This window comes from Malus domestica, chromosome 07, assembly GCF_042453785.1.
Source record: "Malus domestica chromosome 07, GDT2T_hap1".
NCBI lineage: Eukaryota > Viridiplantae > Streptophyta > Magnoliopsida > Rosales > Rosaceae > Malus > Malus domestica.
Genome location: NC_091667.1, coordinates 18648063 through 18720151, shown reverse-complemented (window position 1 = coordinate 18720151; position 72089 = coordinate 18648063). Strand labels below are relative to the sequence as shown.

At 37.3% G+C, this 72089-nt stretch overlaps 2 protein-coding genes across 2 annotated transcripts; both read left to right on the top strand.

Annotated features, from left to right (window-relative positions):
* The first annotated feature begins 34492 nt into the window (after window positions 1-34492).
* LOC103439161 (desiccation protectant protein Lea14 homolog) lies at window positions 34493-36118 on the top strand. Its single transcript, XM_008377711.4, has 2 exons — window positions 34493-34991; window positions 35772-36118. The coding sequence occupies exons 1-2, from the start codon at window positions 34780-34782 to the stop codon at window positions 36010-36012; spliced, it is 453 nt and encodes a 150-aa protein (XP_008375933.3). The 5' UTR covers window positions 34493-34779; the 3' UTR covers window positions 36013-36118.
* A 22217-nt stretch (window positions 36119-58335) lies between these two features.
* LOC139197739 (uncharacterized) lies at window positions 58336-58965 on the top strand. Its single transcript, XM_070825691.1, has one exon. It carries the CDS (start codon window positions 58336-58338, stop codon window positions 58963-58965), a length of 630 nt encoding a protein of 209 aa, XP_070681792.1.
* Window positions 58966-72089: the final 13124 nt, after the last annotated feature.

The following is a 72089-nucleotide window of genomic DNA, read 5'->3' as shown; positions in this document are numbered from 1 at the left end:
CAATTTTGGGGTGAAACATGAAGGAGGAAGGTCGTGGAGTTGGTTCAAGGTGGTTAGATGGCATGATTTGCTGGAAAAACCACCGGAGAAGACAAGAAAACTGGGTCAAGTCGGTGGGGAGGAACCGAGTTAAGGGTGATCCAGTGCTCCTCCACTCTCTCCTTTCCCCTCCTTTCTTCTCTCCCCCATTGGTCACTCTCTTCATTCTCTTCATTCTGATTGGGTGTCTCGTCCCTCCTTTCTCTCCTTTATATTTCATCTCCACCACCCATCTTTTCTTCCCTTTAATTTGGGCCACACACGTGGCTTTCCAGATTTTGCTTAAAAAATCTGGAACATTTCAGAAAATATTTAAATGACTATTTTGTCGCTATTTTTTACTCGCCCATAACTTCTTCGTTATAGCTCCAAATCACGTTCCGTTTGCACTCACGCACTCATATTGACGAGACTACCCGAATACGCTAAGAAAACAGATTTTACGTGGCATGACAAGACGGTCAACAAAAGTCAACATCTTTGCCTCGAAGGCATTTCCGTAAATTCACATTTTAAAATTATAAAGAATGTAATTTTAGGGACAGGTCGTTACACAAAGCCTTCAAATTCAATCAGCAAATAACACTTCGGTTGGAGAGACTTTGATGTCAAATATATTCAGTGGTGTTCCAAATAGGATTTTGACATCTCCTTTGAAGATACTCCAAGCGATATGACTAATTCATAGTGCATATGTTGGTTAATTCTTTTTATTTGCTTATTGTTTTGGTTGCAGTCAATCCCTATAAACCGACCACAGAAAAAAAGAGATACAAAAATAAGATGAAGTTTTGGTTGTTGTATATATGAGACTTTTCTTTCATTTTACATTATCCGTAATGTCCTTTTAATTAGAAACACAAAAATAATGGGTAGAACTTTAAGTTCGAAGTCTTGTCATAAGAAAAGATAGCATGAATTTAATTGTTTGAATCATTAACAGAATTGTCAATTGAATCAATTCAAAATTCTTAGCATAAGCATGCGTATTGAAAAATATATTAACATCTTATTCTATTACTGAGTTTAGCAAATTTATTTACTTTTTCAACTAAATAAAACGCTAATACAGACCTATAGTTCGATGATCATTCCATTTCTTCAGGTTCGCAATTAAGTATTTCTTTGAAAACCAACTTTTATAGCAGTCATGATAGCTTAGTCTCAAGGGAAATTTGAAAAAATAACCAAATTTTAGACCTTATCTCTACTAATTAATAAAAATGAAAACTAATGAAAAGGGCTTGAAAACTTTGAGTTTTAACGATAAGAACAAAACAAAGGGTAAAGTGAATAGTATCAGGATTGACTTTTTAGTGTAAAAATATGATTTTTTGTGAAAGTGAATAGTACCGGAAGCTTATCGTTAAAGTTCCCTTAATAAAACCCTATTTGTCAACCAAAAGAGGGTGAAAAGACAAATTAGTCTTCTATCACACCAAAAAAAATGATGAGCAATAATGTAATTTCACAGGTCTAAATTTTATTATTTTTTATTGAAGCCTCACCTATAGGTGATATTAAAATACCACCAATATTATAAAAAAATAAAAAAAATAAAAAAATAAAAAAAATAAAAAAACAAAAACCTCCCACTCCCCCCACGTTCTCTCCCTCTCCCTCTCTCCTTCTCATTTTCTAAAAAAATGTGTTCATAGACACAAAGTGTGTAGGCAAATGCTAGTATAGAATTAAAGCCACCATTTTAATTTTATAATAATTATACCCAAAAGTTGATGTAAAAGTACTAATATATTTGATGAGTCGATTTTATACTATGTATTTTACCCTATTCTTACTTATAACTTATTGTTTATTTTGGTGAATTTTGATACTTTAATTTATATTCGTAAGACATTCGATTTTCTCTTAAGCAAAAATGATCAAACAAACGAATTTTGGAGTGATTCCAATTGGAGAATGTTCTTGAGTCTTTCAAGATGATTGTATCAAAGTTTCATATTTTTCTACCAAGCCGTTTGACTAATGAAATGAAGGCCCAGCGCACGACTTTCCCAGATTGACTTTTTTGATGTTTTGGTATTTTTGAGGTCAAGATGGTATATTTTGAGGAAGATTCCTTCAGAGGATTTGTTGGGGACGACTTAATTCAAAAGAGACATTTTGGGACCAAATCGGGCTTGATTTGGTCGGTCAAAAGTTTAATTTTATGAGAAATCCGAATTTCAATTCAAATAAGAAACCTTTTATTTGGTAGTTTATTATTTTATTGTGTTTCCTAGTTTTATGCTAAGACCTTTTTCTAGGTAGGGTTTTATTTTGTAGTAGTATAAATATGACTATTTAGCCATTAGGGTTTTAGAATGAGGGAGGAACGCACTAATTTAGAGAGCCTTTTTCTAGGTAGGGTTTTATTTTGTAGTAGTATAAATAAGACTATTTATCTATCCATGTTTTTAATAATATTTTTATAATTGTTCATAACTAGTTTCTTTTGCTAGGATGAGACCATGAGCCTTAGGAAGTGACACACCCCGATCCGAAATGTCCACTAGGACTCCGAATCGAGTTGTGTTGGCCGACACCCCCATTCGGCCAATCTCTCTCCCTTTTCTTTCTGATTGGGCAGCAGCCCCCTCATTTTCTCTCCTTTCTCCCTTCTTTCCTTCGTTCCTTCTTCTCATTTCCCTCATTTCTCACAAAAATAATCTTAAAATAATAATATAATAATTTTGAGAAATATATAAAATAATAAATAGTAAACTTTACAAAAGTACTTTTCGGATTTGTACTTCCGTAAAATTTTAATCGTAATTCCAAATTCGCTTCTGCTTGTGCCTACACGTCTGTATCATCGAGTACTTCAAGAATATGATAAAATAATAGCCCAAACACTTCACGAAATGACAGTCAACTAAAGTCAACGATCTTGCCTCTAAGGGCATTTTAGTCAATTTACTCATTTAAAATTTATAAAAACATAAAATTAGGGACAGGTTATCATAGCAAGAATATGTAGTTTCTTTTCAATTTACTTATGATATTATGCATGCATGTTTTGAATTATTAATCACCGGTTTAAACTATCTAATTGTCTTAGTGATTTGCGACCATTAAGATATTTAGAAAAGTAATTTGATACAATTTTGGTCGAAAGGTTCCCTGAAATTAGCGCTGGCTTCCCGTGGTTAATAATTGTAATTTCACTTGAGATGAACACCACGTCTTAAGGGTTGCATGTTAGATATACGTTCTATGTTGGAGGTTCCAAGTAGGACATATATTAGGAAAACCTAACCTTCAAAATATGCATGGGTAATTTATAAGTAATTGGAAAAACTAAGTAGGATTGTTAAGGCGAGGACAGAACCTAGTGTTTCTTTAAATTGACTTTCTTTAAATTGTTTTCTGGTTGATTTATTTATTTATTTTTATTTTAAATTCGTTTTTAATATTTTAAGTCACAAAATCAACATTTTCCAAAACCTTGTTTTAAATATTTAATTAAGAATTAGTTTAAATATAAATTATTCATTCAATCTCTGTAGAAAATGACCTTACTTGAGCCATTTATACTACAACTATCTTGTTCTCTACAATTTTTATAAGTGTTTTTTTATCCCTATTTGTGCATGTGGTAAAAATCCTATCAATATCCTTAATATTAGTGTTTCTCACAATAATCAAAACACAACCTATAAGATTGCATATTTGAATATAGATGGAGAGAGTTTTCAAAGTTCCCACATTATTTTTGGCAAATTGGTGCCAATTTGAGAAACTAATTTCAGTAGCTTTTTTGTTTTCATTATTATGTGTAACCTTTAAACTACCTTCGGATGTCTGTAACCACCTTTAGATGTTTGTAACCTTTACACCAGAATGAAAGAATAAATTAAAAACAAAAAACAAAAAAACAAAAAACAAAAAAAAACAAAAAAAAAATAAAAAAATCAAAGAGGCTATTGTGGCACTGCTACTTATGCAAAGTGAAAATACGGGTCCCTGCTACTTATGCAAAATCTCTAATGCTTGCACAGACATAGGTCAAAAAGGGTTGTTGCATCCCATAACTGATGTGATAGAAACTAACACACCAATTAAACCCTGTAAATTATGCAATCATAGTACGAGTAAGTAGGGATCATTCTATTTTGGGGATTAAAAGGGATGCTAATCAACACAAAAGTAAATGGCAGTAAGTAAATTAACTTGTGAATGAAATATGGATGAAATGATAGCTAAATGATTCTTCTCCACACATGAATCATATGCATACAAATTGATTTCCAATTATTCTTCCTATAAACCATGAATGACAATGCCCCAAATTAACTATGAACAACACTAATTAACTCTCATATTTTCCTAAGTTCATTGAATTGGACGTAGCAACGCAACCAAATTATTCTTCTCAAGTTCCTTAACTATGAAAAGCATGATAGAGATACATCTCGAAGATCATTAAGTTCTGTGAAAATCTAAGTATTGACGAAACATTCGTAACTATGAAAAGCATGATAATCCTGCCAAGAATTTACTTAACTTAATCATGACTAGTGACTTTTACTACTTACAAATACAAGTTCACAATGATTAGGTGAAATTCCCTTATATTCTAGCATCAAATCCCTGCATGCAAACTAAATGTGCACCCATAATAAACATACAAGAATAAGTTTTCTATAAAGCAGATAAGTAAATAAATCACAATCATGTTTTATGAAACAATAACTGGATGTAATTAATTTATATAAAACATATGATCATGGCTTCGAATTCACCTCTAACTAAAAAGAAACTTAGTTACACATGTTCATCATAACTGAAAAACAATCTAAAATAAACATTGAAACTTAAAACAAAAATAGAAGAACTCTGAAATTTCCAGTAACTTCAATTGATCAATGGTACGCGCGGCACACTTCTCTAACGTTGCAGGACACTGCATATATATATATATATGTGTGTGTGTGTGTCAAATATCAGTTTACCTTTAGATTGGTGTTTGATTAATGAAAGTAAGCCATTTAGTATCCAAAATAGCTTAGTCAACCTAGACAACATAGAACAATATTTTGACGGAACAGTTAAAATCAACTTTGACAGTCCAGCCAGAAAATCTAGTGTCCATTTACATGAGTTAGCCCAGTCACACAAGTCTTTAGAACCAAGTAGGAATTCTTTTTCTGAATCCACATCAACCGATATGGTGGGTCGAGATCAAGATTCAATTAATAGTTCATTCAACCTTAATCATCATTGCCCTTGGTTCAATTGCCCTCATCGTTATTATTACCATTAGTTCCGCCCCATTTGGTATTAGAGCCAAGTGAGTGGTAATTGAGTTATTTAGCAAATATGCGAATAAGGTAAAGCCAGTAAGATTTCTGTATATTGAAAACCTGCATTTTGAATAATATGAGTAGATTATTTAGATCTAATTCAATTGCCAGCACTAACTCCAGATCCAGTTTAAGTAGAATTCCAGACATAGTAAATGAAGAACAAAAATTAGAATTTCAAACAGATGATAGTGTCGACTTTGGAGATTGGAATATCCCCAAGGTTTCTAGTAAAAACATTTACAAAAAGAAATGACCATAAGTGAACACCACGTCAAAACAATTGAAAAAGCTTATGCTCTTGGTAAAGAACATGAAACTTGTCAATTGTTCACACCAGAACAAATCAAAAGTCATAGAAAAGATGGTTATAATTACATTCACATAGGTCTAGTACAAATAGCAAGCAAGCCCTTAACAAGAAGAGGTCTCAATACCTCTATTTTGTTATGTCTCCGAGATGCAAGATTCACTGACTTTAGTGATAACATTCTTGGAATGATTGAGTCAAGTCTTTATAACGGACCAATTCATTTTGATTGTTTCCCACATGCTGAAAGCGCTCACATTAAACATAAAAACTTCAGGATACCAAGTCCTTAAAGGAGTCCAACCATTAGCTTTAATTTTCAAAGTCTACTATAAAGTCATAGGAACAAACATGAATTTCCAAGCCTTAGGTAAAAGTCCTAGAGACCATATACTCCTAATCCAAACTAATCAAGAAAACGCCAACATCAAAATACCCAGAACCATTAGGTGGTCAGATATCAGTTTACCTTCAGATTGGTGTTTGGTTGATGAAAGTAAGCCAGTTAGTATCCAAAATAGTTTAGTCAACCGAGATAACATAGAACAATATTTTGACGAAACAGTTAAAATCAACTTTGACCATCCAGCCATAAAATCTAGTGTCCATTTACACGAGTTAGCCCAGTCACACAAATCTTTATAACCAAGTAGGAATTCTTTTTTTGGATCCACATCAACCGATACGGTGGGTCAAGATCAAGATTTAATTAATTCCTTAGTCAATAGAAAATTAAAGGTAGTAGAAACTAGCTCAGTAGTCACCCAACAAGAATTAATCAATGACCTGATTAACATAAAACTAAAGTCAATAAAAACAGCCTCTCAGGTGACTTACCCAAGATATCAACCCAATACTCAGAACCAAGGAGAACAAACCTCTCCAACAAAATTCAACTTCGAAGCAAGTCAAATCAACCACCAATTACTCATACTGAATAAACCGTTCAAAATTCGATGGAAGAAACTCAATGTTGACATTGAAGCAACAAAAAATATTCCTTCCAAGAATATTTTTCGAAATAAATATACAAAAGAACAAAAATTGGACATTTACAATAAATGGACCGATTTCATGAAAAAGCACAGATTTAAAGTATTTTTCTTCAATTTCATTGAAAAATATTATGAGTCTGAAAAAAAAGTTAGAAGTCATCACCAAAGAAAATTGGGTTAAAGAAGACAAAACCATAGTTTCTTCTAGCCACCCTCCACAAGAAACAATTTTAATTACAACTGCAAACACACAAGTACTAGCCACTCCTTTCAAACTTCCAAAAGAAGATGCAGGAGTCAAGCCAGTCATCGAACAAGACAATTTCACAAACCATAGTCTACACATTATAGGAAAACAATTAGACAAAATTGAAACCAAAATAGATAGACTTTCTCAACCAAAACCAACAATTAGGGAAAAATCCTTAGTCAACTTCCCAGAGTCTTCCTCTAACACAATAGCTTTAAAAATAATTTCCACAAGTCAGAAAATAGATTAAATGTTACAAGAGTTAAAACAAGAAAAAAAGTCAATGTTTTACAACACCTAGATGAACCTTAACTAGAAACAACTTCTGCAACATGGGATTCAGAAGGAAAGTGAAACAAATTCCATCAGAAAAGTAGAAGAAGCTTTTCAAAATCTTGAACTAAAACGAATCACAAACAAAAAAGTCAACCCAACAACTCTTACCAAAAATTGGTATCCAAGGCCAACACCTTCTGATATTCAATTTGAGGAAAGAAACATCCAAAACCAATTCTCAGTCTCAGCTGAAAAACTCTATGAATGGAACATAGATAGATTATTGGAACAAGAACTTTTGAACAAATTACAACACATCTCCATGGTTACTAATAGTTATATCACCAATCATAACCTCAGTCAAACAAAACTTGTTGACCTTTTGGTCACTGGATTTACAGGAATGCTCCATTCCTAGTGGGAAAAACATCTCACTGAACAATCAATGAATGAAATTAAAAATGCAATCAAAAGAGCCGAAGATGGAACAATCATCTTTGATGAGCATATAGGACGAGAAGTCCCAGATGCAGTCAACACATTACTTTTCACCATTATAGAACATTTCAAAAGGACACCCAGTAATGTCATCTCCAAAATTCATGACCAACTTAGTAACTTAAGATGTCTAACCCTAAGCGATTTTAGATGGTGCAAAGATGTTTTCATGTCTAGAGTCATGCTTAAAGAGGATAGTAATCAACCATTTTGGAAAGAAAAATTCATTAACGGATTACCAAATCTATTTGCCCATAAAATTAGAAATGTTTTAGTTAATGAAGAAGGCATCATACCATATCATACCCTTACTTATGGAAATATTATTAATATTATCTAGAAAGAAGGATTGAAAATGTGTATTGATATGAAAATTACAAAACAAGTCAACACAGACAAGTCAATAGCCAAATATGAATTAGGAACATTTTGCAAACAATACAAATTACCGCCTATTGCTCCATCCAACAAAAGGAAAAAAATCAAAAGCCTACAATAGATACCCAAATAGGTACTCCAGTAAGAGACATCCCAAATACAACAAATTCAAAAATAAGAATTTTGAAACAAATAAATTTCACGAGAAACCCAAGTCCAGCAAGTGGAAGAGGAAACCCTCTGGAAAATTACACTCCAAAAACCAAGAACAGGAGGGGAATTGCTACAAATGTGGCAAATTCGGTCATTATGCAAATAAATGTAGAGTCAAGAAAACAATCAACCAGTTGAAAATCTCTGAAGAAGAGAAAACCTAGTTAATCCAAGTCTTAGAACTCAGAGACATTGACCATAGTCAATCTGAAGATGACTTCAGTTCTCATTTGTCTTCTTCCAATAATTCCTCAAGTAGCCTTTCACCTTGACATTAAAATAGGATGCACTGATACTTGGTGTAAAAAGATTTTAGTCCTCAATAAACAAGAAGAACAAGAAGATATTCTTATCGAGTTAATCAGCAAAGTAGATGACCCTGAATTAAAGTCATTTTATTTAAAAAAAAACTTAAGAAATTAGTCTCCCCGGAAGAAGCTAGTACTAGTTAACCCCAAGTGGCCTCAAAAATCTGTCTTAGCACAACCCTGGAAATGTTTAATAAGGCTAAGAAAGAAATTATATTCAAAGATCTACAAAGAGAAATCAACAAAATTAAGGAAGAAATTAAGTCCTTAAAATCAGAAAACATAGAAATTCACTCACATCTGAGTATTATCCAAACACAAGCACTCATTGACAGTAATGATGAAGAACACAATAGTTCTTCCTCTGACCAAGAGTCAGAATCCAAGTCCATAGAAAATCCAATAGAAAACCTAGTTTTAGGGTTACTACAAAAAATTAGGATCCAAAAATGGTACTCTAAAATAAAAATAATAATTGAAGACTTCCGGTTAGAAACAATTGCCTTAATTGACTCAGGTGCAGACTTGAATTGCATTTAAGAAGGTTTAATTCCCATTAAGTATTTGCATAAATCAGCATAAATCAACATAAATTCTTAGTGCGGCAAACCAGTCACCAATGCAATTAAAATATGAAATCCCAAAAGCCCATGTTTGTCAAAATAATGTTTGTTTTAAAACTCCATTTGTTTTGATAAAAAAACATTTCAGACCCAATCATTTTAGGTCTCCCCTTCATAGCTCTCCTATATCCTTTTAAGGTACACTATAATCGTATAACCACCAGAATGTTAGGACAAAAATTCATATTTGAGTTCTGCACGAGACCAGGTCTTAAAAAATTAGGACAACTACAAAAAGATAGCATCTCAAAAACCATCAATCTAGTTACCAAAAAAACACAACAAGTTAATTTCTTAAAAGAAGAAATTAATTATAAAAGAATTGAAGAACAATTAACAAACATATCTTTGACAACTTTCAAAAAAAACTTGTTAATGAAATTTGTTCAGATATTCCCAACACCTTTTGGCATAGAAAACAACACATTGTTAAACTTCCTTACAATAAGGAGTTTAATGAAAGGAAAATTCCAACAAAAGCTAGACCAATCCAAATGAGTCAAGAAATTATGGAATTTTGCAAACCAGAAATCCAAGAACTTCTCAATAAAGGAATCATTAGGAAAAGTAAATCACTATGGTCTTGTCCTGCTTTCTACGATCAAAAGAACGCTGAATTAGAAAGAGGAACACCTAGGTTAGTTATTAATTACAAACCTCTTAATGAAGTCTTGGAATGGATAAGGTATCCAATTCCTAACAAAAGAGATTTAATTAAGAGGCTTAGTCAAGCTGTAATCTTCTCAAAATTCGACATGAAGTTTGGATTTTGGCAGATTCAAATACATGAGGATGATAAATACAAAACAACATTTGTCACTCTTTTTGGTCATTATGAATGGAATGTAATGTCATTCGGTCTTAAGAATGCACCCGGTGAGTTTCAAAATATCATGAATGAAATATTTAATCAATACATTCATTTCTCAATTGTTTACATTGATGATGTTCTCATTTATTCCAAATCAATAGACGAGCATTGGAAACACTTAAACATGTTTGCTAGGATAATTAAGTCAAATGAATTAGTTGTCTTAGCAACCAAAATTAAGTTATTCCAGACCAAAATTAGATTTTTAGGATACAATATCCACCAGTCAACCATTCAACCAATAGATAGAGTAATTCAATTTGCAGATAAGTTCCCAGATGAAATTACTGACAAAACCCAATTACAGAGATTTCTAGGATCTTTAAATTATGTTGCAGAATTTTATCAACATCTTAGACAACAATTCAAACCCTTGTTTGATTCCCTAATCATGTTCCAATACTTATACTTCCATAGTCAAACAAATCAAATCACATGTTAAGACTTTGCTCTGTCTTGGCATTCCAACTCCTAATTCCTTAACAATTGTTGAAACTGATGCCTATGAAATTGGTTACAGAGGTATTCTCAAACAATCAATTTCTTTTGGATCTTCTAAACAAATTGTTCATTTCCATTCAGGAGTATGGAATCCAGCACAAAGTAATAATAGTACTATTAAGAAAGAAATATTATCTATAGTATTATGCATTAACAAATTTCAAGATGATTTATTAAATCAAAAGTTTTTAGTCAGAGTCAATTGCAAATCTGCAAAACATGTTTTACAAAAAGATGTTCAAAACATTGCATCAAAACAAATTTTTGCACGATGACAAGCTATATTAAGTATTTTTTATTTAGAAATTGAATACATCAAAGGTAGTCAAAATTGCATCCTTGATTTCCTAACCAGAGAATTTATGCAGGTGAAGAATGACAATAAGAAGACCTGATCAGAGGAGGCTTCCAACCACTATACCACCACCACCAGTTAAACAAGAATCAAGCCCATATTCTTCATTGGCATTAACCATTACCAACCGTTTCACTCCTCTAGGTTTAACAATAGCAAACCTTAGGCCAAAATACCAATTATCACGTCCCAATTATCAAACGGCATTAAGCAGTCAATATTATCCATATTCAACCCCCAACATACCAATCATCATCATTCCAATCAGTCAGTTATACCAAAACATCACCATATGTCAAGAAAAATCCCAGTCAATATCTTTTTAGCATCACTTTCAATCTCAATTAGGAACAAGCACCAGATAAATTAGCCAAAACTATCTTTCCACCCAACTTTCATTATCACCCTACAAAGTCATACAAAACATTAAAATACTATCAAGCCATTCTCAGTGAAACTTAGTCCATTTCTATCAAACCACTCTATAGTAAAACCCATGAAAACAAAATTCTTTACCATTCTCTTGACATTGGTCGATTCCTAACCGAGTCAAATTAGGGAATTCCCCTTTAGCAAAACCAAACCTCTTCACACCCAATATATCCAGTTACTCAATATTCACTATAATTATGTTGATTACATTGATGCATAGACTAACATCTTCCTCCATTAGACAGAGGATTTTAGCCATTCATGGTTCATTAATTTTGACAAGAGTTTCATATTGAATTTTCCTACATGGTTCCCAAAATGGTGGTCAATTCACGGCCCAACAACCAGTCTCCTACCAGAAGAGCTTATGCAGGTCCTCTCTGCTAGTTTCCATCACAAATTTGACAGAAGCCGATTCAACTATAGAATTACACTTCTCTTAATATTCATGGCCAAGTGCATAGTCCCATGGATCATGAAGTGGAATTATGAAGTCGAAACAGGTGAAGTCTACAAAGCCAGATTAGTCCAGTGGCGGGATATATTCAATCATCAGAAGACCATCAGTTTGGTCCTCACAGAATTTTTCATTACTCCATCTCCAGTTATTCCAGCACAGCCATCACTGCCAGTCATCCCAGAACAATCATTATCGAACATTAGTCCATCTTCATCCCTTAAAGGAACAGTCAAGTCTTCCAAATCGTCAGGCTCAAAGAAAAATAAAGCCACTCAGCTCAAAGATTTAGCACAACAATTACTTGCAGAAGTAGCGATGCTCCATGATAAGCTCATATTTACATATATTTTACATCAAATTCACTTGTCTTTTCTTAGTTAGTTCCTTAAATTTTTTATCAATTTACTTTGTTTTTGTGTTTTGTGGGATTTGTCAAGCAAAGAAAAGAAAATTAGCACAAGTGAGATTTTAAGTAACAAATTTGTCAAAACTGCCTGTGCAGATCAGCTGACTTTGGAAGCAAGTTACAAATAGCTCAGAATGAATTAGAGAATGAGCCTTATATTCTTGGAAAGCTACGGATGTCTATTTTCTGGAGCATTTGACGGATTGTTAATATCATTTTTCTAGAAGACGTTATGACCATTTTAACACTAAAAGGTTCCCAAGAGGCTGAGCAGTTTGTAACTGACAAGAAAGCAATAAAATCCAATAAATCTAGCAGCCAAACTGATGCAATCAAGAACAAGTTCAAATATCAAAGGAAATGGAAATAAAGATGAGAATTAAGTGGGAGTAATGGGCATAAAGGCTACCTAAAGAGTTACAATTGTTTTACCATTTCCTCTCACTTATTGTCATCACTAAATAGATGTTAGTAGGGTGAGTTATGGAGAAGAAACTGGGGCAGCAAACAAGAACAAAAAGGCTGCAGGTTGCAGCAGCAAAGAAAAGGAAAAAAAAAATAGAAAAAAAATGGAAAGGTGCAGCTGACGAAAATGGGAAGGAAGAAAGCAAGGCAGCAAAAAGTTGGACGATGAAGAGGGAAGCAATAGAGGAAGGAGGAAATCTTGGCATTCTCTTCTTTCGATTTTATCTTCCCAAACTCATGTCTTTCTTTTGATTTTATTTGAGAAATATGTGTAACTAATTTTTAGTAGTTATGGGTTGTTTTGAAGCCGCGAATATGATTACAAGTTTGTTATGACATTTCGTTGAATTACTTTTATGAATGGATGAAAATTGGTTCACTACTTGTCTCATTGATGAATTTTTTTATGTGTTTTCTATGGATGCATACTTAGTAAGCATATTTAGGATTCTAATGCTATGAATATATGTGTGCATGCCCTTGTCGAATGAGGACCTACATATGTTCTAGAGTAGTACTTGTTAATTGCGATTAACATGTTAACCAATTTCTAGGATAAGTAAGACAACGCTAGTACTTACGATGCCTTGTGATGAATCAAACTCTTTTCATTCTTAATGATTTCTACTTGTTAAATCTGTGAACATGCCATTCTAGATTGCATGCTAGGGACTAAGTTAAGTTGAAAACGCCATTCTCTAACATACTACATAAGAAAGAGTAATAGGTTGAGTTCTAACATTGAGCCAACTTAAGCATCTTCATCTGGAAATAAAAGAAATTTGAATGAAACATAACAAGTTTGCATGATTATTTGGTGGTGGATAGCAATTCCCCTAACTCGTTTTTCTTAATTTGTGAACTACTTAAAATTTGTTTCTGTCCTATTTTTGTTTGATTTAATTTAAATAACAAATCAACTCCAAAAATCCCAAACATTTGTGTGAGTGTAGCTCTGTGTGTCTAGTGTCTTTATATAAAATTTCGTAGACTTTAGATAAGTGTAAGTTGGTTTAATAATTATTTTTCGGTGGCTGGTCAGTATGGACAGCAACCCAGTTTTTGTGACATTTTAAGTAGTTAGATAAAATAATCTTCTGGGGGAAAGACCCTTATTTTCATATGCTACAATTGACAAATCTTAGTGTTAATAAGGAAAATCAATAGGACATTTGTGTGCTACTTTGTGGTGTGCTTTTTAATCCTATCACTTCATACTGAAGAAGAAGAAGAAGAAGTTGCAGACTCCGAATCTTCAGACGCATCCTCACAGCAACCAACCAACTCAGTAAGCCAAAAGTCATAGTCAGCCAAGTGGGTTGGCTACCAAGATTCCCGAGATCCATTTGCTTAAAGCCATGTGAAAACTTCAGTCATCATGTCAAATCACCATGTGCATACAGTCATTTGCCATGGGAAAATTCAACCTTCCTTCCAAGTCACCATGTGAAGCATTCAGAAAATATTCACACCAATGATTCTGACAAAGCTTGGAGTCATTCAATCATTCATGTTCTACAGTAAAAGTATCTACAATGAAAGTAGCAATTATTCCAACAAATTTCACTGTTCATCAATAGTGAAAGCAAGTCATCATTCATCAATAGTAAAAGCAAGTCATCATCCAAGTTCTTTTTCCAAGTCTATAAGAAGTGGACTACGGAGGAGAAAGTTTCAAGTTTGGAATTTCCACAATTTCTCAGTAAAAGCTTTCTTTGAGTTCACATTATACCCAAAGAAATAAAAAATTGTAAACACTTTTAATTTTCAAATGTCAAGGATGCTTGCGTGCACCAATATCATTTTCATCAGTTAGTTTCTTATTTGCTGACTCAATCGTCAGTAAATCAATTGTAAGTTCCAGTGTAAGTTTTGCAATAAAACTTATTTTCAAATTATATCAGCATTATTATTTTCATTCTGAATATTTTCATAACAACTAATTTTGAATGGCATAAAATTCTTACTCACAGTCAATTCATCGAATACCTCAAGTTCAAGGTAAACACCGATCAATCATTTGTTTGATTCTTCTTATTCATTTATAACAGCTGGTTTCATGGCATATTTAATCCTCGTTATCCCCCACATCAAATTACCAATAATTCAATTAATAGTTCATTCAACCATAATCATCATTACCCTTGGATCAATTGCCCTCATCGTTATTTTATACATATATATATATATATATATATTTATATATGCATGGGCTGAATCCAAGGAGGAAAGAGATTAAGTCGTTTTGAATTATTTTAGGACTCTAAGAAACAGTTTAAGAGTGTTGGAATGTGATTACGATTCTTCCTTGCAGCTGCAGATAAGATAAGATAAGATAATGTTTCACTCCAAGTAAGATTCCTCTTTCTTGTTTAATTCTCTGTCTTCCAAGCTTCAACTTTAATTTCTCCAGATTTTAGCACCTTTTAAACACCAAAAATGTCCAGCCCATATTCTATCCACGCATGTTATCCAATCCAAGTCCAAAACTGCTCCAAATTGCTCCATTTGATCTCTAATTGTCAACTTTACCAACTGGACCTACAATAAAACGAAAATAACTTAAATTACTATAATAAATGGAAATTAACTAAGTAAATGCAAATAAATAAGATAACAAAGTCACATACATATGCTCCCATCAAATTCCCCCATACTTAACTTTTGCTAGTCGCCTAAGCAAAACAAAGAAAACAAAACAAAGACCTAAACCTTCCAACAATTGCCTCAGGGATTTCCAAAGAAACATGACATGTTAAAAATCACTATTTGCATAAATTTTAGCCATCCTTACTCTTGAGCTTATACTTAACCGCAGTAACCACTCACTAGCTTGCATTTAATCAATTAAAACAACATTTGAAAGTAATAACATGCCTTAGAAATTTCACTCAATTCCTCACTGAATATACTCTTTATTTTCTTAGAGATTTCACTCAATTCCTTACTGAATATACTCTTTATTTTCACACAGAGTTTTTTACTACACTCCTTATAATAAGTATATGTGAGAAGATTGATGTAAACATGTAGCCTAGCACTCACAAATGTTATAATAAAGAAGACACTTTCTGGAATTATTAATACAAACATGTATATGATCTCATGAATGAAATGCCACTACTTAGAAGCGAGAACCAGAGATTCCATTTGCTTATACTAATTTCAGAATCCACACATTGAAACACATAACAATCAAGATAAAAGTCTAAGGGCTATAATGGGGCTATGGTATTGGCTAACAACAAAAGGTTAAGAATAAGCGAAGGTTCTTAAAGTGATAGTAAGCAACGTAATGAAATCGATACTTAGAATTCAACTTTCGAATGTAGCACCCAACTATAAACATAAAAAGGAGATTTGTACAAACTTTAGGATCAGATTCACATTTTTGGACCCTTCTTCAATAACCAACACTTTTGAATTCATTCTCTTCTTTTCAACTTTTTTTTTTCTTGTTTTTTTTCTCAACATTTTTCTTCTTCTTTCTTTGAAACATAAAACATAAACACTACTTCACTGGATTCAAAAGAAAAAATTATTCCCCCAAAATTGTTTTTCTGCAAATCATAGACTAAAAGGAATTCCAATAAGTCATGCATCACTATTACTTAAGAACAAGGGTATTGATATTCCTATGCTAGGTTAGGTAGGGATATTGCAAGCTAACAAAGAAAATAGGCTAAATAAGGCTCAAAGGAGTTAAACTTACAATACATATACAAGGGATAAGTCTTTTTGGCTTTGGTGGGTAACTAGACACCTTCGTCTTGTTATTTGTTATACAATCAATTTTATGCTTTGAACGAAACGGGCATGAGTTCTAGTATTTAAACTAAAATGATGAAAAAACTTCTAAGTAGCAACCAAGCAAAGAAATAATGAGATCATGCAACAACTTTAGAAAATAAGAATATCATAGATTAATAACTCTCCAAATAAAGCATAGGCTCAAGTCTCATAGGGTTGTAGCGTAAGTTTAAGTTTCTTCCTTCAAGCATGTTACAAAAACTGATTTTTTTTTTCCTTTGTGATTACATGTGAATTCGTTAATGACAACTAAAATTAAGTATTAACCAATGAGCATATCAAACATCCACCCATGTTTGTAACTTTCTTTAACAGTCATGCAATTAAAAACCAAATCTTCATCATTATGTTGGAAGGTACCCTAAGACACAAACAAGTAACAAAATGACTCTTTTTGGCTTTTTCTCAAACTTTTTTGTTTTTTGTTTTTCTTCAAATTTTGTTTTTATGACACATAATAAAACACTTTAAAACAATGAATAACAACATTAGTACTGATAGGTGGTGAAATTTGAAGAGAAGTCATGAAAAGCATTATCTTTACCTTCCCCCCTCCCCCCCCCAACACACGAACACACACTTAAACCAAACATTGTCCTCAATGTTTCAAAAATAAACTTAAACAAGAAAGCAACAAAAGATAACTAGTCAACAAGACAATCATGGCAAAGTAAAAATAATAAAGAGAAGGGTAAAGAAGAGTAAATCTGGTTGTAGAGGCCAGAAATTCCAATGTTTCTTTATTTGAACACATGGGTTGCCTCCCAAAAAGAGCTTGTTTTAACGTCTTCCAGCCGGACGATACCTCCATTTAAGCTTCACTATGGCCTGCGGCATGGAAGGGTACATCCTCTACGAAATCCTCCTTAAAAACTTCAATGCATTGGATGTATGAATTGAAAGGATTAGTGACCCTTCCTAATTGTGGCATTGAGCTTCCTAAAGTAAATGTAAACTCTACCACCAGCTTGGATTCGATTGGGCACCTGAACCAAAGAAGGTAACAACCTATTAGTTGAAATGAAATTGGAATTGGAATAGGTGGCTCACCGATGTACTGCGACGAAGACTCAAAAGTAGCATCCCTATCAAAAATTTCAGAGGTGGTGCTCTCGGCCTTAGGTGCTTTGAGGGCAGTGGCTTGTCCTGTGTGATCCACTCCAATTCCTTTTTCAATGGTGGTTTTAAATACATCATTCTTGATAGGTGTTGAATTTTCCTGCCTTATATTTTCAATCACATTAATGGAAAAACAAGAACGAACATCATTAGGATACTTAACAGATTCATAAACATTAAAATTAATCACATCGCCATCAAACTCTATAGTTAACACTCCCTTGGACACATCAATCTTAGTTTGGGCTGTTTTCATGAAAGGTCATCTAAGTAAGATTGGTAATGGTGTAGAGTGGGCTGAATCCTCTATCTCAAGCACATAAAAATTTCCCGGAAAAATCAAATGGTCTACCTGCACCAAAACATCTTCCAAAACTCCTTTTGGATATACATTAGATCGATCAGCCAATTGAATAATGACACCATCATTTTTAAGCTCTCTTAGATTCATAAATGCATAAATGGAATATGGCATGATATTAATGGAAGCATCTAAATCTAACATCGCATGTTCAAACCTTGTATTACTAATAACACAAGGGATAATGAAACTATCTGGATCTTTGCATTAGGTGGCAGCTTTCTTTGCAAAATTGTAGTGACATTTTCACTTAAATATACCACCTCCTTCTTTGGAATCCGTTTCCTTGTTGTACAAAGCTTCTTCAAAAACTTAGCGTACTTCGAAACTTGCTTTATTGCATCAAGAAGTGAGATATTAACTTGTACTTTCCTGAAGGTTTCTAAGATGTCTTTTTCACTCTCTTCTTTCTTGGATTGCATAAACATGTGAGGAAATGGTACATTTGGTGGAATATGGTTAGAAAGAATTGAATTTGGAACAACCTTACCTCAATTGGATGGCATAGGGGCTTTAGGAGGTTGCGGTAAGGTTTGTTCATTCCTGGTCGTGCCTTGTCTTCCTTCTTTTCTTCAGGCAGCAGCTGTTCGTCCTCTTTTTAGATTTGTATGGATGTTTTTGGGTTCAGTTTCAACCTCCTTACCACTTCTCAAAGTGATAGCTTTAGCAATTTCAAAACCTCCATTTGGATTGACAATGGTTAAACTATGAAGTTTGCCTTGTTCTCTAAATTGTCCCATGAATTCTGCTATCTGTCCAATTTGATTCTTCATGTCACCCATCTCTTTAGCTTGGTTTTGTAAACCCGAAGTCAAAGAAGCACAAGAAGTATTTAGTGTTTGAAGAATTTTAACATGATTCATGGATATGTACTTGAATTTGGTTGGAATTGTTGTAGGGGAAATTGTGGTGGCTGGATAGGTCTTGAATAAAACTCTTGAGGTTGCCACCAATATCCTTCTTGTTGAACTTGTTAAGGTTCCCTCCACATAAAATTTGAAGGATCTCTCCCACTTGGATTGTAAGTGTTGGAAAACAAGTCGTTCCTTGATTGATTATGTCCTTGATAACCCCAAGCATTGACACTATCCTAACCTCCATTCTCAATTAATTGAGGATGTAGATTAGTTTGATATCCTTGCCTATAAGACACACTAAATGTAGCCACACTTTGCATTGTGGACCTTTCGATATATTGCGACATAATAGAAGTAAGATTCGCCATTTGAGCTTGAAGATTAGCAATTGCCATGTCTTGCTTCTCTAATACCTGAAATCAAAGAAATAAAACTAAAACAAATATCAAAAGAAAAATAAATAAAAAAACAGAGTGATTAGCAATTTTACTAATCACCGGCAACGGCGCCAAAATTTGATGTGGTAGAAACTAACACACAAATTAAACCCTGTAAATTATGCAATCGTACAACAAGTAAGTAGGGATCATTCTATTACAGGGATTAGAAGGGATGCTAATCTACACAAATTAAACTTATAAAACTAAAAACTAAGTTAAACTAACAACAAAACAATGATTGGCGGGATTTTGGACGATTTAATTAAGCAAAAGTAAATGGCAGCAAGTAAACTAACTTGTGAATGAAATATGGATGAAATGATAGCTAAAGGATTCTTCTCCACACATGAATCATATGCATACAAATCGATTTCCAGTTATTCTTCCCATAAACCATGAATGACAATGCCTCAAATTAGCTATGAACAACACTAATTAACTCTCAGATTTTCCTAAGTTCATTGAATTGGATGCATTGACGCAACAAAATTATTATTCTCAAGTTCCTTAACTATGAAAAACATGATAGAGATACATCTCGAAGATCATTAAGTTTTGTGAAAATCATAAGCATTGACGAAGCATGTGTAACTATGAAAAGCATGATACTCTTGCCAAGAATTTACTTAACTCAATCATGACTAGTGACTTTTACTACTTACAAATATAAGTTCATAATGATTAGGTGAAATTCTCTTATATTCTAGCATCAAATCCATGCATGCAAACTAAATGTGCACCCATAATAAACATACAAGAATAAGTTTTCTATAAAGCAGATAAGTAAATCGCATTCATGTTTTATGAAACAATGACAGGATATAATCAATTTATATAAAACATATGTTCATCATAACTGAAAAAGCAATCTAAAATAAACATTGAAACTTAAAACAAAGATAGAAAGAACTGTGAAAATTCCAGCAGCTTCAATGGATGAATGGTAGGCGCTACACACTTCTCTAACGTTGCAGGACACTGCATATATATATATATATATATATATATATATATATATATATATATATATATATATATATATATATATATATAGGGCATGGTTGAATCCAAGGAGGAAAGGGATTAAGTGTTTTGAATTATTTTAGGACTTTAAGAAAAAGTTGAAGAGTGTTCGAATGTGATTAGGATTCTAGCTTGTAGTTGGAGATAAGATAAGATAAGATAGAATAAGATAATGTTTCACTCCAAGTAGGATTCCTCTTTCTTGTTTAATTCCTTGTCTTTCAAGCCACAACTTTAATTTCTCCATATTTTAGCGCATGTTTAACACCTTTTAAACACCAAAAACGTCCAACCCATATGCTATCCAATCCAAGCCCAAAACTGCTCCAAATTGCTCCATTTGATCTCTAATTGTCAACTTTACCAACTGGACCTACAATAAAACGAAAATAACTTAAATTACTATATTAAATGGAAATTAACTAAGTAAATGCAAAGAAATAAGATAACAAAGTCACATAAATATGCTCCTATCAATAACCCCAAGTTCACTATATTGAGTAATGCAAAATCGAAGGATGCTTTCATTTTTTTTTCTGGTGTAAGCTGAGAAATTCGGAAGGTTGCAAAGTAGTTCCAAAGTTGCAGAGAATAATGAAAACAAAACAGTGATAGAGATTAATTTCTCATTTTAAGGTAGATTAAAGGTTGTGTTTTGGTTGTTGTGAGAAACTCTAATATTAAGGGTATATTAGTACTTTTACATCAAGTTTTGTTTATAATTATCAAAAAATTAAAATGGTGTCTATACTTCTATATGGATCTAAAATTTGGTTATTTTTCCAGATCTCCCTAGTCTCAACAAATAACTTCCACGGGTGGACAAGGTTATTCATGCCTGCAAGATTTATCTTGTATAATAGAAAACTATAATCATAGTTTTTTGGTTTTTTTTTTTTTTTTGTACAATGACATCTTTACATTACGAATGGAAAAATAAATTGGTATTAGATTCGTCATTCACAATTGCTTTTAGCTGTATAAAAGAATTGTTGGAGAATAAATGGGTATCAAATTCGCTTTCTACAATTATTTTTGGTTATAATAGGAAATAAAGGGTTTGTCCAAAGGCTTTGAGCTACCAAATAATTTTGGAGGGCAAGAATGAATTCGTCAGGCAAACATTGGCATCAAAGGGAAAAAATGGCTCGTATTGAGCAAACGCTTGCCCGATGACTCATAAAAGTTTTGTTGCTGAAAGCCTTAATTAGGGTTTAGGGTTTTGATTTGTCAAGTAATTAAATGGATATATTCATCGGGCTAAGTGAAAGACATGGTTGGCATATTAATTTCCTCTGATGAATTTCGCATTCTACGAAACTAGTTTCCACGATCTAACCGTCAAACTTGTTTTTATATACTTCGAGATCTGATACAGCAAAAATACCAAAAACAAACATTCGGAGATTAGGTAACGGGACGAAATCATTCGATGATTGGAAACGAAAAATCACAATTTAACGGCCATTTTAAGTCTGATTTTGATGATTTTGTTAGAGGCCTAGAATTGAAAGTAAAACCACACACTGAATTGACATGAACGTCAAATTCGATGATCTTTTAACCGTTTGAATTCAATTTAAAAAAATTAGGAAGAAAATAATTTTCCTTTGCTCGACGGATTAAGGGGATTTGTTGGATCACCTTACTAAGATTTGTCGGGTAATAGCACTAACTTCGTCGGCAAAGCCTAAATTTTTCCGCCCAAATGTTTCCAAAAAAGAAAAATTTCCCCCATAAAGAAAAGTTGCCCAACAAATTATTCCAAAAGTTTGCTGGGCAAACTTTATTTCCCACCTATTTTTTCGTCAGAATAAAATATTTTATGCAACCTTTGCCAAAAAAATTGTTAAGGTTTGCCAGACGAATATTTAGAGTTTTAGACATGTGTTAGATTTTTAAAAATCTTTGCTCGACAAACCTTCGGTCGAGGAAATGTCTGATATGTTATAACCCCCATGGCCCTTCTTCTTTCTTCCTTCTCACTAGAATTTTGCAATCTCTCTCTCTCTCTCAAACCTGTCTCTCTCCCTCTCAAAACTCAATTTCTCTCTAACCCTTCTGTCTCTCTCTAACCTATCTCTATCTCAAACCTCACTCTAACCCTGTGAGCCACCACAACCACTCGTGAGCTGCAACCACCACCACTTCGTGCTCTCTCTCTCTAATCTCTTACTGTAGGTGATTTACCTCTCTCTACTTTTTAATTTAATTTAGCATTTGTTAGGATTTATGAAATTGATTGTGGAACTATGATTTTATTAGGATTTGTGAAATTTCTTGTGAAATTAGATGTTAAATTCGTGAAATTGGTTGTGAAATTAGGTTAGTTTAGGTGGGGAAGGGGCACGAGCTGGAATGGGGGGGAGGGAGATGTGTGGTTGTTTAGAATTTTCATTTCTTACAAAAAATAGATTACAATTGTGTTGCTTATAGACATCCTTTTCCACTCACACATAACTCTATCCTTATAACTAACTTGCCACATGTCACAACACTCTCAACTAATTAAACAACTTTAATACAGCCATGCAAACATATTACAGCCATGCAAAACACACAATAACTATTTCTAGGGTTTATTATAAACTGAATCTTCTACACTACATTCCTTAACATCCCCCCTCAAACTAAACTGAGGAGTACAAAGAGACAGTTTGGATCGTAAAACCAGAAACCTATCCTTGGAGAGAGATTTGGAGCAAAAATCGGCTAGTTGATCTTGAGTTCGGACAAAATGAACTGTAATAGCTCTCGATAATACCTTTTCTTGAATGTAATGATAGTTGATTTCAACATGTTTTGTGCATGTATGGAACAATGGATTTTTAGCAAGAGAGATGGCTGATTGATTATCACATCAAAGTTGAGGAGTGGAAGGAAGAGCAAAGCCGATATCAGTAAGCAGCTGACAAATCCATGTAATCTCAGTCGCAGTGTTGGTTAGAGATCGATATTCTACCTTCGTTGAGGATCGAGCAACAGTTGGTTGCTTCTTAGCACTCCAACTAATGATGGATGATCCCATAAATATACAGTAGACACCCGTTGATCTACTATCAATCGTACAACCAGCCCAATCCGCATCAGAGAAGGCTTTCAGACAAGGTACATAAGATGATTTGGAGAACCAGAGACCAATATAAATGGTACCCTTCAGATATCGCAGAATCCGTTTGACAGCTTGAAAGTGAGATTGGCGGGGACTGTGCATGAATTGACAAACAAGGTTGACTGCAAACGATAAGTCAAGTCGAGTCCAAGTGAGGTATTGGAAAGCTCCTACTATTGATCGATATTCTGCAGGGTTTTCTAGTAGTGAAGAGGAATGGTCCAGCTGTGCAGTACTGAGAGGAGTGACACAGGGTTTGGAGCCATCCATGTTAGCTTTCTTGATGAGATCAAGAATATATTTTGTTTGTGGAATGAAAATGCCTTTAGAGGATTGATGAACCTCAATGCCCAGAAAGTAGTGAAGTGCACCAAGATCTTTGATTGGAAATAGGGAACTGAGCTGAGATATGACATGTTTGCATTCTGAAATGGATGGCCCTATGACGATAATATCATAAACATAGACTAACACAAACACCATGGGATCCTTTTTGACAAACAAAAAGTGGTATGATTGTGAGCCAACAAAACCAAGAGTTCTTAGAGCAGCATGGAGTTTCTCATACCAAGCTCGATGAGCCTATTTAAAGCTGTATAAGGACTTGTGCAATTGACAGACATGATTGGGTTGAGTAATGTCCTCAAAGTCGGGAGGTTGTTGCATATACACAAATTCAGATAAGGTTCCATGGAGGAATACATTGTTTACATCAAGTTGATTGAGATGCTAGTTGAACTGGGCAGCAAGAGAAAGTAAGAATCTAATAGTCACAAGCTTTGCTACTGGACTAAAGGTCTTAGTATAGTCTAGTCATTCCTGTTGATGAAAACCTTTAGCAACTAACCGACCTTTGTACCTATCTATGGTACCATCAAGTTTTGGTTAAATTCGGAAAACCCACTTACACCCCCCACAATGTTTTGTTGACCAGTTTTGGGAATTAGGGACCAAGTGCCAGTTTGTTGTAAAGCAGTAAACTTTTCCTTCATTGCTTGAACCCAATGAGGATATTTGAAAGCTTGAAGATAGGTGGTAGGGACAAAATCAAGAGAAATATGAGAAGGGAAAATGTTTTTTGTTGCAGAGAATGCTCTTGGCTTATGAATACCAGATTTGGACCTTGTTTGCATGGGATGAATATTAGTTGGGACTGAGCATGATGGATGTTGAAATGAAGACGAAGGAGAAGAGACAGGAATTGGTGGAGATGAGTTAGATGGTGGTGAAGGTGGTCGTGGTTGTGTAATTGAAGGACTGATGATTGGTTGAGTGAATGTAAAGTGATTAGGTATGGTGTTGGGGGATGGGAAAGATGTTGAAAGGGGAAAGCACTAGGAGACAACAATGTTGTGGAAAGGGGAAGCTATCCTCATCAAAGATAACACTTTTGGAGATATAAAACTTGTTTGTGGTAGGATAGAGACATTTGTAACCTTTATGATTGAGACTGTAGCCAAACAATGCTTGCTTTTGGGATCCATCTTAGAAGAAGAATAAGGTTGCAACCATGGAAAGCAGCTGAACCCAAAAACCTTTAGTGTAGTATAAGTGGGTGATCTTTGAAACAAACGTTCCCATGAAGATGGTCTAGATGCAGTTGGCAGCCTGTCTATGAGATACACAGCAGTGGAAAATTCATGATCCCAATAACCATGAGGTACCTTTGAAACAGTTAATAATGTTCGAGCATTCTCAACTATATGTTTGTGTTTGCGTTCAGCACAACCATTTTGTTGGGGAATGTGAGGGCAATTGAGTTGATGATGAATACCATTTGCAACTAGAAAATTGGAGAATGAAGTGCTAAGGTATTCCTCACCAGAATCTGATCTGAGAGCAACAATTTTAGTGTGCAGCAAGGTCTCGATAAGAGTTTTGAACTTGACAAAGATAGAAAACACATCTGATTTGTATTGCAAGGGATAGAGCCAACAATATTTAGTAAAATCATCGACAACTATGACATAATATCTGAATTGATTGAAAGAGGTGGTAGGTGCTGGCCCCTAAACATCTGTATGAAGTAGCTCTAAAGGCTTACTTGTGTGGCACGGTATAGAAGTAAATGGCAATCTAGAGTTCTTGCTTAAAGCACAACCATTACAAAAGGAATTAGTTGAACCACTAGATATAGAAATACAAGATTTGGCAGCCAACTTATTTAGTGTCTTTAGTGAATGATGAACAAGCCTATGATGCCATATATTCCGAGAAGCATGAGTTGATGCAGTAAGAGCATTGTGAGGTTTGAGTGCTGAACTTGAAGGCTGTGATTGCAATTAATAAAAGCCATCTTTTACAGGACCTTTAAAGAGAATCTTCCCCGAAGAAATATCCTTCACAATGAAGTGAAAATGATAAAGATGAATAGAACACCAATTGTCAACAAGAAACTGATTTGCTGAAAATAGATGTTGTTTCAAATCAGGTACATGCAACACATTTCGAAGCTGAAAATTATGATTAAGAGTAAGTAATGTAGAAGAACCAGAGTGGAGAATAGGCAAACCTTTGCCATCTCCAATGTAGACCTGCTCAAGGTCGGAGTAGGGCTCAGGATTCTGAAGATTGGTGTAGGAATTTGTCATATGAGTACTGGCACCAGAATCAACAATCCAAGTAGGTTGAGGAGACTGTGTACTTGCAACCATAGCAGAATAAAAGGAAACACTTGAGTAATGTGGATTCATGCGCTGAGGGCAGTCTAGAGCATCATGCTCAAATTGTTGACAGTTTGACATGGATTATTTCTTCCAGAAGAGTTAAAATTGCTTCTACCACCACGATTGTAACGCTGATAGTTGTTACAAGAATAATTGGGATGAAAATTATTAGATCAGAAGTTACCTCGGCCTTGAACATATTTTAAGGTTGAGAAGTTTCAGCCTTGAGAGAAGTTGCGATCACTGCCACGACCTTGAGCAACAAAGGCTTAAGAATTTGGAGTAGGAAGAATTCCGGCAGCGGAATTGTAGGCCTGAATTTGCACATTTGAAGTAGGTTTCTTTTGATTTGCTAACTGAATCTCCTTGCGGAGAAGAAGACCGTGCAATTCATCAAGTATGGTGGAGCCAAGCCGGAACTGGATCGCATCGACGAATGAGTCATAATCTAGTGGTAATCCATGAAGTGTAATAGAAATGAGCTCAGAATCTTCAACCGGAGCTTTGGCACTAGCAAGTGCATCAGCGATCGCTTCAATTTGTTGAAGGTACTGAGCAGCTGTGGAATCACCTTTCGAAATGCAACGAAGGCATGATCAAAGCTCATGAATATGCGATTGAGATGCTGCAGCGAGTCTTGATTCCAACTTGGCCAAAGTTCTCTGGAGTTCGTAACGCCAACAGTGTAGGGAATGATCGATTCAGAAAGTGTGGAATTTATCCAGATGAGGATGTTCTGATCATTTTCGAACCAAGAAACATATGCTGGATTGAGAACCTGATTTCCAGCAGCATCGGAGATGAATTGTGATGGAAGAGGCACCGATCCATCAAGAATTCCGGTGAGATTATAGCGACGGAAGATCGGAGCAAAGACCGCACTCCAAGTGAGGTAGTTAGTAATAGTCAGCTTGATTGGTACCATAGATCTGATATTCTGAATGGTAATTGAAGGCGTAGAGCTTGATCCTGAGATATGATCTGGATTCTGAGGATTGATCGGTGTGGCTGTCTTAGAGGAGGGAGAAGCCGAGGTTGCCATGGAAGACGAAAGAAGAAAGCTTAGCGAGAAAGCTTGGAGAGGAAGAAGAAAGCTTAGCAAGGAAGCTTGGAGAGGAATAAGAAAGCTTAGCAAGGAAGAAAGCTTAGCAAAAAAAATAGGAGAGGGCGCATAAATTAGGGTGAAGTCGTTAGACAGAAGGCTCTGGATACCATGTTGTGAAATTAATTTTCATTTCTTACAAAAAATAGATTACAATTGTGTCTAATGGGTGCTATCGTCTACACCAAGTGCCTAATGGTCGCCGATTCGTGGAAGACACACCCGCCCAAGGTCAGTGCCGAGATGATGAGAAAGATTTAGGTAAGTATAAAACTTTTGGAAATTGTTATGAGCACTCTAAAAATCTCATTTGTCACTCCAAACTTTTTATTATTAGAAAGAAAAATACACTTGTAAGGAGTGTAGAATGAGATTTTTGAAATGCTAATAACAATTCTCAAACTCTTTTAATTTATTAATTTTTTATATAGACTTATTTAATCTAGTTTTAAACTAATAAATTTATTTATTTTTTGTATTTCACGCCAACTTTAAGATCAACATGGATGACAAGTGGACTGGCGACTACATAGACTCGATGTGGAGGGAACGGTATAAGAAGTGGAAATACGAGCTACACTATTACTGCAAGACTTGTGAGTCTCTTGATACAGTTCTTAATCATAACGAAAAAGTTTTGGTAAGTTTTATTTATATGATAATTTTAGTTCAATTTTTCTGTTTTCTTTTAGTTCGGTTAAATTAATATTTTGTAAATTACAACGTGAATCAGCAGTAAATATGGCAACCAAGTAACTGGGAGAACAAGCAATACCTTCATCATCAAGTTCCCAACCTGTATCTTACCGAGTCAAGGAGGTTTTGGGGGAGACGCATGCTAATTATGGCAACTAGGTGGCGTACGACATTTTTGTAAGTATTTTGTTCTATATTTTCAATTAAATTTCATAACAATAAAAAAATGTTTAAATTATTATCAATAATCTTAATTACCTTCTTTTTTTTTCCTTTTTGTAAACCTCTATTACGCAGAAAAAGGACAAGTACCTTGCCAACCTCTCCCAATAGCAACAAGTGTGCCTATTGAGGAGTTGAAACTTGATCTAGAGGTGTCTCTACAGTTGCTGATGGATAGGGTTGGGCAACGGAAAGGCAAGGAATTCTACGGCCTAAGAGCGGGTTTGGTTCGGGATCCCCTAAAACCCATGTCTTCCCCATCCTCAACCGTATTCACCCAAATTCCACTTCGCCTGATTCCAACATCACCCCATATTGGCATCATCCCAGCCAATCCCCGCCTTTTGCAAACCACACAGACCAAGCCCTTCAGCAAGGATTAGGCCTTCAAGGTGCTCAACACGATTTACAAATCCGACGGATGTGGTGTTCATCGCCGATCCGGAAAGTTCATTGATGGACGTAGGAATCTCAATCAGACCCCAGTTCGTTGGGAAAGGCTAGGTGAGATTGGTCAGCATCATCCGAGAGTTCCTCACCGGCGACAACCTCGGAGTCGATTCACCACATTTGCAGTTGCTACTCCGCCCTTCACTTTTACTTCAGTGTAGAAACTCCTTCACACCCATCTGGTATTTTAATTCCAACCCAGAAACTCAAAATTTTGGAATCCTAGATCTGCCCAACGGAATGGACGAAAAGGGAGGCGCGCTACAGGAAGACAATTTTCTTAAGCTTGGAGAGCCTGCCGCCACGGGTGAGGGGCAGCAAAAGTGGGTCGCTAGGAACGGATCTAACAAGTATGTCGAGGATCCTCAGCGTCAACATGTCGAGATCCCAAATGTTGCCATTATCCCTTTACAAAACCTTCTGCAACTCTTTAACCCATTTGACGTGGCAGATGGATATCTATGTGTCCAAGTTTTGGAGGGAGTAGGCTGACGTGTAATGGGGTCCACTACTGCAACATCATTTCTTAATGGACCAATGAATGAAAATGTAACGGAGGTATTATATTGAAATAAAATAGTATGTGAGGTATGAAAGTGAAATTTTTTGAAGATAATGTATGAGGTTGCAATAAACCTCAAACCTGAGGTGGTAAAGTGTAATTTTCCCAATTAATTAACCTTTTAAAGTTGTCATTAGCTTTAGCATTTTAAAATAATATAATTAGAATTAAATAAATTATTTACTATAAATATTGTTTTAAAAATGAATATTTTAAGGGGTGTAATATCCACACACCCCTTTTTACTTCTCCCACACCTTTTTAGTTTTCAGCCGTCGGATCAGATGAATTAAAGATGATCAACAAACAAAAATTAACAAGGGGTGTGTGAGAAAAAGGGGTGTGTGGATAGCACACCCCTTTTTTAAAAGAAATGGAAAAGGTTAGCCCGACAAATAATTTCGTAAAGCAGACTTTGTACTATATTTTTATTTTGGTTTTAAACAGTTACCTGGTGACATTTTCGTTGGGCCAAAATTTTAATATTATTTATTTAGTGCGAGGCAACGAAATCTCTCGGTTAGGCATGATAATTTCGACGAGTCAAAATGGTCATCGCATTGTTGTGCGACAACTTTATTCGACAGACAAACTCTGTTTCACCCGATGAATTTCTATTTTTATCATGTAAAGTTATACTAGGGGGTGGAGAACTGGACTAAGCCTCACAATGTGCTAACAATAATGTGATTCAAATTCATCTTTGGCGAGAATTAAACCAAAGACTTCTCACTTACAAGTGAAGAGGAATATCACTAGATCGTATTACTAAGTAGCTCTACAACAATATATTTATATCAAGAGAATAATTTGATTACGTGCACGCTAATTTTAAAATAAAATTACAATTTAGGGCATTTGTCTCTGTACCATTCAAGAAGGGTAAATTACATTTTACCACCTCATGTTTAAGGTCTGTTGTAACCTCATACAACATCTTCAAAAAAATTACTTTCATACCTCACATACTATTTAATTTCAATATAAAACATCCATTACATGTTTTATCCATTGATCCCTTAAAAGATGACGTGGCTGCCATATTTGTGTCGCGTGGCTGACAATTTTGTGGAACGTGGCAAAATAATAATTTTTTATTCATTAAAAATATTATAATATTGACCCTATTTAAATAATAATAAAAAGAAAAAAAAAGGCAAAACTGAAAAGAATGAAGGAAAGGAAGGTGGGTCAGGGTCCCCGGGGGGGTGAAGAGAGTGGAGGAGAGGGAGGTGGGTCGGGGGGAATGGTTTCTGGGTTTAAGTTTTGCTTTTTTTTTTTTAATAGGATCAATATTATAATATTTTTAATGCATAAAAAATTATTTTTTTGTTACGTGGCACAAATTTGGCAGCAATGTCAGTTATTAACGGATCAATGAATAAAAAATGTAACGGATGTAACAGATGTATTATATTGAAAGTGATTTTTTTTAAAGATGTTATATGAGATTGTAATAGACCTCAAATATGAGGTGGTAAAGTATAATTTACCCTAAGCATGACTATTGCCTATTGGAAAAATGGGCGATAAAATTACAACTACGGCCTTTGTGTGTGTTCCATTCAAGAATCATGACTATTGCCTCTTGGACCCTACCATATGGCCACTCAAATCGACCACCACTCTTCACCGTTGAGATGTGGAAAAAAGAGACCCCATATAATCTAAACCCTACCTTTTAATGTAAAGCATAAACTTTTTATTTGTTTTTTGCTTTTTTGGTCGACCAAAAAATATTTATAGTCTCGTCCTTTTGTAGTGGGAGCTAGACTTGACAGTTTTTGACACGAACGAAAATGACACGAAAATAACAAGTTTCGGGTCAACACGATAACTTATCGGGTCACTATCGGGTGACCCGTAATAACGGGTTCTTAACAGGTATACACTTGGGTAACACGTGAGTGACCCGTTTCGACCCGTTAAGAAAAAAATTATTTTAATAATTTTAAAGTTTAATTACTAAAAGATTTATTATAAAATACAATAGTCATATTAATATATACAATATATTCTATATTAAATATATAGTTTTGTATTATTGTTCTATATAAATTATTAAAAAAAAAAAAGTTTTAGTCATTATTTATTTTTATTATGAGAGTTCCTTATTATCATTACTAGGATAAATTTTACATAACATATTCTTGTCCAAAATTAAAATATACTAGTATAGTATTTGTATATGCAAGAACTAAGAAGACATACATACAAGTACGAAAAATGTAAAAGAATATATAAACACTCGTGATTTATTATTATTCCTCTACGAATAGATAATTGTTACACTTATATTATTGTTTAGATTTTTAAAATCCTTCAAACCCTCATGAATAATTTTTTTTATTTGAGGGAAAAATTAATAATAATTATTGTAGAAGTGTAAAAAAATGTAAAAATATATATATACAATCACTCATATATTAAAAAATGTAAATGCTTTAAATTAAAGATCAAATTTATTCATTACATTCTTATAGCGTCGAGGAGTGTATATGTACAAAATCATCAAAATCAAAGCTAAAATAACCGTTAAATTGTGATTTTTCGTTTATAACCGTCGAAAACTTTTGTTCCGTTACGTAATCTCTGAATGTTTGTTTTTTACGATTTTTTAAGTTTGCAATCTCGGAATGTGTACAAATAAGTTTGACGGTTGGATCGTTGAAAAAAGTTTCGTAGAATGCATATTGCGTCAAAACGGCATATTAAACAAACACTTAGAGTTAATATTATACTTCTATTAAGTATAAAATAAGTTTTTGTGGTATCCACTAGTGTAAATACTTTAAATTAAAGATCAAATTTATTCATTACATTCTTATAGGGTCGAGAAGTGTATCTGTAAAAAATCATCAAAATCGGAGCTAAAATAACCGTTAAATTGTGATTTTTCGTTTATAATCGTCGAAAACTTTTGTTCCATTACCTAATCTCTGAATGTTTGTTTTTTACGATTTTTTACGTATGCGATCTTGGAATGTGTACAAATAAGTTTGACGGTTTGATCGTTGAAATTTTTTTTGTAGAATGCATATTGCGTCAAAACGATAGATTAAACAAACACTTGGAGTTAATACTATACTTTTATTAAGTATAAAATAAGTTTTTGTGGTATCCACTAGTGTAAATACTTTAAATTAAAGATCAAATTTATTCATTACATTCTTATATGGTCGAGGAGTGTATCTGTAAAAAAATCATCAAAATTGAAGTTAAAATAACCGTTAAATTGTGATTTTTCGTTTATAACCGTCGAAAACTTTTGTTCTTTTATGTAATCTCTGAATGTTTATTTTTTACGATTTTTTACGTATGCAATCTCGAAATGTGTACAAATAAGTTTGATGGTTGGATCGTTAAAAAAAGTTTCGTAGAATGCATATTGTGTCAAAATAGTTGATTAAACAAACACTTAAAGTTAATATTATACTTCAATTAAGTATAAAAAACAGTTTTGTGGTATCCACTAGTGTAAATACTTTAAATTAAAAATCAAATTTATTCATTACATTCTTATAGGGTCGAGGAGTGTATATGTAAAAAATCATCAAAATTGGAACTCAAATAACCGTTAAATTGTGATTTTTCGTTTATAACCGTCGAAAACTTTTGTTCCGTTACGTAATCTCTGAATGTTTGTTTTTTATGATTTTTTTATGTATGCGATCTCGGAATGTGTACAAATAAGTTTGACGGTTGGATCATTGAAATGTTTTTTGTAGAATGCATATTGCGTCAAAACAGTAGATTAAACAAACACTTAGAGTTAATATTATACTTCAATTAAGTATAAAAAACAGTTTTGTGGTATCCACTAGTGTAAATACTTTAAATTAAAAATCAAATTTATTCATTACATTCTTATAGGGTCGAGGAGTATATTTGTAAAAAATCATCAAAATCGGAGTTAAAATAACCGTTAAATTGTGATTTTTCGTTTATAACCGTCGAAAACTTTTGTTCCGTTACGTAATCTCTGAATGTTTGTTTTTTATGATTTTTTACGTATGCGATCTCGGAATGTGTACAAATAAGTTTGACGGTTGGATCGTTGAAAAAAGTTTTGTAGAATGCATATTGCGTCAAAACAGTAGATTAAACAAATACTTAGAGTTAATATTATACTTCTATTAAGTATAAAATAAGTTTTTGTGGTATCCACTAGTGTAAATACTTTAAATTAAAGATCAAATTTATTCATTAAATTCTTATAGGGTCGAGGAGTGTATCTGTAAAAAATCATCAAAATCGGAGTTAAAATAACCGTTAAATTGTGATTTTTCGTTTATAACTGTCGAAACTTGTGTTCTGTTATGTAATCTCTGAATGTTTATTTTTGTATGATTTTTTACGTATGCAATGTGTACAAATAAGTTTGACGGTTGGATCGTTAAAAAAAGTTTTTGGACCGCCAGCAAAAGATAATTTTGTAGTAGCGAAACCTTAAATTTATTTAACCGTCGATTGTCATTTACGCTTTATTCTTCTTACTGAATTTCATTTTTAAAATTTTATTTTTTGAAAACATGATCATCTGGCGGATGTAAGAAGATGATATCACGTTTCGATATTTACGGTTAACTGAAATATGAATCAATGTCATATAATTTGTAGAAACTTTATAAACATCAAGCAATATTTTCACTAACCGTAAAACTCTAAATATAATATCAACGATCCAAACCATTCATCTACCTGCACCCTCTAATAGATCATGTTTTCAAAAAAGAAAATCTAAAAAAACGAAATTTGATAAGAACAATTAAGCATAAATGTAAACAACAATCAACGGTTAAATTTTGATCTATGATTTATATGATTATAGTGGCGAATTTCGAAGTTAAGCTCTTCATGAAAGTTATAAAGCTTGTCATTACGAGTGTTTGTATATTTTTTTACACTTCTACATTAATTAAAAAACTATTAAAGACTTTAGGTAAGCGAAAATATACTTAAAACAAAATTGCGTTTTTATGTTTTGGATGTGATAATATGGAATGTATATATTTATTTAGTATTATGTTTTTCATTTGATTATTTATTGGTTTAAAATATATTTTCCTTAACGGGTAACGAGTCGGGTCATATTACCTGTTAATATTATCGGCTCGATTTCGGGTTGGGTCATTTTACCCGTTTATTTTAACTGGTGTTACACGACACGACCCGTTAAGATATTAGGTATGACACGAAAACGACACGAACACGGAAAACACGACACGAATGCCAGGTTTAGTGGGAGCTAACCCATTACCCTAAATAAAGTAAAAGGTCAAGCAATTATGCAATGTCTGCAATCCGACTACAAACCACTTAGTACAATAATTTAAAGATATTTTAATCATTTATAAGTTAAATGCCTTAATTTATTATGAAACTTAACTTACTCTTCTACTTTTTTTAATATAAGATAATATGGATCTTAGAGCAAAAAATCCGATCCCAGATCTGTAAAATGGAACAGACACGAGCGGACACGTACATCGTCAGGCGTCCTCAACTTCTCATGCCAACCTCCTTGACACGCGTCACAAACCCAGTAAACACGCCACCACCTCCCTATAAATATCTCTGAAAATCCTCCCCAGATCAACAAGCCTGCAAGCCTTTGAAGTCTCTCTTGGATTCGATCAAAAATCTTGTTTTTTGTTGGCTTGCGTTTGAAAAATGGCCGAAGAAAGTTTCATGGATAAGGCCAAGAACTTCGTGGCAGAAAAGATAGGAAACATGGCGAAGCCAGAAGCAGAAGTCACAGATGTTGATTTCAAGAAGGTGAGCTTGAGCTCTGTGGAGTACCTTGCCAAGGTATCAGTGACCAATCCCTACAGCCACTCCATCCCCATCTGTGATATCAAATACACCCTCAAAAGCGTTAACAGGTTCCATTTCTCAATTTTTAACACTGCTCAATTGGGTTCTTTGATTTCTGGCTGCAACAATCTTTGCGAAGTTCCGCTTTCGTGCATATATTTCTAGCTGTGTCGAATCTGATCCGTGTAATTTTCCAATTGTTTCGATCCGAGGACACATATTTAGCACCTGTTGATTTCTTCGCTAAATCCGTCAAGTTTACCCTAGCATTTACTTTTGACCATTTCGTCACAAGAAACCAACAGAAGTGGACAAATGTCCTCGGATTAGAACAGTTTACAAACTAGGTGAATCAAATTTGATGCAATTAAAGATGCAATTGAAAAGTCGTTTGTACTGCAGTCTGTTGGAGGTAAGTAGGAAGTTTTAGGTTCGATTGAGTAAAACAAGCTGTAGTGCGCTAGCATGCGTACTCTTCCTCCATCTCTGGGCGAGACTTTATCCAGATCTATAGATCTCCCCATCATCAAAGCAAGAGTTTAATCTCCATTCAATGTCGTTTTATAAAAATAAAATAAAATTAAAAGTGGTGGGTTGACTTTGTGTTTAGAACTACTACCTTCAACCCATTGCGTCTTAGTTCAAACCGTTTCCATTTTGTTTTAGTTTAAACAAATGTAGAACACCGTTTTTATTAGAAAAAAATAAAATAAAACTTGTGGATTTAATTGAAAATACATGGATAATAGTGAAAACTTTGGGAAAATTAGATGGCTAAAAACGCGTTTTGCGCATTTCTTTTTTCCTTAATTTGTGGTTTGGTTTTGTGTATACGTGTGGATTTGCAGGGAGATTGCATCCGGGACTATACCGGACCCTGGATCCATAAAGGCAAGTGATGTAACTGTGCTGGAGGTGCTATTGAAGGTTCCACACAGCATATTGTTGACATTGGTAAAGGATCTGGGTGCAGACTGGGACTTCGACTATGAATTGGACATAGGCCTCATCATTGACCTACCCGTCATCGGCAACTTTACCATACCACTCAACAAGAAGGGAGAGTTCAAGCTTCCCTCCCTCTTTTAATCATCATGTCTCTTGGGATTCAATTATTTTGCTACTATTTTATGTTATGTTATCTTACGTTTGTTGTTCTTTAATCATGGAATGGATGAGGATTTGCGTGGTGCTAGTCATGTTTTCATCCAATTGAGGGAGAATAAAGTAACCTTCGTAACAACCACAACTCACATTTTTCTTTGGCCAAATTGCACTCTAGTTTACTTCTTTAAGCAAATGTTCGTTTCATTTTCTTGTCACATTGTAGTTTGAGCATCTTCCGAAATATCTTAAATTTTTGCTAAATTAGCTAGTAAACGGTGTTGCAAATTTATTTTAGTGCGTTTAATTTAACATCTTCAACAACACTCTTTGCTTTAATAAAAAATCACCTTTTACTCTCGATAATTTTAATATTTCATTATTTTTTAGGGAGCTATACGTGTGCAGATAAAAATACAAAATACATTTCACACAATTCCACTAGTTTTCAAACATTTTAAAGAGGACAAAAGCGGAAAACAACCTAAAACCAGTCCAAAAGCGGGAACAAACTTTATCAAAATACAGCACATACCACCTAACAGGTCCATTACTAAACGGCCCAATATTAAACACAGAATCGATAAAATAATTGAATTGCCATTACGCCTTTACCAAAACCTCTAAACTGACGTCATATTCTTTATCCTCCATTTTCCGAATCTCTCACTCGAAGCCACTCCTTTCAAAGACCTAGATCCACTACAAAAATTTTGAGATTTCTACATTTCTCCAAACTACTAACCGACGAAGTTTCTACAGATTGACTGAAGAAGTTTTTGCAAATTACCGACGATAAAGTCGACCATTTTCTAAAATGAACTCGAGGGACATTTCTGCACGATCAGTTCTCCTATTTGGAAAAATGTAATCCACAACTCATAACTTGTTTTTATAAATCCAACTGGTCCTTAAAAAACTTAGATCCACTGTACAAAACACAACCATTTTTTCACAATATCAATTTGGAAAAAAAAAAAAAACTAAACTCATTCATTTATGCCCGAACACTTTCATTTCGCCAAAAGTCCACTGGTTTTTTCTGCATGATAAGTTTCTCTCTTTTAAAAAATGGAAACCCCCACCCAAAACTTGTTATTTTACAAATCTGAATGCGCAAAAATCTTATGCGGTTATTTTTGCAGATCAGTTCCTCCCTTTCAAAAAATGTAACACCAAAACCTTGTTATTTTATAACTTATATTTCTTCAAAATCAATTTATCCCTTGAGATATAGTCTGTGTTAGTCTATTGATATGTAAAATCCGTAAATCTTATTATTGCATTTATGTAAGATCACTTTCAGATTTTAAAATACGTAGAAGCAGTTTGTGTGAGATACTTTCATAAAAATCTTTGTAGGTGTGAAAAATTGATTTTTATTATAATTTAACCAAAAATCTGTAGAAACAGTTTATGTTAGACTATCCATATGGAAAATCAATTTATGTAAGATTAGTATCAAATTTTATGTTCTTAGTTTATATTTTGTAAGATCAGTTTCAGATTTTTTTATTGGAAGCAGTTTCATTCTAAACTGTTGTGAAATCAATGTGTGTTAAACTACATTTTTGTTTTTTTTTATGGAAAAATAAATTTATTCTGTTTGTACCATACTTGACCAATCCCGAAACTACTGAGCACCGGTCAACGTTATACCGTCAAGGACCCAGAAGAGTTTCCCTCCAACCAAGAGACCAATCACAGCGCGACACGTGTCGACATCAGAAACCAATCATAGCGCGACACGTGTCAACATCAGAAGCCAATCACAACACGACAAGTGTCAATGTCAGAATGAAACTAGAAACTCTCTTCTATAAATAGAGATCATTCTCTCACAATATTTCCTAATGTCATTTGTACTAAATCATTCACTAGTACTCGCAAAGGGAGAGCTTGAACCTATGTACTTGTGTAAACCCTTCATAATTAATGAGAACTCCTCTACTCCGTGGACGTAGCCAATCTGGGTGAACCACGTACATCTTGTGTTTGCTTCTCTGTCCCTATCAATTTGCATACTTATCCATACTAGTGACCGAAGCAATCTAGCGAAGGTCACAAACTTTAACACTTTCTGTTGTACCAGAGTCCTCACTGATTTTGTGCATCAACATTTGGCACCGTCTGTGGGAAACGACACTTATTTCCACTCTCTTCAGCTTTGTCAAGCTGGTTTCCACCATTCGTACACTCTCTTTTGACCATGCATCCCTCTCCAACATGGGATGCGAAGGAAGCCACAGCACACAGAATGACACCCCTCTTGCACCTAGTGCGAAGCAACGAAGAAGGAAGGAAAAAGGGTTGCTCTTCAAGCTAAAGTCGATGAGCTAGAAGCTCAGAACAACAAGATAACAATGAAGAATGAAGTCCTCCAGGAGCAGTATGAGAAGCTCTTTGAGACGCTCCATGAAACTAGGCGTACTCAAACATGCGAGCTCCTTGCCCCTGTGGATATCAACCATCATTTGGGTGCCCCCTAACACAGAGGGTCACCTTCCTTCGACATGGGTATCCTTGATGAGGAGCGAGCTAATCATTAAAACATTGATCAACGTGAGACTTCTCTCAACCCAGCTGCTTTGACCCGAAGCAGGAGAAGTGGAGGAAGACACCTCCTTGCAGAAGGGTTGGAAGGATCAAAAGCCATTTATCATGACTGCCGAGACTTCCTAAAGCAACGTCGAGAGAATCCCCTTCACATATGCTCGAAGATCAATGACCCAAGGGTTTCTGAAAGACTCGGTCCCCTCCTACGACCCAGGCCAGCTGCCAATTTAGGGAAGGAACGACATGTCCCAGAGGAACATGAAGGTACATGGGACTCTGAGGTATTCCGATAGACTTGCCCTAGAAGTCAGTACGACGAGTCCAAGGAAAAATCACACGCCCTTCCTCAAACTTTCCTACTTCCAAGAGGCGATGGAGACTTACAAAAGAAAATCCCAGTGGTACATGACTCCACTCAGGACCCTCTTGTCCAACGGCTCATTGAGGAAGTAAACAAGTTGAAAGCCGAACGTCAAGCCGAGATACCTGACTGGAACCAACCCAGGCCTGACCCTCTCACAAGAAGGATCCTCGATACCCCCCTTCAAGCAAAGACAAAACAAAAGTTTGGTTTACAACTCTATATTGGAAGGGAAGACCCAATTGAACACCTTAACCTCTTTGAGTCCACCATGGCATATCGGATGTACACTGATGAAGAGCGATGTCTTTTCTTCCCCTCTACCCTTTTTGGTGGAGCTCTAAACTGGTATTGCCGTTTTCCACCTGAGACAGTAGACTCATTTGAGGAATTGAGGAAACTGTTTGTCTCTCAACACATCTTCCAAACCGATCGCTTGCATTCTACAGATGACTTGTACACTATTCGCCAGAAGCCAGACGAGTCACTACAAGAGTATGCCGGTCGTTTCAACCATAAGTATTCTCGCTGCGCTGAGGCAGATGACAAGATCGCCCTCAAGGCCTTCACGACAGGCCTACGTGATTGTTTATTCAAGTACATGATCAATGCCAACACTTGGAAAACTTACTCTGAGGTGATGGCACAGGCTTACAACCATGCCTCCGCCGAGGCATAAACATATCAAGGGAAACCCCCCACAGCCACCCCTTATCAGCAAGTAGGGAGTGGAAGCTAGATCCAACCAAATGAGAAGACCTCGACCTTCCAAACGGCAGCGGTGCCTCCCCCTGCCTTACTTAATACTTTGTCAAGTCAACAGACCTATCAATCTCAGGGCAAAAGGAAAGATTTTCATTCTCATAAGTCTCATTTTAGTAAAAGGAGTAAGGGACACTACCGCGATAACCAAGGGTTTCACCATGATAATCTTCGACCTCAGGCAGTCAACACAGTAGGTTAAGCCCGTGTCAGGACAACCCCTACTCCAAGGTATGAGGCATACACACCTTTGAACGCCACATGCATGGCCATTTACCTCAGCATAGCACACCTGAGACCGAAGCTAAAGCCAAGGCACCCGGATTACAAGCCCACGAAGAACAAGGGCACGTTTTTCTGCTACCACGAGGATAACGACCATGACGGTGAGAAGTGTATCATCTTTCATGATCATATTGAATCTTTAGCACGTGAAGGAAAAATTGATCAATTCCTCCTTCACCCTTCAAGGGGTAACCATAACCAATGGCAGGTGAATGTTATATATTCCGTAAGTGGTGGCACACCCATATCTAAATCTTCCAACAGGGCCATGAAAAATAGGGAACGAGCTTTAAAGTCTGGCCACCAAGTGTTTCACATAGAAGACATCATTGGATGTAAGCATCAAAAGCCTAACTGGGATCCAATATGTTTCTACCCTGAGGAAGAAAGAGGTATCATCCTCATAACGACCCACTGATTGTGGAAGCTCACATAGCCAACTTTGAAGTACGACGAATCTTGGTAGATACGGGGGCTTCGGTCAATATCATGTTTGTTGAAGCTTTCAGGGCACTTAATGTAGCTGAACACTTGCTCGATCGCTCGATTTCCCCTCTCTTAAGCTTCTCCGGTGATATCGTGCAACCTTTGGGGAGCATACACTTACCTTTCACCATTAGTACAGGCCCTTACACAGCTACCATTACCACTAACTTCCTGGTGGTTGATTGCCCAACGGCATACAATGTCATCTTTGGACGCACATGCATCAATGATCTCAAGGCCATGGTATCCACACATATGTTGTTGATGAAATTTCCAACCCCCTATGGCAATGGTTACATCAGAGGAGATTAACTTAGTGCACGATCTTGTTACAACACTTCAGTCAAGCAACAGCACCTGCCTGTGCCCGAGGAAACCCTTTCTATAAACGACCAAGTCATAAAGACCAGCCCAGACGAAGCCAACTTGGATCTTCACGGTGGCAACAGTCAACCCGACGATCCTCGAGATGACTCTTTCACCCAGCAAGCACAACCCACTGAAGAGTTGGAGAATGTCTTTCTCTCAAAAGATTATCCGGATCGCATAGTGAAGATTGGCACCACCTTGTCACCACCAATTCGGTTGGCATTTATCTCTTTTTTGCATGAGAACACTGAGGTCTTCGCCTGGTCCTACGAGGACAAGCCAGGCATCTCTCCTGATATCATCTGTCATCGCTTAAGTATTGACCCTAAAACCAAGCCAGTGAGACAGAAGCGAAAATCTTATGACGCTGAACGATAAGAGGCAATGAAGGCAGAAGTTGAAAAACTCAAAGGCATAGGCTTCGTCCGCGAAGTCAATTATCCAACATGGGTAGCAAATGTTGTCCTTGTAAAGAAGAATCCGACCAAGGAAAGTCTCCTGCTCCAAAAGGTCTTGTGGAAAATGTGTGTCGATTACACCGACCTAAACAAAAGATGCCCGAATGATAGTTTTCCTCTTCCTCTCATAGACAGACTTATAGACTCCACAGCAGGGTGTGAACTTCTGAGCTTCATGGATGCTTACTCAGGATACAACCAAATCCTCATGAACCCTCCGGACCAAGAACACACAACCTTCACTACTGACAGATGACTATATTGCTATAAAGTCATGCCTTTCGGCCTAAAGAATGCAAGAGCGACTTATCAGAGACTGGTCAATTCAATGTTCGCCGAACAGATTGGGAAGAGCATGGAAGTTTACGTTGATGATATGCTAGTCAAGAGTAAACATGTAGACCAACACATCACCAACCTATCTGAAACTTTCACCATTCTGAAGAGGTATCGAATGAGGTTGAACCCCAACAAATGTGCCTTCGGCATAGGCTCTGGCAAATTCTTAAGTTTCATGATAAGCCAACGAGGCATTGAGGCTAATCCCGAGAAGATCAAAGAAATCCTCGACATGAAGGAACCGATAACTTCAAAAGACATCCAGAGCCTTACTGGCAAGGTGGCAGCCTTAACTAGGTTCATCTCTAAGGCCACAGACAGATGTGCTCATTTCTTCAAAACACTTAAGGGAAGTAAGAAGTACATTAGATGGACTGATGAATGTGCTGAGGCATTCAAGAACCTCAAAAACTACATGAGTAAAGCCCCATTTACTCTCCAAACCTGAGGTTGGTGACACTCTCATTATCTATATGTCGGTATCGGCTTCAGCAGTAAGTTCCGTTCTCATTTGAAATGATGGTAATGTCAAACGGCCTGTCTACTACACTAGCAAGGCCTTACAAGATGCAGAGACACGATACTCCAACATTGAGAAATTGGCTCTAGCATTGCTCATGTCTGCTAAAAAACGTCGCCCCTACTTCCAAGCACACTCCATCATCGTGCTTACCAATATCCTCTTCGACAGATGCTCAAAAGTCCTGACACTTCCAGGCGAATGATCAAATAGGCGATAGCATTAGGTGAGTTTGACATCTCTTACCAACTAAAGCTAGCTGAGAAGGGCCAAGCAGTGGCAGACTTCATCGCCGACTTTACATATCCTGTTGACATTGTTTCTACGCCTAAAGAAGTGGTTTCATTACCCTCTGAAGCTTAGAAAATAGAACCAACAGCCCCAGCATGGAGTCTATATGTTGATGGCTCGTCCAACCAACAGGATTGTGGAGCAGGACTAATCTTTACGACCCCTGACAAAGTGGTGATAGAGTATCCTATTCGTTTCAAATTCAAGGCGTCAAACAATGAGGCCGAATATGAAGCCCTCCTAGCAGGCTTACGTTTGGCCAAACACCTTGGGGTTAAACGAATTGATATCTTCAGTGACTCCCAATGGGTGGTTAACCAGGTCACCAACAACTTTGATGCTAAGGATAGCTCTATGGCAACATATCTGGCACAAACACAATTTTTGCTCCAGCATTTCCACTACCAGATCACCCAAATTCCTTGAGCGACAAACAGTCATGCAGATGATTTGGCTCGCCTCGCCTCAGCGGTGGAAGACAAGATTGGGAGAAAAATTCAAGTCGAATTGTTGGCAGCACCAAGCACCATGGCTGTGGAAATGTGCAACTTACAACAAAGGGCCCCGATTTATAGATTCCTTGCTCATGGCACCTTTCCAAATGACAAAGTCTAAGCTAAGCAGATTCGATACAAGGCTACCTTTTACTTGATCATTAATGACCAACTCTACAAACGGGGTTTTAACCTACCATACCTAAGATGCCTTACGCCCGCAGAGGCGGAAATTGTCATTCGGGAAATACATGAAGGAGTCTGTGGAGATCATGCTGGATCTCGATCCCTGGCACATAAGGCTTTTCGCCAGGGATATTACTGGCCAACACTCTACCAAGATGCCATCAGAAAATCTCGCTCATGTGATAAGTGTCAACGCTACGAAACTATTCCTTACTCCCCCCTCCCGAGCCGCTCACTCCCATGATCAGCCTTTGGCTCTTCGCCCAATGGGGACTTGATTTGATCGACCTAATGCCTGCAAGGAAGGGCAATGTCCACTATGCAATCGTTGCAGTTGACTACTTCATAAAGTGGGTCGAAGTAGAACCCTTGGCAACCATTACTAAGGCAAAAATAGAAGACTTCGTATGGAATAACATCCTTTGCAGATTCGGCATTCCTAATGCGATAGTCACTAACAACGAGCGACAATTCGACAAAAATAAGTTCAAGATGTTCTGCTCCAAGTTCAACATCAACTTATGTTTTGCCTCCCCAGCTCATCCTCAGTCTAATGGACAAGTTGAAGCCATCAAGAAAATAATCAAGCGAACTTTGAAAACCAGCTTGGACAAGGTTAAAGGTTGTTGGCCAGAATTTGTAACCCAAGTTCTTGGTCATACCGCACTTCGTATCAGGCATCAACAGGAGAAACCCCATTCTCACTTGCCTTTGGTACAGAGGTAATTGTCCTAGTTGAGCTTGAGCAAGCAACGTTCCGAGTCCAGAACTACGTGCAAAGTGAAAATGACAAACAACTTACCCTCAACTTAAATCTAGTCGAGGAACACAGAAACCAAGCTCACTTGAGGAACGTCGCCTACAAGCAACGCATCTCCAACTATTATGACTCCAGGGTCAAACCTCGTTCTTTCAAAGTGGGGGACTAGGTATTGAAGAAAAGATTACTCTGCGACAGAGTCCCGAGTGAAGGAACACTTAGTCCAAACTGGGATGGACCATTTGAAGTTGTTGGCATCAGTCGCCTTGGCTCCTACAAGCTTAGAAGCTCCAATGGCAAGACCCTTGGCCATACATGGAACGCTGATCACTTGAAGTACTATTACAAGTAAATTCACATTGTACAAGTGTTAAGCTTCAGTCGTTCGGCATCCTATGTAACGAAGACTATTTGACATGAATTCAATAAAGAGGTGATTTAGACAACTCGGTCCTAATCCTCTTACATTCCTAGCAATGAAACACTCGAGTTCAAAGCTTCAACATGAATGCTTCCAACAGGAAATCAAGTCTAAGTATATGTCAACAAGACTATACAAATAAACAAACATTATTGGACAAAACTAGTACATCCAAGTTATGGCTTATATTTAAACAAAGGATTTGCTCAAACATAGCCAGGCATTCATCAATGATAGTGCAAATACTTGGTAATTAACAACAAACTAGTACATCCAGAGCACATGGCACAAGCCACAAAAACAACAAACTAGTACATCCAGAGGACATGGCACATGCCACACAAACAACAAACTAGTACATCCAGAGTGCATGGCATAAGCCACACAAACAACAAACTAGTACATCCAGAGTACATGGCACATGCCACACAAACAACAAACTCGTACATCCAGAGTACATGCAGAAAATGAGGGCACTACGAGTCATCCTCATCTGAGGCCGAACCACTGACAATATCACTTTGTGTTTCAACCCCATCGTCATCACCATTTTCCTCAGCATCTCCAGGACCATCCTCACTCTCCTGAGACTACTCACTGATACTAGCCTCATTATCAGAGTCATCATCACTATTAGGATCAATTGCAAGGACGAAGGCTTCACCCTTTTGTTGATACTCATCCATCTCATCATGGTACTTTCAGATAATGCTTCCATTGTCGTAACGTTTAAGAACGACCATCCATTATCTTTTCTCAAAATTTGCCGCTCGGATGCAGTGAGGTCTAAAAGCATCGTGAAAGGCCTGAGAACCTAAGAACGCCTGCACAGCAGCATCCCTCTCAGTTAAGATACTCATCTTCAGCCCAGAAACCTCAACCAAGGCACTATCCAACTCCCTTTTAACCTTGGAAACCTCAAGGATGGTTGTCTCCAACTGTTCCTTAGTCGCTTCCAATTGTTTCTTGAGCCTCACGTTCTCACCATTCCGCCTCTTCAAACTCTCAAAGTTTTCATCCTTAAGCCGGATAGCATCAGCCAAAGCTTTGCTCGTTTTTCTGGCGTCATTCACAAGCTGCTTATTCTCTTTAAACTTTGCCTTGTACCGCTCGACTTCTCGTAATATGTCATTGTACTCGATCATGACCTACACGACAAGATAATCGTCACTACCAGGAAAAAGAGGGGAGAAAGCAAAGAAATGACAAAGTAACACTTACATAAGAAGATAGCCTCATCATCCGGTCACGATCTGATTCGTTCTCATCTAGCGGCTCGCCAAGCTCATCAAGAGTGGATCGACGTCCTGCCAGGTAATTATTGACATACCTAAAACTACTTGGCTGCATGGTAACCTTCAAGTCATTCCAATGAATGCTGCCAACCTCTTCATTGTACTTTCTCTTACGACTACAGCTAGGGCCACCTTCTTGGTCAATAGACTCTATGGTTGGAGGAAATATGGGATTGATGGTAGAAAGAGGAGTCAACAATCGTCTCTCCTTCCTTGCAACTGTGGTAGCAGCACACCCAATGGCCTCAGCTTCAGCATTCTTTGAGGCAGCAACCTTGGGGACTTCTTCTTGCGACTTAGGTTTAGGGGTTGGCCTCACCTGGTGCTTACGAGCTACCTTGTGAAATAAAATATCGTCTACGGGAACTAACATGGATGCTTTCCCTTTCTTGGCATTAGTCTCTTCTTTCTTGCCCACTTTCTCCACTGAACAAGAAAAATCAAAGTAAGGAATGCAACTTTGTAAAAGAAAGAGGGGGCGAAATGAATGACACAACTTACTTGCTCGTCTCTGGCATTCTGACATTAGGGGCTGGAAACCGTACTTTCGAAATAAGGGTGGTAGCTTGCCCAAATGTCTATCCTCTTTGGGCACCCTCAACACCTTTTCTATGTCAGCTAGCTCCCGTCCAAATAGCTTGATGGTCCCTCACGTCACTGCACGAAGAAAAAATGTTAGAAGCAAGAGAAAATCACAACAAATAGCAAATAATGCAAACAATGGATACATTACAACCTATAGTTTGGAAGTGAGTAGGAACACGTCGCTTAGGCGTGACACCTTTAGCATACTCCCAATCATTATAAAGAAAGCACCAACGGTTTTTCCAAGTGCAGTACGCCTTTTTCTTACCAAAAACAATACGCTCTCTCTCACTCCGACATGCACACTCAGCATACCCAGTGCATGCTTTCACCGAGCGCATCTTATAACAGTAGTGCCATTGATGAAAGGAAGGCTCACCTAACCCACATTCCATCCAAATAATATAAAACCCGATCAAGGTATCCCAAAAACCAGGGTAGAGTTGCCCAGGCGCATATCTAATGAAAGACAGCATCCGTTGTAACCACGGGTGCAAAGGCAGCGTCACCCCTAAAGTCAATAATATCTGGGTATAGAACATAACATGACCCTTAGGTGGTTCAGAGGACAATTCTTCATGATGCACCAAACACATTCCTATACTACGGGGGATATTACATGACTGCCTTAGGGCCTCAAGTTGCTTTTCGCTATCTAACAAGTTTTGCACTAAATGGTCTGCTGTGAACTCAGAGCGAAATATGGGTATGGCGTCACAAACAACCCCTCACCCATTGACATTAAGGAGGAAGAACCAATATTGACTAAGGCTTGGCAATTGCGAGGATCACCCAATCTAGAATTTTTTGTACAAGACTCCAACAAAGGCCCTGAAGACTCCAACATTGCAAGCTCAAACCTAGAGTTAGAGTTAGGGGAGCCCCCATCATTAGGACTTTTAAACTCTGACATCTACAACAAACAGAAACAAACTCTATCACCACATGAAAGATCGAAACATAAGGAAATTCTTAGGATGTGGAGAAAATCTCAATCAGTTCATTATGTTCTTAACCAAATACATGAACATTCAAACAATTCAACAAGAATGAAAGCATGTGATCTAGTGGAGAAGATTACCAACCTGAAGATGGTGCAAAGCAATGCCGGAATCCCTCTCAACTATAAGAGCATTCTATCTCTAAAAATCACTACAAAATGAGCAAATGAAGACAATGAAAAGAGTGAAAACTTCTCATTCTTATAGGGTTCAACATGGCCAAAGAAATTAGAAATTCAAAATTCAAACCATGAGAAAACCCCATATGGAAAGTCTTCAAACTTCCACACAAGCTAGGGAGTTTTCAAATTTCAAACTTGCAGCACCCCCTCTCCCTCTCAAAAAAAAAAAAAAAAGGAGGAGGTGAACACATTAGCTTCATCAATTTATGGTGCCAACAAGAGCTTCATCAAATAAGTTCAACCACAATTCTCAAAAGCTTCACACACTCTTGATCAAGACAGTGTGAAGCAAAACCAATTTATGGTGCCAACAAGAGCTTCATCAATGGAGGGCAACCACAATTCTCAAAAAGCTTCACACACTCTTGATCAAGACAGTGTGAAGCAAAACCAATTTATGGTGCCAACAAGAACTTCATCAATGGAGGGCAACCATAATTCTTAAAAGCTTCACACACTCTTGATCAAGATAGTGTGAAGCAAAACCAATTTATGGTGCCAACAAGAGCTTCATCAAAGGAGTTCAACCACAACTCTTAAAAGCTTCACGCACTCTTGATCAAGACAATGTGAAGCAAAACCAATTTATGGTGCCAACAAAAGCTTTATCAATGAAGGGCAACTACAATTCTTAAAAGCTTCACACACTCTTAATCAAGACAGTGTGAAACAAAACCAATTTATGGTGCCAACAAGAGCTTCATCAATGGAAGACAAGCACAACTCTCAAAAGCTTCACACACTCTTGATCAAGATAGTGTGAAGCAAAATCAATTCATGGTGCCCAACAAAGCTTCAACCTTAAAGCTTCACCTACAAAGCTTCAACACAAAAGCTTCATCAATAGAGGACAACTACAAATTCTCAAAAGCTTCACACTATCTTGATCAAGATAGTGTGAAGCAAAATCAATTCATGGTACCCAACAAAAGCTTCAACTCCAAAGCTTCACCTACAAAGCTTCAACTCCAAAGCTTCACCTACAAAAGCTTCAACACAAAAGCTTCACCCATAAAAGCTTCACCTACAAAAGCTTAACCTATAAAAGCTTAACCCACAAAAGCTTGACCCACAAAAGCTTAACCTATAAAAGCTTGACCCACAAAAACTTGACCCACAAAAGCTTCACCTACAAAAGCTTGACCCACAAAAGCTTCACCTACAAAAGCTTGACCCACAAAAGCTTGACCCACAAAAGCTTCACCTACAAAGCTTCAACACAAAAGCTTCACACTATCTTGATCAAGATAGTGTGAAGCAAAATCAATTCATGGTGCCTAACAAAGCTTCACCTACAAAGCTTCAACCTTAAAGCTTCACCTACAAAGCTTCACCTACAAAGCTTCAACACCAAAGCTTCACCTACAAAGCTTAATATATATTCTTTTTTTTCGGAAATCCAAAAATTCAAAAATTTTGAAAATTCGAAAATTCGAATAAATAAATAAATAAAAATTCGAAAATTCGAAAGAAAAAACAATTCGAAAAAAAAAAATTGCTTAGGCCTCATCTTCTTTGGGCCTAACAACTGTCATAACAAATATACATAATGAGGAGTTTTGGGCTACCACTTAGAAAGAAAATGCCTCATTCGTCAACTCCCTCGACCGGAGACTTGGGGGACTCCTACCATATGCTACTGCACCTTGATACTCAGAAGTCTCACAACCACTCAGTGACTTGGATTTTTCAAGTCTCCAACCGAGAAGTTTTCTTCACTCGGGAAATTAAGGGAGCACTACCTCAACATACATGATTCACTCTCAAAGCTTCAACATACAAGCTTCAACAAAAGAAAAAATTCAGAGAACTTGGTGAAGACGGCCTTGGTGTATTTAACACAATACGTTGAAATGAAGCAAAGCTTGTTTATTGATAACTAGAAAGTCCCAATGTGTGTCAACCTCCGTGCTCCGTGGCAAGGCAGACTGGCAAAAATGCCCAACCTTTACTCACATTCGAGCAAACACTCCCAGCATTATTACTTGCTCAAAAATCGAAGAGGCACCGTTCTCCAAATCTCGAGAGCCAGACTCCCAACAGGATTACTTTCTCAAAAATCGAAGAGGCACCGCTCTTCGAATCTCAAGAGCCAGACTCCCAACAGGATTGCTTTCTCAAAAATCGAAGAGGCACCGTTCTCTGAATCTTGAGAGCCAGATCCCCGACAGGATTGCTTTTTCGAAAACCAAAGAGGCATCGCTATTCGAACTTCGAGAATCAGATTTCCTTGGATAAAGCTTGTCCGCAATCTTCACACGCAACATCAGCTTTCCAGATACCGCATACCACTTTTTCAAAGCGCTCTAACAAAGTTAAAACACGTGAAGCTTGCAGCTCCCACTACATTACTACGACCAAGAAGGGTAAAGGAATAACATTACTACTTGTTGTTAGGGAGACTCCTATATATGTCGACCTCCATCCTCCACGGACAGGCAAACCTGTAAAAATGCTCAACCCTTCCTCATATCTGAGAGGGCACTCCCAACGAAGCCTTTCGAAATACTTTTCTTCCCCCTAATAATACCTATGCAAACTAGCCACACCAGAGCAAGAGTATCTCATATCATCAGGGTCAAAAGCAAGAGTATCCCATATCATGTTTTTTCCCTATCTTTTCCTTTAGCCTTATTCTTACCTGTAAGACAAAGACAAAGAGAACAATCAGTCAGCACTTGGAATCAAACTTCCAGTCAAGAACTGACTGCCTAGAACCCCTTGCCTGACTACTTACTTGGCATTACTCTCGAGTACTCATCTTCAACATCTTATGCTTCCAGAAAAGATACCACATCTGCCTGAGGAACAGATAGGGCAAGTGAGAAGGATACAAGGAAGCATGTGGAGACAAGCGCAACATAACACATGCCGATTCATCCACTACTTCGTCAACAGCAAAAGTATCCCATATCATCAAGGTTGAACGCACTCTTGATTTGATGGACTTGTTTTGACCCTCAAATTCTTGAGTCAGCCTTATACTCTGGAGGAAACCAGAAAACCCTCCAGCCTAGTTCAAGAATAAGCCTGTGGAAAGTTACTTCTTCAAAAGCAAAAGTATCTCATATCATCTCTTCTCCATTTGCTTCTCCTTATCCTTGTTGCTATTTACGACACAAGAAGAAGAACAACAACAATCAACCGGAAGCCGAAGTCGAACCTCCGATCCAGGTTGCTTGCTTGGAAGTCTGATTGTTTACCTAGTCTGTTACCTCTTTCGGAAAATCTCCTAGCTCGGCGACTTGGGGGACTTTTACTATAGGTTTTGTATCGCACTTGACCAAACTTGAAACTACAAGTAAGCTTCAAGTGAAATTGATACATTACCTTGTGCATCTTTATCGGTTAAAGATACCACCCCTGGATGGAGGAAAAGTACTTCTAAAGAAGATGCCACATCTACGTATGAGACAGATAAGTCAAGTGAAAATGATACCACACTTCGGTACTTAGAAGTTTCATTATTACTCAATGGCTTGGATCTTGCAAGTCCCCAACTGAGGAGCTTCCCTTACTCGGGAACTTTGGGGAGCACTATTTGTACCATACTTGACCAATCCCGAAACTACTGAGCACCAGTCAACGTTATACCGTCAAGGACCCAGAAGAGTTTCCCTCCAACTAGGAGGCCAATCACAGCGCGACACGTGTCGACATCAGAAACCAATCATAGTGCAACACATGTCAACATCAGAAGCCAATCATAACACGACACATGTCAATGTCAGAATGAAACTAGAAACTCTCTTCTATAAATAGAGATCATTCTCTCACAATATTTCCTAATTTCATTTGTACTAAATCATTCACTAGTACTCACTACAGGAGAGCTTGAACCTATGTACTTGTGTAAACCCTTCACAATTAATGAGAACTCCTCTACTCCGTGGACGTAACCAATCTGGGTGAACCACGTACATCTTGTGTTTACTTCCCTGTCCTTATCCATTTACATACTTATTCACACTAGTGACCGAAGCAATCTAGCGAATGTCACAAACTTTAACACTTTCTGTTGTACCAAAGTCCTCACTGATTTTGTGCATCAACATATTCAAAGAGAGAAACCACGAATACAACCGCTACCAGTACAATCGAAGAGAAAAACATTTTTAGCAATAGTGGGTAAAGTCCTATCCTAAATAAAAGTATCATGAATAGAGTGCCCTACGCTAGTAATGGCATCAACAAGAAAATTCGCCTCCCGAAAGACATGAGCCCAAAATATAGAAGAAAATGATCGTGCAAGCAAGCTGATGTCCTTAATAATAGTAAAAAATCACCAAGGCATTCTGCAATTTTTTAAAATAGAATCGATGACAAGCTTGGAATCACCTTCAACACAGATATCCTTAAAACCTTTAACTTTTGCAAACTTCAACAAATCACGTAAGGCAAGAGCTTCAGCAACAAATATTGTATTCTCTCTAAGATTGCGAGTCCCAGCAACAATAGGAGACTCATTATGATCTCTGGTGACAAAACATACAGCCGCTTGAGATCCCACCACTGAACCGTAAAAAATAATTTTGAGCCAAGACGCACAATGGCCTTTCCACATAATAATCTAAGAACATCCATGAACAACATCGAAATTACGAATTGATCTTGAGCTTTTATTAGTGTTGTAGTACTCACTACCAACTGTAGTAGCCACTATTGGAACTCTAGCAGGATGTACCTTACAATTATGAAAAATCAAATTGTTTCTATCATTCCATATTTGCCAACAAATGAGAGCCTTACTAAGATCAGACAATTATGCCTCATCATTAGCACTCAATTGAGATAGCCAATCAATTAAATCCAACTCGACACCAACAGGGTTAGGGCCAAAGAAAATTCACAAAATTCTTAAGTATAGATACATCTAACAAAAAGATGTTGTTGATTTTCTTAATCAGTATTACAAAAAGGACAAACAAGATTAGTATTAGGAAAGAACCTATGCAATCTCACTTGAGTTTGGAGTCTCCCATGAAAGAGAAGCCAACAAAACATTTTTATCTTTTGAGGAATTAACAATTTCCACATTTTATTCAACAAAACAGCTGAAGGGTGTACTCTTTGGTGCTCAACTTGCAACCAAGTTGCAGACTTAACAGTGAATTCACCATTAGTAGACGGGCCCCAAATAAACTCATCTTGCCTTTCATGCAAAGCAAGATGAATACTAAATATATCTTTCTTACAATACCAATGTCCAACATACTCATTAATAAGGTCTTGTTCCAACTGTAATTAGCAATAAAATCACAAATTCTCACATTCCAATCAATATTCACTCTTTGGGATTCGAGTAAGAGATGGAAATTAAGGAAAGGAAAAACTCAGTTATAGGTCCAGAATTGAGTTGCAAGTGTGGGAGGGATCAGGGTTTTGGGAGTGGGGGTTGGTGTGGTGATTATATTTTTGGGGGGTGTGACGAGATCTAGGCGGGCGGCCGGGGGGGGGGGGAGGGACGGATGAACTGGATTTCCTTTTTTTTTCCTTTCTTTTTCTTCTTCTTCTTATGCATGTTGGGTTGGAGAGGGATGGACGAACTGGGTTTTCTTCTTCTTTTTTTTCCCTTCTGTTTCTTCTTCTTCTTCTTCCTTCTTCTTCTTCTTCTTCTTTTTCTGTAGGTTGAGGGGTGGTGGATTTGGATTGCAGGTGTGGGAGGGATCAGGGTTTTGGGAGAGGGTTGGGGTTGGTGGGGTGATGGGATGTTCGGATCGGGGGAGGGGGAGGGGGTTGGTGCGGTGATGATATTTTTGGGAGGGTTCAGGTATGGTGTTTCGGGAGGGGTGGGGGTTGATGGGTTTTCAAATTTTTTTTTTTTTTTTTTGTTGTTGTTGAAGATTAAGCAGGTAGGGGGAAAGATGAAGGGGGAGAAAGGACGAACTGAGGGTTTTTTTTTTGTACTTCTCTGTATTATTTTAATATTTAAAAAAATATTAAATAATTTATTTTTTAGTTTTTAATAATATTTTAATAATTTTTTTAATAGAAAGTGGTTCCTGAATCAAGCCACGTCAATATTTAACTGAAAAATTTACGGCCAAGTAACAGAAGGTATAACATTGGACCAAATTCATAAGATGAGGTATGACATTATCAATTTTAAAAAATGAGGTATGAAAGTGTCGTGACACCAATAGTTGAGGTAGTTTTTTGTTATTTACCCATCAATATTTTGTGAATCAGTTATGCACGGATTAATAATTTCAATAAAGCTACTCACATCACTGGATTGGGAGTATGGGAGCAGGAAAAACGCAGTTTAAAATCCTGGACAAAAACCTCATCCATACCCTCACCCCTATTCCACCAAATATCATTAGCATCTCTGACCCTTTGTATTTCATTTCTCCTTCTTCTAATAGTAGCATGAGTTTGAAAGTACTTCGTATTTTTGTCCCCTAAATGTAACCAATTAGCTCTAGCCTTTTGAGCCCACATGATTTCCTCATCCCTTAGAGACTTAATGAGTTGTTCAAAAACATTCTTTTCCTCCTCAAGAAGTTGAGGGTTAGGATTATCAACCATTGTCTTAGATTGAATATCACTTAAACTATGCTGCAGGTTTCTTATTTTCAAGGTAATGTTACTAAACACTTGTTTGTTCCAAATACTAATCAAATGCTTAAAAGTACCAGCACAAGCTCTAAAATGATCATTAGGATTGCCATCAAAATGGCACACCCAAGTCTTTTTAACCATATCTTGAAACTCAGGGTGTTGAATCCACATAGCCTCAAACTTAAAAGGAATCCTTCTTTGAGGCCAAAGTTTTATACAAGGTTAAACAAATAGGACTATGGTCAGACCCAAAGATAGGGAAGTTATGCAAATTAAAATCGGGAAAAAGATTCAACCAGCTGGGATTAGCAAGGGCTCTATCAAGTCTTTCAAAAATCACAATGTGGTCCTTATGACAATTAGACCAAATAAATGGAACACCACAAGCAAGCAAAGGTGTAGTCAAACTAAGATTTTAAAAGATTTTAAAAGTGATAGATTTGATAGGATTAAAGAGGATTAAAGACTCCTACAAAATTCATATGGATTTTAAAGAATTTGAATGGATTGTGGTGGATTGTGGGGAAGGATTTGAAATCCTGGGGTGAGGTTGGATTCTTTTTTGTTTTGGTTTTATATACTTTTTGCTTTCAAATCTCACAAAATCCACAACTTATTGAAATCCTTCAAAATCTTAATTTTTTTAATACACTTAGATTTGGATGGATTCTAAAATACTTTAAAATCTTTTAATTGACTACACCTAGATTTGAATGGATTCTAAAATCCTTTAAAATCTTTTAATTAACTACACTATGATTTTAAAGTCTTTTAAAATAATCTCAAATCCAAGTTTGACTACACCCCTATAAATTTCCATCCCTAAGAAAATCATATAATTATTCGCACTTTGAGTTCCACCAATTTTTTCCTCTAAAGAAAGAATTGCATTGAAGTCCCCAATTAGCATCCAAGGTTTGTCAATAGGGTCTAACAAAAGAATTTCAAGCCACAATTGTAGTTGGAGTTCTTTTTGGGGGGTAAGCATAAACAAAACTAACGTACCACTCTATATCCAACTTTATGTCCTTCATGGTACAGTGAAAAAATCTAGACTGAAATGCAATAACATTGATAGAAATAACATCTGAGTTTACATCACTTGTGTGAAAAAATCATTGAGAAATGCCAGTTTAATTTTTAGTCAAATTTGCAACATTAGTTTCAAAATAATATGCAAGTTTAATATTGATGTGTATTTAAACTAACCTAAATAATAGATTAATTTAAACCAAATTAAACTCGCAAGCATACGAATGAATTGTAGTAATATATGCAAATACAAGGTCGATCCCACAGGGATTGCTCTAACACCAATTTAACCAATTAATCACGCTAGACTTAATTAAACAAACAAAGGATAGATTGAATTGAATAATTGATTAAGACTATAATTAACAAGAAAAAGGAAAGAAAATTAATTAAAATAAACACACGACACAAGAAGAAATTAAGAAACAATGGAAGTCTAATGTTATGAATCCGCCAACAACAATCCTATTTACTTTTTCTAGAGCCAACTACTATCCAATTACTATGCCAATGTTAAAGGTTGTTCTTTCTAAGGTATGAATTAATCCGTGGTCAGACATCAACTCTTGTATCTCTACATGATAATTATATCCTATTGGTTAGGCATACAATTAAACACATAAACACCCATTAAGCATAGAAGAATCATGTCAACCAAGTAGGACTAGCTTGATATTGGTCATCCTCACTAGTTTGTCTACTCTTCTTAATCTTAGTTCCAATAAACCTAATTGATTGGTCATCCTCATAGATTTATCTAAATATCTAGATGCAAAATTCCAAAAGGTGATCAGTCATTAGAAATTCGAACCTAGAATAAAATATCCACAAAGATTAAGAATATAACATAGCATATAATCGGATAATAATTAACAAAGTACTTCGTAAATATTCATGTCATGGCTTCATCACAAACCTTAGAAAATAACTTAGTTACACATAGAAATAAAAATAAAAGAAGGACAAAAACTGGAGTCCATGACAAAGCATGTCCCTAAGCTCTTCTTCACAAATTGTGGAGATGGTGAACGATAGTATGGTGTGGGTGATGTCGAGGGATGCGGGGTGGATGGATATCTTAGAGAGAACTTAGCACACCTTATTTACGCTAGCAAAACCCTAAAAGGTCTGGGAGAAACTCTCCTAAATAAAAGAAACTCCTAAACAATTAATGACACAAACTAGGAAAGAATCCTTCTTTGCTTGGGAAACACGTTATCTGTCTTGCACGCCAGTTTTGGGGTCGATTTATGTTCTGGAACATTCTGTAAAAATATGAGAAATGTAGCTTTATCTCTTATCTTTCCAGGCATATATCGTACGCCACTAGGAAAAATCGGGAAAACCTCCAAATCTTCATTCTCCCACAACTGCGCAATTCTGACAGGAAAACAACTTCTGCGGGATTGATTTTGAAACTAGAATGAATGGCTTCATGGAAAATTATGAAATTCGGACACAACGATCTTCAGCCTCTTAGCTTCCTTCTCCAATTGGCCTCTCATCAAAACTCCTTCGGAAAGTCAAGTTATCACAAAAAACGTTCTAAGTGCGCAGATAGACTAAAACTGAGAAAAGGAAAGTAATAAAGCTCTTTAATAATCAATTCCTTAACAAAACTTAGGGATAATTAACATGAAAATATGATAAATAATGCACCTATCAAATATATGCACTCATGTAATGTTAGCTTTAACACATTCAAAAGTTTCTATCGCATCACTTTCAAAACAATATGAAACAAATATGTTAGAACATGTGTACCATTAGTTTGTGTTATTATTAAATAATGTAAGATCAATTTTAATGATTCCACATCACGCTTAACTGAGGCTAGTTACAAATTATTGTAATCATTCAATAATTACTAAATTGGAGTCATTGATTCATCTAGAAGGCTTCCTAAAACGTGCTAATTCCTCCAAAGTATTTCAGGCGATGCCGGAAACGAACCAATGGAACTGAGTACTTCCATCAAGTCCCAAATCCAACTCAATTAAAAAAAGGTCCCAACACAAACAATGCAAAGAAGTGCCTCATTCCTTTCTTCTTGCAAGGCCCACTAACTCCAGGACCAAGTAAGGCGCTCTGCCGCATCATCCCAAGAAAGGAATCAAGTGGGCATGCTCTAGTGTCCCTTCGTTGCCACATATAGACCAAAGAACGGAGGGACAACTAGAGGTTTAGTCAGTGCATCTAGCGCTTTAAATGCAAAGGAAGTGATATGTTCAAACATAAGGGCTGAAGATTCAAAGAATAACCTATAAAAGGTGGACAAGTACTCCTTAAAAGATGTCGGATGAATTGAGAAAGAAATTATAATATTCTAGCCGAGTGCTACTTGTATACCTTGTTCTCAATTATACCCACTTACATTCTTTGTCAATTATCCTTTGTTTGCAAAGCTCAAGTCCATCAAGGGTCAACACTTGATCCATTCATCTCTGTAAGCTTCACAATTTTGAGCATTAACACTACCAATATAAAACTAACATACACTGACATCATATTCCAGAAAATGACGAAAAAATCTCACACTAACATACACAAACATGCATGCAAAAACATCATACTTCAGACAGTGACTACAAATTCATCGATAATATAACAAAAAAAATCACATTGGCGATAAATTAATTATAATTTCAACCTTAACTTACAATAAAATGGTTACTCTGCTCCAGGATTATGAAGAGATGCCATCGTCACCAAGATTAGCCGTCAATTGCCTAAACTCCTTTATCTTCTTTTATGAACCCTAATTTGCTTCGCCAAGAACATCAGTGGATTAAACTAAAGGGCAGGATGAAGGCACGACAAAGAGATGTGTAAGAAATGAAATGTCTAAAATACCCTTGAATTCAATGTTTTTTTAAATGGGTGAAGTGAGACAAAAGAAGTTGAAAATGGTAGTTTCAGGAGCAAAATAAGACAAAACTAGTTTCAAGAGGTAATTGAGACTAAATGATAGTTTTAAGGGGTAATTCAATTAACCAAAGGGACCAATGTTTGTATGTGAATTTGCACTGAAGTTTGCTTGTTAGGTAATTAGGACAACTTAATCTATGATTATTTATCTTAATAATTGGTTTAATTAATTAAACCAAAATAATTAAATCCCCTGTATTGAGGCTGTATGACTTTCGTTATGGCTGCTGTCAAAAAGTCCAAATAGAAACCCAACAGAATCAACCACCAGAGATATAGGCCTCCTCTGGTTTCAAACTCCATGGCAGAACTTTCAAAGTCCTGCACACGTTATTGTTCAACGAATTTTCCTCACAATCTGAATTTTGGTATTTTTGGCTCCAAAAAGTAAACACAAAAAATCTTAATCTCTCTCTGATCAAAGAACTCAAACATGGCTGATCAGATGAAGGAAGACCAACTCCATCAGCCCCATGGCTCAAGGAATCTAGAAGAAGCGGTACCAATATTTTCTGACAAGTCACTTCCCCGGAGAAGAAGAATCAAATTCTGTGGGATTGCACTAGCAGTTGTCATTCTCCAAATTGTAGTCATTGGTGTGCTTTGCCTTACTGTGTTCCGATTCCGAGATCCTAAAGTCACGATGGCGGGAATTTCTGTGGAGAATTTGAGCATGGTGGTTGGGAATCCTACCACAATCAACGTGACGTTGAGGGAGGAGATTAAGCTGAAGAATGCAAACTGGGGTCGGCTAAAATATGACCAAAGTGTTGTGGTTTTGTCACATGAGGGTGTCGCGGTTGGAGAAGCAACAGTTTCAAAAGGGTCTATTGCGATGAGGAGGAGCAAGGAGGTGAGCGTTTCGGTCGAGGCGAAGATTGATAGTGGTGGTGGAGCAAGCCGGGAGATTGGTTCTGGGGTTTTGAATTTGAAGAGCTATATGAAGGTGAGTGGGAAGGTGGAAATGGTGGGGATGGTGAGGAAAAGAAGAAGTGGGAAGATGGATTGCAGTTTCACTATTAGTTTGACCAGGCAGGCAATCCAGGAATTTCACTGCCAATGATTTCCAAGTTAAAATATATATTGGTTTTTTTTTGTCTTGAATTTTTGGGCCTCTATAGTTTTTTTTCTAGAGTGCAGCTATTGTATTTTTCAGCACATTATTGTATGCCTTGATGTCTAAATATTTTTCTGTTTATGTTTTTAAGCTTGTTGAAAGTAAAAATAGCTGAATGAAATCTTCAAGTTTTAATTTTTTAAGCACATTATTCGTGCTGCCAAAAGTTCATCTTTCAAACAGATGGTCTGGTTTGCAGTGAGGATTGAACCCGTCATGGTTGAAACTTGAAGGCAAACGTTGGAGACTTGCAATGTATTTGGTCGTAGATTTGTATTAGTCACTTAAACCACTTCCAACATTACCATCTGGAAGAAAGATGTGAAGGAGAGTATGTGACCATGTCACGGAATCAAATCAGTTGAATACAGCTGGTTGATTAGCTTCACATTTAGGTCATTTTGTTGTTTGCATGACCACAACATATGTTATAATAATGATAACTTACTTTATCAAATTACATAACAATGCGACAATAACATTGATAATTCTTGAAGAGATAGTACGAGCTTACGTAATGAAAGTAGTAGGTAATGAGAAACTTCGTTACAAGTAAATATAGTACTAAAAATAGGGTTATACCTTTTATACAGCTAACTAAAAATATTGTCAAAATTAGAGTGCCGGGGAAAGAAAGGTTTATTTGCACTTAATTAATTGATTAGAGGATCAGGTGGAGAAAGTAGTTAAAGTTAGATGGTAGACTATTGAATATAATTATTTTGTACTTGATATGAATAGTCAATTGAATGAAATAATGGTTTTTGGAATTTATGTGGCTATTGGTCTCATTCAGGTACGAAGGCACCAGCACCCCCACATTTGACATTTCTTAATGTGGTTATTGTCCTAATTAATGTACCATGAACAATGGCATGAATTTGAGAAAGACTGCAATATGACACTTCAAGAAACACAACCTAAAGATGTAGAGACAGAAAACTTATCTCTTTAATGAATGGAGACACTGCAGCTGTGGATGTAAATTTCCGCCTTCTTCTTCTTTGACAAAATTGCACCTACAAAATAATTAACACCTTAGGTCAAGGCCAAGAGCCTCATGCGCCCACGATGAATGGGGGGGGCTTTGGCCGAAGAACCTCCGATGCCAAAGTTAGAATTTAAAGAGAAAAGTATTTGGAGAGTTTTTTGGGATTTTTGCCAAAGTGTTGGAATTGGCTTTTTGGTGAGAATGGGAATATATTTATAGGGATAGGAGGTGGCTAGGGTTTTTTGGGTTTAATTTAGGTTTAATTAGGAGCTACAAAATAATTAGCCAATAACTCCCTTATTAACTTGGCTAATTATTTGTCATACAAAGGAAAAAAGGTAGAAGGAAAGGCTGATTTCTTTTGGGGATGAAAGATAACTGGCCTTTTTGTGGGAGTTAGGGTAAAGTGAATGGTCTAAATGCTAATTAAGGGAATAATTAGCTAATTAACCCATTAATTAGCTATTTATCATTATTTTAGAAGGAATGTTTTAGGAATTATGGAATAAGTATAGTATTTAGCTAATTGATTAGCTAAATAATGAAATAGGAAATATATGAATAAATTAGGTTTTAAGTTGATACCTATTTTGGGCACTTTTGACTTGGTTGAGGGATAATTGTATGCTGCTTGCGCGTAGGAATCCCGGTATGCCCCAAGGGTAGTTTTGTCTTCTTTTGTCAAAAATCCACGTGTCACCTTGTGAATATTTTTGGCTCCACAAATGCCCCCACACCTGTTGGGCTGCTTGCAGAAAAGGGCAGCAGGTGTAAAGATCTTCTTGCTTTAGTAAACTTAGGACTGCTTCCTATTTTGATGTAGATTCTCTCTTTAATAGGAAATTAGATTCTTTTAGGAAAGGGAAATAAATTTCTCTCAAAACCTATTTAAGTCCACCTTAAGTGGGTTATTAAATCAACTTTGGAGAGCGATTTATTCTACCCTACAAGAGAGAGATAGCTTAGAGGATATTTGTTCCCCCTCCTCTAGCAATCTTCTACATCTTGCCCGTGCAAAGGACCATCTTTCGTTGTTTTCTTCGTCTTCTTCGTGCCGCACTGAGGTAAGAAAAAATTAATTTTCCTTGTCTTCTTCTTGGATGGTGCTACCGCAGGGCAACCGTCGGGGTGGTGCGGCACGTCGGCTGGCATGGGCCAGGAGTCGACTCGGCATAGGTCAAGGAGATATTGTGGTAGGGACCACTGCTTTAAGCTGCTCGACTTGGCTAGAACCAAGGGTAGCTTGTGTGGCTGGGGCCGCGGATTGTGGCGTTGGAGCGCAGTACTAGGCGAGTCACATGGCTCATGTCCTTTTAGGCTTTTAGACATGACGCGAGCTAGGCCGGTGATTGAGAAAAATGAAGAGGTTACGGGCTTTATGAGCTGCTGGAATGTTGGGTTGAACTCCCTTGCTAGGTACCACGAATGGCGTTGGCTACTTTAACTCTCTTCGTCAGGAGAATCGTGGGCTGCTCCCAAAAGAGGAGGTGAATAGGATCAAGGCGGATGCATTGGCTCGTCCAATCACTATTGTGGATCCTGCCGCAAGTGAAGGTGGAAAAAGGGATCTTCCCTGCCTGCTCAAGAGATGCCGGCTGAGAAAAAACCAAAAACTTCTTTCACTCGCGCGGGTTCACCGACTGCCTCCAGGCTTGTGATTGACTTGACTTTTTCCAAGGGGATGAAAAATAAGGCTGCTAAATCTGAGCATGTGGCGCCTGCCATGTCAAGAATGACTAGTACGATTGCTAATAAGATTGTTCGGCATAAAGGTTCTGTCATGCCCCTAGTGCCTAATTTTGTACCAAGACGTCTGTTGGGAGCTAAGTCTAGTTCACCTTTGGAGAGGCTTGCTATTATGAAGAGCGATAAGGTGGACTCTGCTGCTAAAGTGGCACCAAGGCCCATTCCTTATGCTGCTGAGACTGATTCGCCTGCTGGGAATGAGGAGACTGCTCGTGTAGGCAGCTATGAGAAATCCACTAAGCCTGCTTCTGGGGAGGCTGCTGAGATCTATATGCTTTTGAAACCAGATCTCTTGAAAACATGGACGCTTGTGCCAGTTTGTTGATAGCGTCAGAAAGGTGTTTGCCCAAGCTCGTTTGCGAAGCATACGACCCAATATAGAAAGACTGTTCTGCTTGCTATGTTGCAAATATAGCAAGGCTACTAAGGAGACAACAAATACTATGGTAGATTCTGAGCTCGTTGCTTTGAAGGGGTCTAATATTTCTGCCCCCACTTCTTTGCAACTTGAGACCGCTCGCCAAAAGATCGTTGACTTGAAAACTAGGCTTAACGCGATCCAAGTTATGCATGAAAGTGCAGAGAAGGAGATTGGATGTTACATACCTCAGATTCAAGATCTTGAGTTTGGAGTTTCTGAGCTTTGTTTCGCTGCTTATGCAAAGGATGAAAAGTTGATTGCTGCATATAATCAAGTGATCCACTTCAAGAGAATCGTCGATAGGCTTGAACCCAAAGTGTTGGAACTTCAAGGTGTACTGAAGATCAACGAAAGTCTAAAGAAGGAAGTGGATGAGCTGGAGAGTATCCATGTTGGTCTGCTCGAGGAAGATGAGCAGCCGAAAGGTGAAAGGCTAGGCTCGGGGTTTCGAGACCTTCTCTATTTCTCTGGAAGTCTTGCTTGATTTTACTTTTGAGGCTTCTATTGGTGAAGTAGTTGGAGAAGTTAGTGCCCAGGCTGGGGCAGCCGAAGGTGAAGCGTCGGATGATACCGCTGCTAAGAGCGTCGTGGCTGCTGAAGGTGTGGCGACCAAGTAGTCGTGGGATGTCCAAGCTGCTATAGTCTTCTAGGTAGCCTTTAGGATTTTTTTTTTTTCTTGTAGCTCTCGTTTTGGTTGAACTCCTTCAGCTTTTGCTAGTTGTTTATAAACATGTTTTCCTTCACTTTTCTTCATTTTCACTTCTTTTGTTCATGCTCTAACCTTTAGACTTGATAAACCAGTGGCAGGCATGCTACTTTTTTATAAGCAGACAAGTTCGCGTAGCCTATGCAGTCGTAGGTGTTGGTGTAGAACTTTGCAAAGTTGTTAGCCATTGGGTTGGCAGCCGGATGCCTTACTTACAGAAGCAGACAAGTCCGCGTAACCACTAGGCTATTAACCTTGACTTTCTCCAATTCCGTAGGTTACGTAGCAAGTATCACAACATTTTAGGACTTGGTGTAGGTTGTTCTACGCTTGGCAGGTGAAGCTTATCGACTACGTAACATGTCGGTAGTGGATAAAACTTCGTATATGCGCACTAGCTTGTTTAACCTTTCACAAGAATGTGCGGTTGTATAAGTCTAGCGCGGCTTTACTGCTCGAAGGGCAAGCCGTAGGCAATCTTCCGGAATCCGTAGGCTACCTTAGTGCACTTGGTAGCAGCTTTAGGGTTCCAGGGTAGCCGTCTATAGGGCGTACTGTGTAATGTGCCCCATCCGTCTCTAGGGCCCGGTTCCCCACGGATTAGGCCAAGAGACCCAAAATCCTTCAATTAGCTAAGCTTTGAAAAAGACCATTGTGGCTACTTTTAGGAATCTCGGCGCAAGCCATCGTGCATCTAGTTATACTAGGGCAGCCAGGCTCATCCACGTCTGGATATTCGGAGTGTAAAGTTTATCCTCTCGTCTTGGAGAGCTGACCCATATGGGTGTCGGGGAATTGGTTTACCCTCTCGCACTGGAGAGCAATTATTTTATCCTCTTCCATTGGAGAGCATGGTTGGTCTCTCAGGGGGCGCAATTCCTGCGATGGGTCCCTAAGAAGGGCACAGTCTTCTTTTGAAGTGCCGGAGTGATCAGTTGTTGTAAGCATGCAGCCGAGCCAAGTTATGATTACTTCTGAATTCCTCATTGAAAAACGAGTGAAACGAACGAGAACTTAGCTGTAAGGTAGGAACTGCATAACAACTGTATAGTCCTCGACTTGTGAGGTGGTGCCCGTCGAGCTTCTTGAGTCTTCGGGCTTTGATGTAATGGGAGGTCACACATGGTACTTCTTCAGATTGTAGGCGCTCCACTACTTTTCTGCCAGATTTAAGCTTGTGGCCATTTCCTTTCGATTGCTCGTCTTTTGGTGGTGCGATATGCCCATAGACATCCAGGGAGTTCATTTGGCCATTTTATTTTCTTACTGGTGGGGGATTTCTTGTGGTAGTCGAGGATCATCTTGGTGGATACTTTGGCCTGCTTATTGCCTTGAGAATATCTTGGCGTAGACATGTGCTACTTGATGCCATATTTTTAGAAGAACTTCGCCAAATCTTTGCCCACGAATTACTGGCCATTGTTGGTGATGATGGATTAAGGGATGCTAAATCGGTAAATGATGTTCCTTCATATGAAGCGTTCTATGGCCGTTTGAATCGTGGTCGTCATGGGCTCTGCTTTTACCTATTTGGTGAAGTAGTCGGTTGCCACGATCATCATGTCTTTGCCCCTAGTAGTCTGGCTGGTGATTAGTTGGGAATCGGAATGAATTGAAAGCTTTTTCCCCGCCAAGTCTTTTGTCATTTGAAGGCCTGTTAGTGGGGCTTCGTACTCTGTTTCATTGTTAGATGCTTTGAAACCTAGAATGATCGCCTACTTGGGCATCGAACCGCCTGGGGTGACAAGGACCATGTCTGCTCCTGAACCTTTGTAGTTAGATGCGCTGTTGACATGCAAATGCCAGAAGTCTCCATCGGGTGGAGCAAGCGCGGATGAAGTGTGCTCAGCTACCTTCGGGGCGTCATTAGGCCGCTCTGTTACGTTGTCAAAGCTAGGCGTGAAGGCGCGATAGGGAGCCATGGAACTAGGGCCATGTTACATGTGGTAGGAGATGCTCAACTGCCGGTATTGGGCCATTCTAGAGCTGAATAATGGAGCAAGGGTCGGCTAGGGCGGTATGACGCGCAGCATGAAGTAATGTTCAACTGCCGGTACATGTTGCTCTTATGTAGAATCTTCTGGGGTGACGAGGATAAAACTTGCTTATAAGTGTTCCTTCCAGTGTTCGTCTGCCCTTGGCGTGTCTTTTGGGCCGAGTTGTTGCGTTCATCAGAAAACTTTGCATCTACCAAGGTCTACGCCTTTATTGTCGTGCGTCTGGATTCGGCGGAATAATGCGTCATGATGATGACTGTGTGCGTTTGAAGGTAAAACTTGAGCTTTCAGGTTACAACAAATATTTCCAAAGTTAACTTTTGAATTTCTAATAGCATCGATGAGAGCTTTTAAATTGTAGAATACAGGTAGTCGGGCCCCCAGCTTTTCTCGCATGATGATAGAGCTTATTGCTGGTCTAGATACCGTCAAACACGTGAATAAGTCATCCGCTGCTTCCGATTTGGATAGTAGGGATGTGACGTCGAGTACTTCTTCAAGTCTTTGAATATGCATTGGCCAGCCTTGTCCCAAAGTGCATGCTTCTCTGCCAGAGCGAAAGAGTGTGCCAGAGTTAGATCTTCTTTCATGATCAATTTTTGAAATAGCGGGTAGTCTGCTAGGAGTTCTTTTTGAAAGGCTGCTCTAGCTATAGAGTTGTTGCATCCAACTATCCTTGCCTTCTCTACATTGAACCTCCTCATATAGTCGAAACGACTCCTTTGGGTTTTTCTTGACGTCGAACAAATGGTCAAACTTCTTTTTGATCGAGCGATAGGATGAATATTCTTTGGTGAAAACCAAAGAAAGTTCGTAGAAATTCCGGATAGATTGTGGCGGCAGGGTGTAGAACCAATCTTGCGCCTCACCTTGTAGAGTGGTGGCGAATATCTTGCATATGAGATCATTGTTGTTTCGATAAAGGATCATTGCGCTTCGATAACGCTTTAAGTGTCTCTCTAGGTCTTCATCCCTTTTGAAAGATGTGAAATGTGGCATGCTGAACTCGCGTGGAGGCTCTGCCTGCTTCCGTCGTAGTGCCTCGTTGGTGACCTCGTTACGTTGGAAATCGTGAATCGCTTGGTTAATAGTCTATCTACTTCTTCCTGAATTTAACTTTATTGGGGTAGCGGAGCTCTCGGCTACCCCCAACCATGACTTGCTAGTCTAGGCTGCTCTTCCATGTGTTTGGCTCGTCTATACCGCGGATGCAGTGCATGTGGTGCGTTCCTAGCAGGCGAGCAAGTTCTTTGTAGGCTGCTGGTTGAACTTGAGCTGGATTGAGTGACTGCTTCTCTCCGTCCGTCGTGCTGCCTACTCTGATGTGAGGTGGAGGATGCTCCTTGCGGGCTTAACCACGAATGAACACTTTGTCTGGAAGATTTCTCATGTTAACTATCAGAGTGTGACCCAACCGTGAATGTATACTCATTCGTGGGCCTAGTCAAGAGTGCACGCTCCTCCGCGCGCTAAGACGGGAGTATATGCTATCTCGGGGGCCCAAATCAGGAATGTACATTGTCCGAACGCTCGGCTCGTGGCTGGTCGAGTGGCTGCTTGCCGGGACGCTGCTGGAAAGGTTCGTCTACCTTTGTCCTACTTTGGGATACCTCGTCCTGGGCAAGTTGGATCCCGATGCGTTGCAAAAGTTGATTCACCAAGTTTGTCTGTTGTGCAAGGGCCCTCGTCAACTCTATGACTTGTTGAGACAGTGTTGTTCGCCATTTGGATTGGAAAAGCTTGGAAGGAATGCGCCTCTTTAGGCAGTGGAAGGGTGGTAGACTTTGTGCGCAAGATTTGAGTTGGGAAATGTCAAATCCGTGAAAAAATATGGTGAGAATGCCCCCGGCTCGATGGTAGGTCCGGATGGTTGAGATAGTCTTGGGCTGACTTGGGCTGCTTAGAAAGCCATGGAAGCAGGCTGGGCCACGATAGCATGTTGGGCCGTAAGAGTGGGCTGCTCGATGGGAGCAGGCTGGACCACGGGAGTGGGCTGCTCGTCAGGAGCAGGCTGGGCCACGAGAGCAGGTTGCTCGACGGGAGCAGGCTGAACCACGGGAGTGGGCTGCTCGTCGGGAGCAGGCTTGGCCACGAGAGTAAGCTGCTTGGCGGGAGCAGGTTGGGCCATGAGAGCAGGCTAGGCCACGAGAGTGAGCTGCTCGTCGAGAGCAGGCTGGACCACGGGAATGGGCTGCTCGTCGCGTGATGCATGCGAATGCGAGGCTTAGGCTCGGACGCGTGCAAACTTGGATGGCACGGCTTGGGCTCGGACGCGTGCAAGCTTGGATGGCACGGCTTGGGCCGTGGTGAAGGCACCATGGACCTCACCACGGGTGGCTACCGAGGCAGCCACCGTGGTGGTTCTCGTGGCGGAAACTCGTGGTGGTGGTGCTGCTCCACTTATTGTCGCATTTAGCCTCACGGATCTCCGCAATCCCATTTCTTGAACATTAGAATTTTCACTTGTGGAATTTTCTAAATTTCTAGCCATTATATTTTGCTTATACGTTTTATCAAAGAACCTTTGCAAGTAAAAAATTCTAATAATAAAAACGTATGAAAAATATTCAAATGGACTAGAAAATAAAGAAAAAACCTTTTTGTGCGAGAGTATTTTACGAGTATGGATTTCAACTCTCAATGAAAGCACCAATTTGTGGATGCAAATTTCCGCCTTCTTCTTCTTGGACAAAATTGCACCTACAAAACAATTAACACCTTAGGTCAAGGCCAAGAGCCTCACGCGCCCACGATGAATGGGGGGGGCTTTGGCCGAAGAACCTCCGATGCCAAAGTTAGAATTTAGATAGAAAAGTATTTGGAGAGTTTTTTGGGATTTTTGCCAAAGTGTTGGAATTGGCTTTTTGGTGAGAATGGGAGTATATTTATAGGGATAGGAGGTGGCTAGGGTTTTTTGGGTTTAATTTAGGTTTAATTAGGAGTTACAAAATAATTAGCCAATAACTCCCTAATTAACTTGGCTAATTATTTGTCATACAAAGGAAAAAAGGTAGAAGGAAAGGCTGATTTCTTTTGGGAATGAAAGATAACTGGCCTTTTTGTGGGAGTTAGGGTAAAGTGAATGGTCTAAATGCTAATTAAGGGAATAATTAGCTAATTAACCCATTAATTAGCTATTTATCATTATTTTAGAAGGAATGTTTTAGGAATTATGGAATAAGTATAGTATTTAGCTAATTGATTAGCTAAATAATGAAATAGGAAATATATGAATAAATTAGGTTTTAAGTTGATACCTATTTTGGGCACTTTTGACTTGGTTGAGGGATAATTGCCCGCTGCTTGCGCGTAGGAATCTCGGTATGCCCCAAGGGTAGTTTTGTCTTCTTTTGTCAAAAATCCACGTGTCGCCTTGTGAATATTTTTGGCTCCACAACAGCTACAAATTGGTGATCAGTTTGTTTCAGGATCAATCTCTAATGTCATTAGAACATGCTAAAGATATGTCCCTTAAATTTTCAAAATATTATAATTAGGCTTTGACACATGATGCATGTTGTCGCCCTTTTACAAGGGGTTTCTAACTTATTAGTTAGTTCAGAACATTCATTAAAATAGAAAAGATAAGTTATCTATTTTCATCTGTGAGATTTGTTAGAATATGATCATGATGATGTTGGCTTTACTATGTGTGTTTTTGATGTACAGAGGTGGACCATAAGATTGGTGTATTGATATACACTTAACCAAAGGATGTGATAAGAGGTATGACTTATTATAATGGTTATACCCTTCTATAAGTAAGAAGTCTCACAACTCTCTAAAAATGGTACAATGAAGTCTATAAAAGGAGGATTTATTCTTTTAGACAAATCAATCCAATGTGAAATACATTTTCTCTTCTTCCCTTTGGTATGCTATTTTTCTCTTGGCATTACCGCATAATAATCAATAATCTAACGACATTAGATATTGATTCTGTAATCCATCAGTGGTATCAGAGCACTGGTTCTCTAGTATTATAGAAGGAAGAATAAGGCTTTGGCACTATCACATTTTACGAAATCCTGTTTTGCCTACAAGCATGTTAAGGCATTGTACGCAAGGATTGTTCTTTTTTTATTTTTTATTTTTGGTCAAACTTACTTTCCATTAAACCCAAGTAAAAATATACAAGGAAACAAAAGGTCTAAAGTTAACATAAGTACAAGCACACCAAAGGCCCAAACTTAACATATAAACAGACAAACATGGGCAAAAAAAAAAAAACACAACACAAGAGAAGAGAACCCACAAACATATAGACTCAAAATCAGAACAAAACAACAAAAACTAGAAGCTTCTACTGGTTCTCTACCGTAACTATTCCAGACGATCCGTTCCATTATTCATCAGCCGTCGAGCATCACCTCAACAATCGCCACAACTAACCTTGATTTGCTTCCTGAGTACAGCCATAAAATAAAGATAGTCAGCACCCATGCGAGAAAAGTCAACTCCCAAGATAAAGTGTTAAGTACTAGGTTTATTGTTTGGCTTTCCCTTGTCAAAATTTGTAAATGCTACCCCACATGCTTATAGTTTAGAGTTAGGGTACAATACTGATCTGGAATTACTATTGGGATTGAACTTGTCAAAGCACTAGCTATCTTCACTACAATAGGTTTGAATCATATATTTGCATATGCATATCAAGCTTATTTTTCGAGATTCCTTTTGTTTAGTGTAGTTGTTTAGTCAGAAATTCCTTCTATTGTCTAGCTATCTAGGCATGCAAATGAAGATAGCCCACATGGGCCATCTGACACATTTTCTCGTGTGTGGATTTCTCACCCCTGATATGAAAATGTTTCTTTGGTTTATAACACGTGTCTCCTTGTTTCCCTTGTCTGAAACACCCATCTCTCCCATTAAAAGGGTTTTCAAGGATTCATTTGAACTCGGCTAGGTTATTCACATTTCAAGAATAATACTGCATTTATCCTAGAGCTACCTCTTGAGCTTCCAAACTGAAACCCTAGCCACAAAGCCATCTCATACACAAACACCCAATCACTGCATATTAGGGTTGCATTGTTCTAATGGTTTTGCATTAAGCTTTTGATCTAAACATAAGTTTCATACCCTTCATAGACTAATCTCTCGGATTCATATGAGGTTCTTCTTCAACTGTTTGACTTGAGAACTTGACTAGCTATATGAATCCAGATCCCATAAGCATATCATAACATCATATCATTGATCGTGTTGATCTCGGTGCCACAAGGTGATCAACTCAAGAGGAGCTGCCACTTCGTGAAGACTGAATGAGTCCATCTCGTGTAAGGCAATGTTGCACATGTAAAGCTGCTCCATAGATAGGGATATAGGGATTGAGCTTGTGTGGCCTTTGTATGAACCTTTGTGTTGCATTAGTGGATTGGACTCGATGAAGAGTCCCCTTTTTTTAACCCAGATGTGGGTTTTTCCAACCATAAACTTCCTTGTGTTCAATACTTTACAAAGCTTCATTTATAACCCTTGTTGGAGTTAACATTGTAGAATTTGCTAGTATTGATACTTTATTAACCAAGTGAACTTAACTCAAGTACTAAGACTAAAATTTAACTGAAGTTCACATTATTAGGTTTTATTCTTTTAAGTTTGTTTGGTTTATATAGGGCTTCTAACAATATGTACTCAGTTGACTAGTCAGTACAGTTGTTTTAAGTTTTCTTTTTTGTAGGGTATTCCACCTGGTAGCAATTTCATGAAGCCCATGGAAGACCACGAGTGACACTGCCAGAATCGTCAAACAACAAAGAGAAAGTGGTGGTGTTGAAAACACCCGAACCAGTGGATTTACCGGAACTCTACACACAATCTCAATAGGATGTATGGCTGAAAATCGGAACAAGGAAGAGTCAAAAGGAAGGATACCTATAGGGAAAGAGGAATAGAACAAATCGGAGTAGAAACAAGGGAGAAAAAACATTAGAGGTTAGGAAAAGAGAGGAAAAAGAAAGACAAGAAGAAATGAAGAAAACGACGACTGAACCCAGCCGAAGCTAGGGTGGGCACTACTAGATTTGCTTGAGTTTGAAAGTCTCATACAAATGGTGAGAAAAGCTCTCAACTTTGAGAGAAAGATTCTCACCTCAAAGAGAAGACTACACAAGGATTGTTTGTTTATGAAAGTTTCAGACATGATCTACAACAAAGACAAATTGGGATTTTTTTTTTAACGTGATTATCACAGAAAGAATAAAAATCAATACAATTGATTTGAGAGAATAATATACCATATAATAATATATTTGATTGGAAAACCAATTGAACTTGGAATACTCATGACGTCAATATCATCCTTGGACTCTGATATCCCAAATCAGAATTGGGTGGAACAAAATTTTGCGACCTGACTGTAGCGAAATAGGATTTGCGTTTCTGTAATATGTATAGTCAGTCAACATAAACCAAAACGTTGGGCACCATCAATTTCAACCACTAGGAATTCCTCCAATAACTATATTTGGTATATAATATATCAAATATAAAAAACACAATTTTCATTCAAAGAGGTTTGGGACTTCGTGCACTGCATATTGCATCTGGAAAGAAAAGGAAGGTTTGCGACGTGACTCCTTCCTTTTGAGAAAAGTCTGGTTAAAGAGCCATTCTCATGGAGAAAAGACCCAAGGACCACATACCTTCTAATCCATGAGAAAACTTTGTATACACTTTAAAGTGAGAGACACACAGCAAGATCTCGATGTTATACAAAGTGAGAGAATAGTAATGTAATGGCTCGTGCCGTTATTCTCAAGCATATAGAAGATGTTTGATTCTTCTTTATGAGGGGATACAATTCCCAAACTGATATCAACCTACTTATGTGATAAATGTGAATCGTGTATCATAGGAAACCCACTGAGGCACAAAATTTCACTAATGGCTAAGACATGGTTGAAAACTAATATATCGTCAATGAACAAGTGGGAGAGATATATTCATTGATCATGACAATGATATGGTTAGTGATGTGCTGCTAGATTCTAATAGAAATATAATTAGAACAGTGGGAGAAAAAGAAAAGAAATTGTCTACAATGATATGGTTAGTGATGTGCTACTAGCTTCTAATAGAAATAATTAGAACAGTGGGAGAAAAGGAAAAAGAAATTGTCTACAAGGTTTTGAACTGTAATTAAGGGTTTTGATCTTGATGAGATTAATCAATTAGTGGGAGACCCAAAGGAAACATTGTTTC

Bases quoted from the DNA above. Each gene is read 5' to 3' on its own strand.
- LOC139197739 (XM_070825691.1), top strand. From the start codon at position 58,336: ATGGCTGATCAGATGAAGGAAGACCAACTCCATCAGCCCCATGGCTCA.
- LOC103439161 (XM_008377711.4), top strand. From the start codon at position 34,780: ATGGCCGAAGAAAGTTTCATGGATAAGGCCAAGAACTTCGTGGCAGAA. The intron at 34,992-35,771 runs GTTCCATTTCTC...GTGGATTTGCAG, and splicing joins ACCCTCAAAAGCGTTAACAG to GGAGATTGCATCCGGGACTA.